This window comes from Euphorbia lathyris, chromosome 4 (genome assembly GCF_963576675.1).
Source record: "Euphorbia lathyris chromosome 4, ddEupLath1.1, whole genome shotgun sequence".
NCBI lineage: Eukaryota > Viridiplantae > Streptophyta > Magnoliopsida > Malpighiales > Euphorbiaceae > Euphorbia > Euphorbia lathyris.
The window spans coordinates 83,228,643-83,300,731 of record NC_088913.1 but is presented as its reverse complement, the minus strand read 5'-3'; the positions used below and the strand labels follow the sequence as shown (position 1 = coordinate 83,300,731).

General features: G+C 36.8%; 1 protein-coding gene across 1 annotated transcript; it reads left to right on the top strand.

Moving 5' to 3' along the window:
- The first annotated feature begins 54,238 nt into the window (after positions 1–54,238).
- Positions 54,239–55,948, top strand: LOC136227806 (putative germin-like protein 2-2). The gene is made up of 2 exons (XM_066016560.1): positions 54,239–54,379; positions 55,388–55,948. Exons 1-2 carry the CDS (start codon positions 54,259–54,261, stop codon positions 55,921–55,923), a joined length of 657 nt encoding a protein of 218 aa, XP_065872632.1. The 5' UTR covers positions 54,239–54,258; the 3' UTR covers positions 55,924–55,948.
- The last annotated feature ends 16,141 nt before the right edge of the window (positions 55,949–72,089 follow it).

The following is a 72,089-nucleotide window of genomic DNA, read 5'->3' as shown; positions in this document are numbered from 1 at the left end:
CGCCTGCCATCGATGTAGAGATTAGGGTCGAACGATGGATGTGGAGATACGCAAACGAAAGGACGCCTGCGATCGATGTGGAGATTAGGGTTGAATGATTAATTTCAAAACGAAAGAGTACCTGCGGTCGAGATAAAGACTAGGGTCGCTAGAAAAAGCAACTTTACCTGCGGTCGAGATAAAGACTAGGGTCGTTAGAAAAAGCAACTTTACCTGCGGTCGAGATAAAGACTAGGGTTGCTAGAAAAAGCAACTTTACCTGCGGTCGATGTGAAGACTAGGGTCGCTAGAAAAAGCCATTTACCTGCGGTCGATTTAGACTAGGGTCGCTAGAAAAAGCTATTTACCTGCGGTCGATTTAGACTAGGGTCGCTAGAAAAAGCCATTTACCTGCGGTCGATTTAGACTAGGGTTGCTAGAAAGAGCCATTTTACCTGCGGTCGATTTAGAGACTAGGGGCCCCAGAAGGAGCATTCGCCGGCAGCCGATTCAGAGGCAAGGACGGGACAGCCAAAGTGAAGATTGAAGACAAGATAGGAACTTGCGACATGGAGATCAGGTATTTCTCCTCCCACTCTATAGGTGTATTTTACTTTAATATATTTCGCATTGCATGTGTTGAATTTACGAAAATGGTTTTCGAAAAAGCACACACGTCACTGTCAAAAATAGAAAAGTAGGAGCAACTGTAGACACCGAGTCGGAGGACCTGTGATGAGAACCTGTAACAAGACGGTCGAAGCGGTTGGTTCCGGAAGTTTTAAAACAAAAATATATAATAAAAAAGGAAGAAGTTATTGGGAGTCACGGTTGTCGAGTGGACGGCTCGCGAGTGCTCAGGTGGTGCGAACGTCTAGCGGCAGCCGACGCGCGTCCGACGACAGTTGGACGCGAGCCCGGCAGCGCGGGGCGCACGCTTGACGTCCGCTGGGCGCGCACGCCCAACGGTCGTTGGGCGAGCGTCCAACGACGTGGGGCAAGCGCCCAACGTAGGTGGGGCGAACGCCAGACGTCCGTTGGGCGGACGCCCAACATCCGTTGGGCGAACGCCCAACGCCTGTTGGGCGCGCGCCCAACGAGAGTTAGGCGTCCGCCCAACCAGGTTGGGCGTTCGCCCAACTAATGTTGGGCGTTCGCCCAACTAGGTTGGGCGTCCGCCCAACCTGCTTTGGGCGACGCCCAATCTTAATCGGGCGTCGCCCAAAGTCTCCGGGGATCCGTGCCTATAAAAGGCACGGATCCCCATGCAAATGAGGGAGGAATTTTTGGAGCTTTCTCACTCTAGACATTTTTAGAGAGAGAAAGTTAATTTTTTGGGGAAAATATTTTTTTCCCAAAAAAATCCAAATTTTCCAAAGTTGAATATTTTATCGAAAACACAAAAAAACCGGAAAATCATAACTCGTGGAATCAAACGACTTCGACTGTCAGATACCGATCTTAAGGTATTATCCGAGGACTAGACTCGTTTTATTTTATTTAAATGATTTTTCTTTATTTATTTTTATGTTATAGTTTTTAATTTATTTAGTCTTTTATTTATCATGTTTTATTTATGATTCCGTATTTATCTAATTTTCGTCACGTGTTAAATAAACGTTCGGTTTTGTTTTGAAATAAAAACCTCGTTTTAATATCCCAATACGAACCGTGATCCGATTCAAAGGTAGTTCGAGAATTAAAAAACGTTGTAATTATAAGTTTTTGAAAATATTTCTAAATAATGTTTTAAAAATAAAACGTCGTTTTAGGGATCTCCGTTATAGACTATGATCCAATTTTGGTAGTTCGGGGACCCAAAACGATAGAATAGATCTAATCTAAAGCTTTTGAATAAATCTGGAAACTTCTGGACTGTTTCTCTAATTCTGCCTTTTCTGTCGCTAACAGCAGATTGGCGACGGATTTTCCGTCAGTAATCTGCTGGAATCCAAAAATTCCATTTTTAACCCTCTTTTCTCTTCTTTTCTACATTTCTACTTGTATATATACGTATTTAATTATGTTATGTATTTGTAAAAATTATTTTTGAGTCCTATAACTATTAATTACGTATTATGTAGCTATATATTTCGTATTTGGGTTTAATTCATTTGGATTTGGTTTTGTAAGGTATGATATTCCTATATATATAGTTTTGGCACATTTAAGTTATATTAGCTATTATTTAGGGTGAAAATTATTTTCTATACGTTTATTACTTAAAACCATTTGGAACTCAATGTTATTCTTCCCATTTATGAGTTTGGTTCATTGTTTTTACATGTGTTGAATTAGTATAAATCGGTATTATATGTGGTACTCTTTTTCATTTTCTTTATTATATCATATAGTATTTCTTACTTTTTATCTATAGGTATATCCTTATTTTTAGATAAAATTATATATATATATATATATATATGTATTTCTATTTTATTTTTGTGTATATGTATATATTCCAAATGAGTTTTACTTGGTGAATTTTGGTTTAATTGGTTCATTAGTGTAATTATGTTCAAGTGGAGGATAATTGAGTGAAAAAGGGAAAAATAAAAGACAAAAAGAGAATTTAATTTGTTTGTTTAAATTAAAGTTTTTCTAGATATTCCAAAAGTGTAAATAACGTTTTCTTGACGTTTTTAAACCATTTCCAAAATATCACGTGTTGAAACCTTAATCCGTTCCAACGACGGATTAGGCGAACCTTGTAATTAAAATCGTTTTCATTGTAAATAATAGAGTTTTGAATCGTTTTCCTAACTAAACAGTTTTATACAAAATGAATGAACTTGTATGCTTAATCACGTTTTTGGTTAAAACTTCTTGTTCAAACGTTTTCAAACGCTCGAGTCGTTCCAACGGCGATTCGAGTCGATGTCATGTAAATTAACGGGGTTTTGAAACGTACCTAAATCGTTCCAACGGCGACTAAGGTAGAAACCATGTAAATAAACTCGTTTTTTGGGGAGTGAGATTAGCTTAGAGTTAGTGTATAGTCTAAAGCATAAAATCACACTGTGAATAAATCAATTCTCTCTTCTCCCCCTCTCTCTCCTGTATACTTTAAATTTATGCAAAATGGGTGATTCTTTACTAAAATGGCTTTCAATAACATGCTCAAAACGGTTTTCAAAGCGAGAAAGAAAAGGTTTCAAATGAATTTTAAACTTAAAGAAATATGCGATTAGTCCGTTATCGCCTAACACGCTGAGTAGGAGGCCGGTGGTTCATAACCGGGCGATGTCGGGGTGCCTAATAGCCTTTCTCCGGAAAGGAGCTAGCCTTCTCGGCTCATACCTAAGTTTCCCGAACCCTCACCGGTCTCCCGCAAGGGATCGGTGTTCATTTTCCCATTCGTGGGTGACGACTCTTCCATACTCCGAGCTCCGGTCCTGCCGAGCAGCTTGATTCCACGATTGGTTGCTTTTGGCGCCAATCACCGCTTACGTCGCCATGAGGTGTCCACCCCCCGGTCCGCCCGGGCGAGGCCGTTCGGCACCTTGTCTAACACCAGGATAACACACCTTGCTATGAATGAATTGGTTATCAATAGTAATAATATCAATACTTACACGACCTGGCTTCCAAAAAAGCCAGATCCCCCCTGCTCGACCAGTCGCCTCCGACCTGACACACTTCCAATTCTTAAACTTTTTAACCACCTGATCTGCTTTAGAACTACTAACCTTGGTTTCAAGAAGAGCAAAACAAGAAGGGTTAAATTGCTTAATAAGATCATTAACATGGATGCGGGTTGCCTTGCTAGCCGCACCTCTAACATTCCAAACAAAGAAGTCCATCAGAAGGAAGACAACTGATCACAGGCACACACCCTAGAGCAGGTATTTATTCGGGGCTCCTGAGAGCCTAGAAGAGGTGCCAGCCGGCCCTCTTTTATCCCAAGAATCCAAAGAACCAAGGTTCTTTTTAAGGTTAGCCTTAGGTTTCTTCAAAAGAGACTTATTAACTCCTATAGACTTCCCAATTAGGGGGTCTACAAGGGGATTCAGGACACTAACCTCATTAAGCTTTGCTTTCCCTGTCGAGCCAGTGATCTGGGATTTCCCTTTAGCATAAGCTTTGGGATCGAAGAGAGGATTAATAGAGTCACCAAGGATGGTAGTTGGCTCAGCAGATTCCAGGCTTGGCATACTTAACTCCATGTGTTCAGCTGGTAACTCTGAATCCTGACCATCCATAATAGACAGGGCTCCGAATCTAGATCCTGAACTGGAAGCTGAGTCCCTACCAACACCACTCTTAGTATCAGGAGGCCTAGCCTTGATCTCAGGAGCAATTTGGAGAGAGGTCATCTCCTTGCTGATGTCTGGAACTTGATTCCGAGAAGCATAAGCCCGTGGCTTCCTTCGGGCTGACCTTTTGGCCAACATCCATGGCCCAAAATTCTTCTCCTCACCTTTGCTACCTTCATCTCTGCCTATGATAGGCACCACCACCTCCTCGACCACTTTCCTTCTTCTGGGGCAGCCATCATAGGTATGGCCAAACATACCGCATTCATAGCAGATATTGTGAATACCTTCGTATTCAATATAAAAGACCTTATTCTGAACAGAGAATTTAGACAGAAGAGGCTTAGCAAGATCAATGTTAATACAAACCCTGGCAAACTTGCCTCTTTCTGCCCCCACGGTAGTCTTGTCAACGTGGTGAACTTTCCCAACCAGGCCACTAATCTTATTCAGAAATCTTTCATTATAGTATTCAATGGGTAGACCTGGGAATCTAACCCAAGTAAGGATCCTATTAACAGAGCAATCATGCGGATTAAAATTTGGTACCCAAGGCCTCAGCGCTAAAACATGATTGGATATGATATAAGGTCCACCATTAATCACTGAATTGTAATCTTCTGCCCTTGTAAATTTTATGACATAATAGTCATTCTCCAGATCCGTGATGGTAACCTTCCCTTTCTTTGCCCATTGGGCCTGGATCCTCTGGGCAAAGTAATTGAAGCTTATCCTTTTCCCAAGAACAGTGACAATTAAGGAGAGTTTCCATTTGGATCTAAGAACCCGCTTGTCTTCCGATGAAAGCCGGATAACAGGACACAAAGGGTCCTCTTGCTCACCATCCTCAATATCTGAGTCAGAAACATCTCCCTCAGAAACCTCCTCGATAATGTCATCCTCAATCATGGGTTCTTCCTCTACCACCCCCATTACATTGTCTTTCCAGGATAAATTCCCCAGCCCTAATCCAGGGTTACCATGAATACTGGGCCAAAGCCCCGCTCAACGGGGGAGCCACAAAATCCCCAACATCCCTAAACTCCGTGCCATCCTTCGGGGCCTCGCCTTGGGCATCCACCTTTAGTGCCGGCAACCCCGCGTCGCTGCCTACACTCGTAGGAGCGCCAGGCGAAAGCCTACCGCCCTCCCCAGCCGGGGCGATAAAATCCACAATGCAGGCTAAGGATCCCGCCCCCCGCTCATGCTCTCCCTCTCCTGTAGCCGGCAGAGAAACGGAGCCAGCGCTCCCGCCTACACCATCAACCAGTCCCAGCGCCCCCGAAGCCGCGGCCGTAATCTGGCCACACTCTGAGCCACCAAGCCCCGCCCCAGCAACGCCTTCTTCCGGAACAGAAACCCGTTCCCTCGACCTTTCACGGATACGGTCGGTACTGAACCGTCTAACCCGCGGAGAAATATCCACCGATATCCTAGCCTCCTCCGCCAATCTTCCATCCGGATCCAGATCCACGCCCAGCCCCTTCGCCGCCACACAAGCCGCCGCCTCCTTCGCAGCCCGGCCGCCCGCTCCTCCCATCGTCACCCTAGACCTAGCCTCCCGTTCCTTCGCCATGAAAAATCGCCAAAAGAATCGCTCGTTTGTTTTTAGGATTTAGGTCTTAAATTCTACTATTAGTTATAGTTAATTTAGTTATAACTAATTGAGAGAGAGAGAGAGAGAAAAAAAATTGAGTTATAAAATTGATCCTGTGTTTTAGAGAGAGAAGAAAGATCTGAAAGAGAGGAGATAGATCTAAAAGAGAGAAATAGATCTGAGAGAGAGAAGATAGATCTCAAAATTCTCCATCTTCATAAAAATTCTTCACCATGACAACAGATCTGAGAGAGAGAAGACAGATCTGAAAAAGAGAAGATAGATCTAAAAGAGAGAGAAAGATCTAAAAGAGAAGAGATAGATCTCAAAACTCTCAAACTTCATAAAAATTCTTCACCATGACAACAGATCTGAGAGAGAGAAGACAAATCTGAAAAAGAGAAGATAGATCTAAAAGAGAGGGAAAGATCTAAAAGAGAAGAGATAGATCTCAAAACTCTCAATCTTCATAAAAATTCTTCACCATGACAACAGATCTGAGAGAGAGAAGATTTTGTTTCATTTTATATAACATATTTATTAATATTTTATTATTTTTTACTTATTTTATTATTATCATTATTAATAATTTGTAATAAAAATTAATTCGGAAACTAATTTAAAATAATAAAAAATACCACTATAAGGATTTTAATTTTAAAAAAATAATTATTATTATCTAAATTTATTTAATTAATTAAATATAGTTAAATTTCTTGATAAGTTAAAACTAATATTGCAAAAATTTAAAATAGCACAAAGATAATGAATTAAAAGTATAACGAATTACATAATATAAGAATAACGACATACAAATAAAATGCTACTTAGAACTTTAGCGTATGCCATATACTGAAAATAACACAACACGAGTAAATGAAATGTATAAAAGTAATTGTTGAACCCAATAATTTTCACTTGGTCAGTGACTGTTAGATCTATAAGGTGTAAATTTAAGTTGTACGATTGTTTTAATCTGCACCATCTGATTTTAATAAGTCTAGATCTAATGGTGACTGACTAAATTCACTTGGTCAGTTAATGACCAGGTGAAAACCACCATTGTTGAATCATCTTGATCGTTTTAATTCATCGAATCAGAATGTACCTTCCAAACATGCTCTATTAGTTCATTACGAAGATTAAAATGTGCCTTTTCATCTCTAATTTGTCGATGTCGTTGTACGAAATCATGGAACTAAGTATCATGATTTATTGGACTTTCTAGATTTGAGGGTGTTATAAGTGGATCCTAAAAGGATAACGATAGATCACGTTCCTCCTCAATCATCATATTGTGTAGGATATAATGCACGTTTACATAATATCATGAAGTATATTTTTCCTCTAAAATCGTGTTGGGTTAGTAATAATGGAAAACCTCGCTTGTAAAACTTCAAAAGCACGCTCCACATCTTTTCTGCATGATTCTTGTATTTTTGCAAAATGTCTCTGCTTTGGACTTTGTGGGTCACGAATCGTTTGAACTAGTTAGATCATTTAGGATAAATACTAACATGTATTGTATTCTTTTTCATTAATAGTATAATGCGCTGGAGGTGTAATATCATTAGCAAGATCAGAGAACAGATTAGATGAATCTAACACATGAATTTTGTTATTGGTTTTAGGAATACCAAAATATACATACCCTATTCATAGATCATAACCTGGCACTGCTTCTAGAATAATTGTCGGTGAACCAGAACATCCGCTATATTGTCCTTGCCAAGCTATCGGACAATTCTTTCATTCCTAATACATATAATCCAAACTACCCAACATACCAGGAAAACCACGAGATTCCCCAATATGAAGCAATCTAGCAATATCATTTGCATTTGGCCTTTTGAGATATTTCTCAGAGAAAATTTCTACAATGGCTCGATAAAAAAATTTCAAGCTCTCCATTGCTGTTGACTTAGCAATTTTACAGTATTCATCAACAATAACACCCGGAATTCCATATGCCAAAATTCATAAGGCAACTGTTACTTTTTGTATAGATGACAGCTCACTAGGCTTACTAATTACCTATTCTTCATCATGACCACTCGAGTGGCTCTTTCTAATGGTTGTGTATGCTCCATGGAAACCAGATACATCCTTACTAATTTTGTACCAATGGCAGGAAGCCATTTGGTCATCCACACCAAGATCTTCCTTCTTACATTGATTATAGTGACTTGCAATTTTCTTCCAATAATCATTCACCGCTTGATATGTGCCCATATTTGGATATGTGGTTATTACCAGCCAACTCTGGTATAAATGTACATCATGTGCATTGTTCCATTTTATAGACCGGTACCTGTGGTATTTTTTTTACAAACGCAACCATATGTTTTGCAAAATTTTACAAACGGATGAGGTTTGCAAAATTTTGCATTTGAGTCCACTTTGTCAGAATTTGGTTGCTAACGACCTCGAAATAAAAATTTTCAAGAATTAAATAATATTTTAAGCAACTTTAATTCTTCATCTTTTTAGGTTTGAGGTCATTTAGGTGTTGTTTTTTTACGAGAGAGAAAGATAATGTTTAGAGAGAGAAAACTCCAAAAATGATGATTTTGAAAAATTAAAAATATGGTTCCATAGTAAATATGATACTAAACAACTTTAATTCTTAAAAAAAATCATTTTAAGGTCGTTATCGACCAAATTTGGCAAAGTAAAAAACATGTAAAATTTTGCAACCACATGGTTGTGTTTGTAAAAAAAACCACATGTACCGGTCTGCAAAATCGGTCAAATCACATGGTAGTTATTTATAATTAACCCTTATTTTTATTATTTTTTAAGGATAATTTTAACTTAAACCCTGTGGTTACAAGATTTTGCAAATTGGTATTTGTGGTTTTTTTGTTACAAACCAAACCATGTGGTTTGCACCGTTAATAGAATCAACGCAAATGCCTTAACTCTGTTAAAAGGCTGATGTGGCAGAGTCGTATATTTGGAGAATTCTTTTGACAAAAAAAAGTCAACTCTTTCATCTTCTTCTTCCTTCTCTTCTTATTTTTTTAATTCTGGAATTCCATATGGAATTGAGTTGAGCGATTTCCGCAAGTGCACAGTTTCGCTTGTAGTAATAAAAAGATATCGATCCCACAGGGAACATTTTTTTAATGAAAACTTATTTTAATTCAGTTTGAGTCACGTTTGAGGTTTATAATATGGAAAATCGTTTAATTGGAGTTGGTTTTGAAATTGATGGAATAAGAATTAGATTAGAGTATGTAGAATGTTAGAAATCAATTTTGTTTTGAGTATGAATTTACAAGACAGAAACTTTTAGTGCTTTAGAAAAGGGAATAAATGTATTCGTTTGCATTAAGAAAAGAAAACAACTTTAAACTTTGTATATAAATTATATAAATATAATAACGTGAACTCATTCAATTAAAAGGCTTTGAACGCAACAATCCTCCTAACTGGTTTAGATTGCTTCCTTAACCAAATTAATATTTTTTCAAGATATCAATTTGTCTAAGTGTTCAACAAAGTTTCCTTATAAAGATTTTGAATTCAACTACGTTTTAATGAAAACACCAGAACTCACTTCGGATCAATTACCATAAGTGCTACATAAACATCGATTGAATTGAATAAACTTTATTAGATGGAGTATGAATTGTTGGAAATTAGGCTAAGGTATAGCAGCGGAAATATAAATTTTTTTAACCTATTTCCATTTAACCACAAGATCCGTTAACCGTTATTTCATATAAAGAAGGATAAGAAGAAATACATTTTAGAAGTTCTATCTACCGTTGCAAAAAAAGTGCCCACAACTTCAAAAGAGATAGAAACTGTCTACCAATCTGCCCCTATCCGAAACAGACCTTCCAGACCTCCGAACGACAATCCCTTCGGTGAAAACGTGGAAGAATATTTCTAGAAGCTCCTGTCCAAAAATCGCGACGATCCGACGGTTCAATCTCCGGGAATCCGCGAAATCGTGAACTGACCTGATGTAGGAGTAGTAAAACGAATTTCTCCCTTTTGTTTGTTTTTCTTCTTCGAGTTCCCAAACACGAAATAAAACACGGGAAGATTAATTTGGAATCAACCGTTGAATAGCAACCAAAATAGATTTCCTCTAATTAATCAACACAAGATCAAGGATAAAAGAAATAGATGAAAATCAATTGATCAAACGAAGCCGTAGAGAAATCTCGTCCTCGAACTAGGGGTGTCGACTTTTCTCTCTCTTGGACTAGGTGATTTTCGAAAATCACAGTAGGGTATCGCTTTCTTGGATTTCGAAAATCTCAAGGGAATGGGTATTTATAATCTCTTGTATCTAATCCCTAGTTAGATAGAATTAGGTTACTGAATAGGAATTCCATTCGGAATATAATTCCTAATTATTATCTCACTATATATCTAATATATTAAGGATAATAATAATAACCTTATTGGATAATAATAGGAGTATATTAATCTAATTAAAACTCCTAACTTAATTATCTCTTAATTAATTTAATTCATATTCCTAATCTAATTAGGATTAACAAAATCAAATTAATTATTCATGTATATCACTACATGAATTTCGACCCCCTTATGTCCATGGGCCTTATTGGGCTCAATTGGGCTTCTATCAATTAATTAACATCTATCTCTCTTTTAGGTTCCAAGTCTTATGTGTGATCCATTAGGTTCTTATTACTTCTAGCCGTATGCAACGTTATTAAATTAATTTTCAAAGAATTATATTTAATCTTTGCATAACGGAATGATGTACAAAGTATGTGATTAGCAAGTCCGTAATCATTCCTCCAAAGCTATAAGAAGACAGGTTGATTCTGTCGTTAACCTTTCCGTATTAGTTACAGTATAATTCGATCCTTTATCAACTACATCCTTGAACTGAATCTTATGACTATGGGTGATGTCAAGTCACATATAGCGAGACGTTCGTTTTACTTGTACAGGCCGAGTCAACTCAAAAAGATAGGTTAAGTGAAATCTGTATTTCTTACTCTTAAGCTATCACCTTGCAAGGATTTAGAGTCTAGTCTTCCACAAGCGATCCATGGATGTATCTCCCATTTATCGGGAGTGATAAATGCTCAATCCAATATATAACGACTCCGTAATTACTTCCTGTGATACCCAACGTCTACTGTTCACACTCAGAGTCATCTCTGTTAAGATCGTGTTACACCAGAGTCAAAGCATCACATTCCGTAATCCAGAATACCAATTAATATTCCTTTGAGTCTGAGGATTAGTTATACCTATTAATACCAATGAGATGAACAGGTGACAAGGATGAATCTACCCATCCTGTTATCTCAAATCGGATCCCCAATCCTAATGAACAACGTTTCATCGGATCTATGTAACTGTCCAGATATCTGTATATATGAAGCTTGTGAGATCAGATTTCTATCGGACAGAAGACATTGTTACATACAAGTCTCAACAATGATATGTCAATCCCAAACATATCACTTGACTTGGGGTGGTTTTAAGTTTATCAGTTTACTATAAAGTTGTGTCTCACTTCATGCTTGTATGAACACTTTATAATTACTTTAAATAAACTTACAGATTTCCTTTTATTAGACTTTATTTAGTGCTTAAAAGGGATTGCCTTTATATAGTTATAAAACATATATCTCATTAAACAAATGATATAAAGAACAATTCATTTACATTAAGTTTGTATCCTAGAACAATTGTCTATAGGACACTAAACCCCAACATGAATTTGATACAAGTTTATAGAGAACAATAAGCATGGAAACTTTCGACAACTTTCAAGCGAACGAGTTGTCAATCCTTCCTTGAACCTCGTTTAGAGTTTGTCAGGCTCCTGGGGCGAATCTGTTGAAACACCTTTCCACATGTTTTTGATTTGACAAAATTATTTGAGTTAATCCATGATTAAGAGACAATTAAATTTAGGTGCTTTGATTTAATTGTACTAATATGTTTGTTCAATGTTGAGTATAAATATAAATACAAATAGAAATAAAAAGTGAGACAGGACGAAGTCAGCATAAGATCATAGCATAAGCTGAGTAGAGTGGAACTCAGCGTGAAAGAAGATAAGCTATCTTCAGAACAGAAGCTTAAAGATCAAGCTAATCAACGAAGCTGAGTGGAACGAAACTCAGTATCAAAAGTCTTCTTAAGAACTGTCTTGTAGAACGAAGCTGACGATAGAAGCTGAGTAAAAGAGAACTCAGTATATGAATTGACAACAATCAAAGACAACGAATATCAAAGTCAAGCTGAGTGATCTTCAGGACAGCATGAATGATCCATTTGCTAAAAGACAAGTTCCGACAACTGTCTGCACCAATCCAGAACCTTGGAATTACGCAAAAGCCAATTTCAAGATGCATGGGTCAACTGTTCGTTAGCTAAAAGACAAACTGCCACAAGAAGATGAAACTTGCAAGAAAAAGACAAGCCCGACGACTGTGGAAATTCAGACGACAAGATTGGCCTGCAAAACTGAAGCTGACCAGAACGTGTCTAAAAAAGGAGCCGTTTGGATCAACGGAAAAATCCAAGATTCAAATCATTTCTGCTTCAGACTTTAACTATAAAAAGACATGATCATTCTTGGATCATAAGCCGAAAACAATAAGAGAAAAATAGCATACATACAAAGCACACAAAAACCAAAAGAGATCTTACACCAAATTTCTATTCTTGTGTAAAAGCTAGATTGATTTTCTGTAATCATCTAAAGTGTTCTTCATCCGAAAAGAACAAATTGTATCAATTGTAAAATTGAGAGTGTTGTGCTGAGTACTCGGTGTTGAGTGCTTAGTGGTAGAGAAATCTAGGTGTTTGTATATAGCACTTAGTAGGAGTTGAGTAGACGAATAGAGGAAGGTACTCTTGCATATTCAACTGCCTTGTAAACGGTTTGTGCTCTACCTTTAAAGAGCTCAGTAGTGGATTTAAAAAGCCCGGAGGGATTCTGGGGACTGGATGTAGGCGGAGAGGCCGAACCAGGATAAGTCGTGCTGGGTAATCTCTAACTCTCTCTCAACATATATATATATATATATATATATATATATATATATATGTATGTATGTGTTGCTTGTCATATTTACTCAGCATATAAATTGTTTAAATTGCCACTGAGTAAATAAGAGTGCTGAGTTGGAAGCTGACCACAAAAGTGTCAATTCCCAACTCATATGTAAAATAGTTCTAGTCAACATCTGACTAAAGCTATCTTACGCTACAATCGGCCGTGCTGACCAAAGCTGAGTTAACAAACTCAAGAAAATATATTAAGTCAGCTTAATTAAATTCGAAAAAGTTATATTAGTTCCTAACCCCCCCCCCCTTGGAACTAATCACACGGGACCAACAAATGGTATCAGAGCCATATGGCTCACTACTCAAAGATTTAACAATCTTGAGCTGATCCCGATAAATGGCTGAGAACAGCACTCGTTTCCTTCCCGGGAACCAAACAACACAGATACTCCCAGAGGGATTATCAATTAGTCGGCCTCCCCTATTCTTTGGATCTAATTATACATTCTGGAAGAATAGGATGAAGAACTTTATTCAAGCCACAAACATGAGTGCATGGCTTGCAATAGTTCAAGGCCCATTCGCGCCATTTAAAATGGTTAACAATGAGAAAGTTGTCAAAAGCGAAACTGAGTGGTAAGAAGATGACCTAAGAAAACTACAAAATAATGCTTCGGCTATCAATATGCTTCACTGTGCTCTAGATGCTGCAGAGTACAATAAAATTTCAGGATGTGAGTCAGCACAGGAGATTTGGAAGAAGCTTGAAGTAACCTACGAGGGTATAAGCAAGGTCAAGGAATCAAAGGTGAACCAACATATGAGACTATACGAACTATTCGAGATGAACGATAATGAGGACATCTCTGGAATGAACGCTAGATTCACCAACATTATAAACGAGCTGAAGAGACTAGGCAAGAACTTCACTGAAGAAGAACAAGTGAAGAAAATCTTGAGAAGCTTACCAAAAAGCTGGCAAGCTAAGAAAACGGCTGTGGAGGAAGCTCAAGACTTGACCACATATAAATATGACGAGCTGATCGGATCTCTGCTGACTCATGAGATCTCTATGAAGAACTTCGAAGCAAAAGAGAAGTCAGAGGAAAAGAAGCAGAAATCCCTTGTCATGAAAGCTGACTCAACCGAAGCTGACTCATCAGATGATGAGGAAATGGCCATGTTCACAAGGAAGATGAAAAAGCTGTTCAGAAAGAATGAAAAGAACAGCAAGAGGCCATTCAGAAGAGGTGATAGGTACAAAACTGAGTCCAATGACAAATACAAAAAGGACAGCTCCAAACCTGTCACATGCTTTGAGTGCCATCAGACTGGGCACATTAAGTCAAGCTGCCCTAATCTAAGGAAATACAAGAAGGGAAGCAAAAAGGCAATGGTAGCCACATGGAGTGACATCGACGACTCAACATCATTAGAAGCTGAAGCCACTGAGTCGGCAAACATATGCTTCATGGTCGATGACGCTGCTGACCATACTCAATCTGAGCATGCTGACCTCTCTGAAGAATCTGAACAGGAGGAATACTCAAATGAGGTAACATCCTTACCTTTGCTTAGAAAAGAAATGATTAACGCCCTGAGTGATTTATATACACTGACTAAAAAGTGTAACAAGAAAATAAAGACACTCAGCAGGCGGTGTGACGAGATTGAAGAGGTCAAACTTAGTGACCTACGATATCTTCTCCAAGACAACTCAACTTTGCATAGCAACATGGAAATTATGCACAAGTTTGTCTCGGAGGTCCAATCAGATTCAAAGAAACTGAGAAAGGATGTCACAAACCTTCAGAACCAAATAAAAGGTTCAAACAAGTCCCATGCTGTGTACTCAGGTACAGGTCAGCACAGACAGGTCACTCAATGTGACTATTGTGGAAAAAGGGGACACACAACAGAGGTGTGTTTGTATAACAAGAAGATTGTCCAATGTGACTTCTGCGGAAAGAAAGGACATACCACTAAGGTATGTTGGCATGCTGAGCACAATGGTGTTGACCAAAAACAAAGTCACCCTAAAAGGGTAACTCATTGTGACTTCTGTGGTAAACAAGGCCACACTATAAAAGTATGCCGTCACAAATTAAAACATAAATTTGCACCTGTTTATGCTAACAAACGAGGACCCAAAAAGAATTGGGTACCTAAAGATGAATGATTCAAAATGCAGGTGAGCATGAGGTGCGTGGAGAAGTCAAAACTGTGGTATATTGACAGCGCATGCTGCAGGCATATGACTGGTGATGAAACTCAGTTCATCACAGTTGAGCTTAAACGAGGTGGAAACGTAAGCTTTGGAGACAATAAAAAGGGAAAGATAGTAGGTGTTGAAACACCTTTCCACATGATTTTGATTTGACAAAATTATTTATGTGAATGATAAAAATATTCTAACACATTAAATTTAAATGTTTTGATTTATTCACACTAATGTGTTTGTTCAATATTGAGTTGATTGATTTATAAGACATTAGGATAAAAAGCCTAAAGGCCCATAAGAGGAAGTCAAGCCCAAGTCAACAGATCAAGACCTCACGGCCCAGGATGACAAAACACAGTCATATCAAGTAAAACGACAGCTCAGCAAGAAGAAGGATCGAGAAGCCTTCTAACAATAGCTTCAAGACGAAGCTGCTGAGTTGAGCGATAAGGTAGTCAGGTTAGCGGCAGAACAGAACCAACTTAGAGACAAAGTATTTCTACTTTGGGTAAAGCTCAGAAGATGCAGTAAGCTGTCTGGAAGACTTTACTATAAATGTCGAAACATTCTGTTCAACTAACGAAAAGCTGCTAAGCACTGCCGTAGATAGAAGATACAAGAATTTCATTGGCCAACGACACTGAGCACGTCCTGAGTGAAAGCGACAGAAAGCCGTTAGCCTCCAATGGTTATTTCGAAATTCGAAATCACCGGTATAAATAGGCCTTTCAAATGCTTCATTCGATGCAGATCTTCAATTAGTCGAAACGCTGACCAAATTCATACTTGAAGTTCTGTGAGAAAAGCAAAGCAAATCTTACACCAATTCCAAGCATTGTGTAAAAGTCTAGAGTGATTTTATTCATCTAAAGTGTCTTAGCAATTGTTGTTTAGGACAAACACTTATCATTTCTAGAAGAATAGAAAGGAGAAGCTGAGTACTCGGTTATAGTACTCAGCGGTAGTTATAGGAGTGAGTAGAGGAATAGAGGAAGGTACTCTTGTATACTCAGCTTCTGTTGTAAAAGGTTTCGTGCTCTACCTTTAAAGAGCTCAGTAGAGGATTCAAAAAGCTCGGAACGAGTTCCGGGGACTGGACGTAGGCGGAGAGGCCGAACCAGGATATGTCTGCTGAGTAACATATTTCTAACCTTTAAACTCCTTTATATATTGCTTGCTATAAAACTGACTAAGTAACGAACTCACGCTGAGTTGAGTGCACTAAGAAGCTGAGTTCAGGAATAGACTCAAGTGCTATCTCCTGACTCAAGGAAAGAAACATTCTTAGTCACCAGTTGACTAAGCTTGTGTCTTAAAACTACTTAGCGCCGCTGTGTAAACCTTTTCTCAAAGAAAAGAAGTCAGCCTTAACGGAATTTTTTTAAATAGTTCCTATCCCCCCTTGGAACTAACCTTGTCACGTTATACGGGACCAACAAGTGGTATCAGAGCTTAAAAGCTCACTGAGCAAGATATAACTATCTTGAGCTGATCCCCACAATGGCTGAGAACAGCACTCGTTTCCACCCAGGAAATCAGACAACTCAGATTCTTCCTAAGGGACTGTCCATTACTCGGCCTCCTCTGTTCTTCGGGTCTAACTACACCTTTTGGAAGAACAGAATGAAAAATTTCATACAGGCAACAAATATGAGTGCATGGCTTTCTATAGTCCAAGGCCCATTTGTTCCTGTTGAAACTATTGACGGCCAAACGGTTGTTAAAGCTGAGACTAAGTGGACAGAAGATGATCTCAAGAAGCTACAAAATCATGCTTCGGCTATAAACATGGTTCACTGTGCATTAGATGCTGCAGAGTACAACAAAATTTCAGGTTGTGAGTCAGCATAGGAAATCTGGAAGAAACTGGAGGTCACCTACGAAGGAACTAACAAAGTTAAGGAGTCCAAGGTGAACCAACACATGAGGTTATATGAGCTGTTTGAAATGAACGATGATGAAGGAATCTCTGACATGAACTCAAGATTCACAAACATAATCAACGAGCTCAAAAGACTTGGCAAGATCTTTACTAAGGAAGAGCAAGTCAAGAAGATATTGAGGAGTCTTCCTAAAAGCTGGCAAGCCAAGAAAATTGCTATTGAGGAAGCTCAAGACCTGACCACCTACAAGTATGATGAACTCATTGGATCACTGCTGAACCATGAGATCTCAATGAAGAACTTTGAGGTGAAGGAGAAGTCTGAGGACAAGAAGCAAAAGTCTCTTGTCATGAAAGCTGACTCCACTGATGGGAGCTCAACAGACGATGAAGAAATGGCAATGTTCACTAGAAAAATGAAAAGGCTGTTCAGAAAGAATGATAAATATTCGAAGAAGCCTTATAAGAAGTTTGACAAGTACAAAGCTGAGTCCAGCGACAGCAAGTACAAGAAGGACAACTCAAAGCCCATCACATGCTTTGAATGTCATCAAATTGGCCATATTAAATCAAGCTGTCCTACCTTGAGGAAGGAAAAGAAGAACAGCAAGAAGGCAATGGTGGCAACCTAGAGTGATAGTGATGAGTCATCATCATCAGAAGCTGATGCCACTGAGTCAGCAAAGATCTGCTTCATGGCAGATGAGCTTGCTGAGCCCTGTATTTCTGAGCATGCTGACCCCTCTATTGCATCTGACGATGAGGCACACTCAACTGAGGTAATATCACTACCCCTGCTCAGAAATGAAATGATAAATGCCCTGAGTGACCTCTACACACTTATCAAAAAGTGTAACAAGAAGGTTAGAGCACTCAGCAGGCGATGTGACGAGATTGAAGAGGTCAAAGTCAATGACCTTCGATATCTCCTCCAAGACAACTCAACTTTGCATAGCAACGTAGAAACTATGCACAAGTTTGTCTCTGAGGTCCAATCATATTCTAAGAAACTGAGAAAGGACATCACATCTATTCAGAACCAATTCAAAGTTCCGAATAAAAGAAATATTCCTCTGAACACTCAGTATCGAAGTACTGGTCAGCATAAATGGAATCCTCAGCGGAATGTCCAATGTGACTTCTGTGGGAAGAAAAAACACACCACAAAGGTGTGCTGGCATGCTCAGCACTGGGGTGCTGACCAGTCAGTGAGATATCCTAAACGGAAGGTCAGCTGTGACTTCTGTGGGAAAAATGGACACACTGGCCAAGTGTGTCGTCATAAGATTAAATATGATGCTTTACCTGCTGAGCCTAACAAACAAGGACCCAAAAAGACTTGGGTACCTAAAGATAACTAGTTATATTGCAGGTAAGCCTGAGATGTGCTGAGAAGTCAAAGATGTGGTACATTGACAGCGCATGCTCGAGGCATATGACTGGTGATGAAACTCAGTTCATCACACTTGTACGTAAACAAGGTGGAAGCGTAAGTTTCGGAGACAACAAAAGGGTAAGATAGTAGGGTCAGGAACCGTTGGTGGTAATCCTACTATTGAGTCAGTCTCCCTAGTCAGCGGACTTAAATATAACTTACTCAGTGTAGCTCAGCTATGTGATAATGGGAGAAAAGTTATATTTGATGACACTGGATGTAAAATACTCGAGGGAAAAACAAATGAATTGATTTTAACTGCCCCTCGTATTGATAATGTCTTTATACTGAATTTAGAAAAGAAATTTTCAAAAAATGTATGCTTAGTGTCAAAGGAAGAAAATTCCTGGCTATGGAACATGAGACTTGGTCATGTAAGCATGGACCTCCTAGCCAAATTAGCAAGAAAGCAATTAGTTGAGGGACTGCCAGACTGGAAAAGGATCAATTATGCTACGCTTGTCAGGCTGGAAAACAAACTAAAACATCTTTTCATAGTAAAAACATTGTCTCAACCAAGCGTCCACTCGAGTTGCTACACTTGGATCTCTTCGGACCAGTCCAGCCGCTGAGCTTGGGTGGTAGGAGATTTTCCTTGGTCATTATAGATGACTTTTCTCGGTACACTTGGATCATCTTGCTGAGTAGCAAGGATGAAACCTTTGAGACGTTTTCAACATTAGTAAGAAAACTTGAAAATGATAAAGACCTAAAGTTAGCTCACATCCGAAGTGATAATGGTGGAGAATTCAAAAACCAACAGTTTGTTGAATTCTGTGAAGCCAGCGACATTGACCATAATTTCTCCGCTCCTAGAACGCCTCAACAGAATGGGGTAGTTGAGAGGAAAAACAGAACCTTGGTTGATATAGCCAGGACAATGCTGAGTGAGCATAGGCTTCCAAAGTACTTTTAGGGAGAAGCTGTCAACACAGCTTGCTACATACTTAATAGGGCTATAGTCAGACCCATATTAAAGAAGACTCCCTACGAAATTTGGAAAGGACGAAAGCCCAACATTGGATACTTTCGCGCCTTCAGCTGTAAATGTTTTATTCTAAATACTAAAGATAGCCTTGCTAAGTTTGATTCAAAAGCTGATGAAGCTATCTTTTTAGGCTACTCAACAAACAGCAAAGCATACAGAGTTTTCAATAAACGAACTCAGGTCTTAGAAGAGTCAGTACACGTTTAGTTCGATGAAACTAACCCTGCAGGAAAAGACAAGCAGCTGTCTGAGGATGATCCATACTCAGCACCTGCTGACCAAGAAACAGCCGCTGAGTCACTACCTCAAGGGCTGACCAAAGGTAAAAGCGAAACTCAAATTGTTTTCACTGACCAATCTATACCTGCATAGATTGTTGAAACACAACCAGCTCAAGACATCAATCTACCAAAAGAGATCAGAATTCCAAGAGAACACTCAGAGAGTGCCATTCTTGATGCTGCTGAAAACACCCCGATGACTAGAAATCAACTCAGGAGATACCTCAGCAATGTAGCATTCATCTCAGTTCAGGAACCAAAGAACTTCTCTGAAGCTGAGCACGATGAGTTCTGGATGAGTGCAATGCAAGAAGAACTTGACCAGTTCAGAAGAAATGAAGTATGGGACTTAGTGCCAAACCCAAGAAGCCAGAAGACCATAGGAACAAGATGGGTCTTCCGCAATAAGCTGGATGAACAAGGGAACATAGTCAGGAACAAAGCAAGACTTGTAGCTCAGGGCTATAGTCAGCAAGAAGGTATTGACTACGGTGAGACCTTCGCCCCAGTGGCAAGGCTAGAGGCTATAAGAATTTTATGTGCATATGCAAGTTATATGAACTTTAAATTATTTCAAATGGATGTTAAGAGTGCATTCCTTAATGGAGTTATAAACGAGGAAGTTTATGTTAATCAGCCTCCAGGGTTTGAGGATCCCAAGTTCCCAAACCACGTTTATAAATTCAAAAAGGCTCTGTATGGTCTCAAGCAAGCACCACGTGCTTGGTATGAGAGGCTGACCAGTTTCCTGCTGACTAGAAATTATGTCAGCGGTAAAGCTGATACAACCTTATTCATTAAGAGGAAGGGTAAAGATACCCTACTAGCATAGATATACGTTGATGATATTATCTTTGGTGCCACTAATGAGTCCATGTGCAAGGAATTTAGTAAGCAGATGCAGACTGAGTTTGAAATGTCAATGATGGGAGAACTCAACTTCTTCCTTGGACTTCAAATCAAACAAGGGAAAAATGGCATCTTCATCAGTCAAACTAAGTATGCTAAGGAGATATTGAAGAAGTATGAACTTGAGAACTGCAAGTCAATATCTACCCCTATGGGCACTGAACTGTCCTCTGCACTGACGAAAATGGTAAGTTAGTAGACATCAAATTGTACCGAGGTATGATTGGCTCTCTACTCTACTTAACTTCCAGTAGGCCGGACATTCAGTTCTCAGTATGTTATTGTGCTAGATATCAATCTAACCCTAAGGAATCTTATTACATAGCTGTAAAAAGAATCCTTAGATATTTGCAAGGCTTAGTGAATGCAGGTTTATGGTATCCCAATACTTATGATTTCACACTCATTGGATACACTGACGCTGACTACGGACGAGACAAGCTTGAACGAAAAAGCACCTCAGGAGGATGTCACTTCCTTGGAAGCTGTCTTGTGTCTTGGTTTAGTAAGAAGCAGTCGTCAATAGCCCTGTCAACCACTGAAGCTGAGTACATTGCTGCCGGAAGCTGTGTTGCTCAAGTCCTTTGGATTAAGCAACAATTAGAAGATTATGGCGTTCAGACTAAAACAATTGAAGTAAAATGTGACAACAAGAGTGCCATTGACCTATCAAAGAACCCAATCCAGCATAGCAGGATGAAGCACGTCAGCATAAGACATCACTTCATCAGAGACCATGTACTCAAGGGAGAGATCAAGTTGACCTATGTCCCAACGGATGAGCAGCTTGCTGATATCTTCACAAAGCCAATGGCTCGTGAGGAATTCAACATACTTAGAGAAGCCATTGGTATGTTTAATCCTCTTCAACAAATTCCAAGTATAATATGTGATATATGCATGCTTAGATGATTACCATGCTGAGTGATTTATGCTAAATCAATAACTATTACATGCTGAGTAGATATACACGCTGAGTGGTTATCTTAAGCTAAGTTACTAAGCACACGAATAATTCCTTTGCGTAAAACTGACTACTCAGAACATTAAACGTTTAGAATTCTTAACACTGAGTAAAAGATTCGTTGCACAATTAATGCTAAAAACGCAAATTAAATAGCCACCTAGGATGACGTAAGCGCAATAATTAGAAAATACATGCGCCGATTGTGTCATAAATGCCAGAATCATTGTCGGTTGAGTATCTCGAGGTCAAACCGCCACCTCAACGCTTCAGATCAACTCGACACCTCTATAAATAGTGGACGAATTCCCACTTGTACCTCTTTACGCTTAGAAATTTCTGGTATTCAAATCCTCTCTTTTCTAAAATTCCCAAACCTCTCAAAAATCTCTAAGAATCATGTCTAACGATTCTCAGAATGTCTCCGGTGCTGGTTACGATGATAATCGCTCCGATGAAAACCCTTCATCTCCTGCTCAGCAGGAATATAGCGAGACTCCCACGAAGTCTCAAGAACCGGGTCAGCATGACCATTCTAAGGTCACAAAACCAAGCAAGAAACCCCACACTAACCAAGCTACCTCCTCGAAAGGGAAACAAAAGTTGGATAAGGGGAAGAAACCAATGGAACGTACCTACTCCCTAGTTTACAACAGTGTAAGGGGATATAAGTTTGACCACTCCCGCTGGTTCTCGCAGGGATTTGTGAAAGCTGAGAAACCTTTCTGTGAGTGGATCTCAAAGAACGGCTAGACCGAGCTGTTCTCGACTCGAGAAGCCACCTATCCTGAGTTAGTGAAGGAGTTCTACACTAACCTAAGAGCCGCTGATGATAACCGAGACTACATGGTCACCAAGGTTCAAGGGAAAGATATCTTCATCAACCCTCCTTACCTTGCCAAACTGCTAAAGCTGAAAACCGAAGGAGCTAAACTTAGAAAATCAGGTGACCAAGATAAAATTGACTATCCCACTGAGTTTTGCAAACCTGCCGGTCATGCCGGGGAAATCTCGAGTACCTCCATGGGTCAGAATCAAAAGATGGCCCACTACATACTGACCAACTTCCTCTTTCCAAAGGTCAACTCCACTTCCTCAGCATCGAACTTCGAGCAGTGCTTCATCTGGCACATACTGAACTACCAGCCGATCAACATGCCAGTCTTTCTAATCGGTGGTTTTTAAAGAAGTACTGGAACCCTTAGATTAGGCTCCCTCATAACCAGAATCCTCAAAGATCACCAGGTGAGCCTGGTTAAGGAAATTGACGTCTGGGGAACTGAGATCACTGCCGCCATTCTATTCGGTTTGGTCTATGATCAACCAATTGTCCCTAAGAAAGGTAAAGGGGCCGCTGTTAAGGAAACAGAGGAGATGCTGACCAGAGAAGGTAAGAAAGTAAAGCAAGCTCGCGCCGACAGAAAAAGGAAAGCTGTCCAAACCTCTTCAAAAGACGTTGACGCTGTACCGAAAAAGATTCGGTTTGTGACAAAAAAGCAAGAATACTGAAGCTGAGCAAGGTCAGGTTGAACCTAAGTCAGAAGAAAACCTCAAAAGGCAAGTTGAGCCTGAGGAAGAAGAGAAAGAAGACACACCAGAGCAGCCTCTACGAAAGAAGAAGAAGCCTTCCTCTGAGTTGAACCCCATCAATGCCGCACCTCTTGACTCAATAATCTCTGAAGACTCACATTTTGTGAGAAGTCTAGGCATTGACCTTGAGCAACCACTAGCTGAATAGGAAGAAGAAGAACTTGGCAATCTCGGAGGTCAGTTTGACACTGAGGAGATAGTGGATGATGAGCAGATAGGAACAGTGGATGCTGAAACTGAAAGTTGAAACTGAGCAAGTTGAAGCTGAGCCAACCACTAAAGATCACACTGATCAAGGGGAACACTCATCTTTTGAATCCCTTGACTCAATCCCGGCTGACCCTTCTCCTCCAAAGGCTAAGAAGTTCAAACGCCTTAAGAAAAAGGCTCATAAATCTCCAGTGATCGACTTGATGGATGATTCACCTCTGAGAGATCCTATTACTGACCTTACTGCCCAACAATTCAAATTCTTTTCCAAGAACCCAGAGACTCCTCCAAGCAAATCAAAGAAAAAGCAAGCCTCTGTTTCTCAACCTAAGGAACATGCCGACTCAACTGCTGCACAAGGTCAAGTTAATTCCGAGCAAGTACTCGAAGTTCCTACTGCTCAACATACTGAGATAGCAAAGGAAACACCTGCTCAGGTCAGTGCTGAAACTCCTCAACCTCCTCAAACCAGTCAGCTTCAGCCTGACTCTGTGCAAGTAGATAATTCTGTCGATCAACCTCTTCCACATCCTCAAGTGTAGAATATCAACAAGTTAGCTTCTGCTGGCAATCTGAACTCAGGTCCAGCCATTGATCATGCTAGCACTTCCAATAATGAAAGGAACCAAACACCTCCACCATCCGGTTCTACTCATATTCCGGGATTTGGGCCAAACATTGATGGATCCTACACATACTTGCACGCAACTGAGTCTGGTCGAAAAATCATTGACTCAGCTTAAGCCTTGCTCTAGGACCTTCAACCAACCAATGCCGACGCCGCTGGGTCTGTTCCTGTTGAGCCAACTCAACTTTCCTCTGTCACTCATCTTCTCACAGAACTCAAAGGTCTTAAGGATCTTCTGAGTGTCATGACTTCTCTCTAGTCTCAACAGCCCAAGCAGGAATCAATAGTTAAGTTGGCCGAACTCCAGCTGACAATGGCCAATCACATGAACTCTCTCCAGGGTCAATTTCAAAACATGTCAGCTGCGAACTCCATGTATGCAACTTCTGCTGAAGTTCAACAACTATTTACCTAGCTTCACTCTGAGCAAGCCAGAACAAACGCTCAACTCTCTTCCTCCTCCCAATGCTCCATTTTGCAAATTAGTGAGGTTGTCCGTCTACTCAACTTGAGTAAGGAAGAGATGGAAACTGACCAACTCAAGACAAATGAGCTTCTGCAATACTCCCAATCCATCTTCAAACATGCGCGTCACACGAATGCTCAACGTCAGTATTATGACTCGGCTCTGCTTAAAATGTTTCATCAAGCTTATGCCATGCTGACTAACACTATCACCTGGGTTGGGAAGTCTCAAGAATACATTCTGAGTATGCTCAGTGCCTCGGTCGGGGTTCCCCCCTCTGTCTTGGATCATGGTGTTCCTGTCTTTGATGGTCTAAATGAAAGCACGCGTAAGCTTAAGGCATTCTCTGTACGATTAACTCGTGCTGCACTCAACGACACCTTCATTCCTCCTCCTCCTCCTGATGGTGGAAAAACGGGGGAGAAAGCTCAAGCTGATAGAACTCAGCATACAGGAGAAGCGTCTGGAAGTCAGCAGAAACAAAAGGGAAAAGCCAAAGTGCATTCTGCCCAAGTTAACAAGAAAAAATAGCTTGACTAGAATTGCTATTTTTAGCTTTTAAAACTTGTATGCTTTTCCTGATGTATTTTGTTGTGCTGACCATTAATCCAAAACTATGCATGCATCTCTTTTTTCAAATTGACTAATCTTATGTGATGCTTACTTATGTTTTGATGCTAAACACTATCGTATCTTCATTAATTCAACTGTGTTATTTGTCTACATTGCTTTATGATTGACTGCTGTGTTGATCAATACGTTGACCTCTTTTATATGTCCTCTTAACTAAAACTCATTGAACAAAGATATACTCAGCGTACTCTGATATCTAAATCTTTCGCATAAACTGAGTTAAAAAGAATATGTTCCATGAGCTGACCTATTTCTGAAAACCGACCTTAGACTTACTTGATTAAACCTTGAAATGTTTAAATTAAAACTAAGTCAGTAGCTCAACCCTTACGGGGGAGTATCTTGAGAAAAATAAGGTCAACTATCATGGGGGAGCTCAACACTGAGTTCTTCACTGAATATTTTTGCCAACATCAAAATGGGGGAGTTTGTTGAAACACCTTTCCACATGATTTTGATTTGACAAAATTATTTATGTGAATGATAAAAATATTCTAACACATTAAATTTAAATGCTTTGATTTATTCACATTAATGTGTTTGTTCAATGTTGAGTTGATTGATTTATAAGACATTAAGATAAAAAGCCTAAAGGCCTATAAGAGGAAGTCAAGCCCAAGTCAACAGATCAAGACCTCACGTCCCAGAAAGACAAAACGCAGTCGTATCAAGTAAAATGACAGCTCAGCAAGAAGAAGGATCGAGAAGCCTTCTAACAATAGCTTCAAGACTAAGCTGCTGAGTTGAGCGACAAGGTAGTCAGGTCAGCGGCAGAACAGAACCAACTTAGAGACAAAGTATTTCTACTTTGGGTAAAGCTTAGAAGATGCAGTAAGCTGTCTGGAAGACTTTACTATAAATGTCGAAACATTCTGTTCAACTGACGAAAAGCTGCTAAGCACTGCTGTAGATAGAAGATACAAGAATTTCATTGGCCAACGACACTGAGCACGTCCTGAGTGAAAGCGACAGGAAGCCATTAGCCTCCAACGGTTATTTCGAAATTCGAAATCACCGGTATAAATAGGCCTTTCAAATGCTTCATTCGATACAGATCTTCAATTAGTCGAAACGATGACCAAATTCATACTTGAAGTTCTGTAAGAAAAGCAAAGCAAATCTTACACCAATTCCAATCATTGTGTAAAAGTCTAGAGTGATTTTATTCATCTAAAGTGTCTTAGCAATTGTTGTTTAGGACAAACACTTATCATTTCTAGAAGAATAGAAAGGAGAAGCTGAGTACTCGGTTATAGTACTCAGCGGTAGTTATAGGAGTGAGTAGAGGAATAGAGGAAGGTACTCTTGTATACTCAGCTTCTGTTGTAAAAGGTTTCGTGCTCTACCTTTAAAGAGCTCAGTAGAGGATTCAAAAAGCTCGGAACGAGTTCCGGGGACTGGACGTAGGCGGAGAGGCCGAACCGGGATATGTCTGCTGAGTAACATATTTCTAACCTTTAAACTCCTTTATATATTGCTTGCTATAAAACTGACTAAATAACGAACTCACGCTGAGTTGAGTGCACTAAGAAGCTAAGTTCAGGAATAGACTCAAGTGCTATCTCTTGACTCAAGGAAAGAAACAGTCTTAGTCACTAGTTGACTAAGCTTGTGTCTTAAAACTACTTAGCGCCGCTGTGTAAACCTTTTCTCAAAGAAAAGAAGCCAGCCTTAACGGATAAAATTTTAAATAGTTCCTATCCCCCCTCTTGGAACTAACCTTGTCACGTTATACGGGACCAACAGTAGGATCAGGCACTATCGGAGGTAACCCTACCATTGAGTCAGTCTCCTTAGTTAAGGGTCTCAAATATAACCTATTGAGCGTAGCTCAGCTTTGTGATAGCGGTAGACAGGTTATATTTGATGCTACTCAGTGTCGGATACTCGAGGGAAAAACAAATAATTTGATCTTAACTGCCCCTCGAGTTGACAATGTATATATGTTGAGTTTAGAAAAACAGTTCTCCAAAAATATATGCTTAGTATCTAAAGAGGATAACTCCTGGCTATGGCATAGGGGACTTGGTCATGTAAGCATGGACCTCCTTGCCAAATTAGCTAGAAAGAAATTAGTTGAGGGATTGCCCACATTGAAATTTGAAAAAGATCAATTATGTAATGCTTGTCAGCAGGTAAACAAACGAAAAAATCTTTTCAAAGCAAAAACATTGTCTCAACCAAAAGACCATTGGAATTACTACATTTGGACCTTTTCGGACCTGTCCAGCCACTCAGCTTGGGCAGTAAGAAAATCTCCTTAGTCATTGTAGATGATTTCTCTCGGTATACTTGGATCATCTTGCTGAGTAGCAAGGATGAAACTTTTGAGACGTTCACAACATTGATTAAGAAGCTTAAAAATAACAAAGACCTAAAAGTAGCTCATATTAGAAGTGACAATGGCGGAGAATTCAAAAACCAACAGTTTGATGAATTCTGCGAAGTAAGTGGCATTGACCATAACTTTTCTGCTTCTAGGACACCTCAACAAAATGGGGTTGTTGAAAGGAAGAACAGAACCATAGTTGAAATTGCTAGGACAATGCTGAGTGAAAATAGGCTTCCAAAGTATTTCTGGGGTGAAGCTGTCCACACGGCATGCTACATACTCAATAGGGCTTTAGTTAGACCTATTCTTAAGAAAACCCCATACGAACTTTGGAAAGGACGGAAGCCCAACATTGGCTACTTTCGTGCCTTTGGGTGTAAATGTTTTATACTCAATACAAAAGATAACCTTGCAAAATTTGATGCTAAAGCTGACGAAGTGATCCTTTTAGGGTACTCAACTAACAGTAAAGCATATAGAGTGTATAATAAACGAAATCAAGTTGTTGAAGAGTCTGTCCATATAGAGTTCGATGAAACTGACCCTGCAGGAAAGACAACTCAGTCCGCCGAAGATGAATCGAGCTCAGCTTCCGCTGACCAAGCAGGAGCTACTGAGTCATCAGTACAAGGGCTGACTAAAGGTAAACACAAACCCGAAATTACCTTTGCTGATCAATCTATTCCTGCAGATATTGTAGAAACACCTATTCTAGACAACTCAACATTACCTAAAGAAATAAAAATTCCAAGAGGATATTCAGAGAAGTCCATTCTTGATGCCGCTGACAACAAGCTGATGACAAGAGATCAGCTCAGAAAGTATCTTGGGAATGTTGCATTCGTCTCAGTAAATGAGCCAAAGAACTTCGCCGATGCTGAGCACGATGAATATTGGATCAATGCTATGCAAGAAGAGCTTGATCAATTCACAAGAAATGAGGTATGAGATTTAGTACCAAAACCTAGGAATCAAAAGACCATAGGAACTAAGTGGGTCTTTAGAAATAAACTAGATGAGCAAGGCAACGTAGTCAGAAACAAAGCCCAACTTGTAGCCCAAGGCTATAGTCAGCAAGAGGGCATTGACTATGGTGAGACCTTTGCTCCTGTTGCTAGGTTAGAGGCTATACGTATATTATGTGCATATGCTAGCTATATGAACTTTAAACTATATCAAATGGATGTTAAAAGTGATTTTCTTAATGGCTTTATAAACGAAGAGGTATATGTTAGTCAGCCTCCAGGGTTTGAAGATCCAAAATTTCCAAACCACGTTTATAAACTCAAGAAGGCCCTGTATGGCCTAAAGCAAGCACCACGTGCTTGGTATGAAAGATTGACCAATTTCCTGCTGACCAGGAATTATGTCAGAGGCAAAGCTGACACAACCTTGTTCATTAAGAAAAAGGGTAAAAATACCTTGCTAGCACAAATTTACGTAGATGATATAATCTTTGGTGCTACTGACGAATCTATGTGCAAAGAATTTAGTAAACAGATGCAAACTGAGTTCGAGATGTCTATGATGGGCGAACTCAACTTCTTCCTTGGACTACAAATCAAGCAAGGTAAGAATGGCATCTTTATTAGTCAGTCCAAGTACGCCAAAGAAATGCTCAAAAAGTTCGATATGGAAGATTGTAAACCCATATCAACCCCAATGGGTACTGACATTGTCCTATGCACGGATGAGAAAGGTAAGTCAGTAGATAGTAAGCTATATCGAGGTATGATTGGCTCTCTACTTTATCTTACTGCTAGTACACCTGATATTCATTACTCAGTATGCTATTGCGCTAGATATCAAGCTGACCCCAGGGAATCTCACCTTGTAGCTGTAAAACGAATTTTTAGATATTTGCAGAGCTCAGTTAATGCAGGTTTATGGTATCCAAATTCAAATGATTTCACACTCATTGGATACAATGATGCTGACTATGGACGAGATAAGCTAGAGCGTAAGAGTACTTCAGGAGGATGTCACTTCCTTGGAAGCTGTCTAGTATCTTGGTTCAGCAAGAAGCAGTCATCAGTTGTCCTGTCTACAACTAAAGTTGAATACATTGCGGCTGGAAGCTGTGTGGCTCAAGTCCTATGGATTAAGAAACAACTTGAGGATTACGGAGTCAAAACAGAAACAATTGAAGTCAAATGCGATAACAAAAGCGCTATTGACCTATCCAAAAATCCAATCCAACACAGCAGGATGAAGCATGTCAGCATAAGGCATCACTTCATTCGAGATCATGTACTCAAGGGTGAGATCAAGCTGACCTATACACCAACAGATGAACAGCTTACAGATATCTTCACTAAGCCTTTGGCTCGTGAGCAATTCAGCATATTAAGGGAAGCTATCGGTATGTCTAATCCTCTTCAATAATACTATGTGCTTAATTGAATGTTGAGTGATTACCATGCTGAGTGACTTGTGCTAATTTAGTGACTTCTACATGTTGAGCTTAATATGTGTTATAGAAAATCACCCTATGCTGAGTAAGACATACATGCTGAGTGATTATCTTAAGATGAGTTACTAAAGTAGTATGAAAACCCTCTATGTAAAACTGTGCACTCAGTACCACAAATGTTCGGTATTCTAATAAAACTGAGTAAAGCCCACTTGCACCATTAAATACTAGCATGCGAATTAAATAGCCACCTAGGATGACGTAAGAAATAATTAGAAAACACATGCGTCGAATGTGTCATAAATACCAGGATCTTTGTCGATTGATCATCTCGAGGTAAAACGGCTAGTTCAACGTATAGGATTAATTCGAACATCTATAAATAGTGGAAGATTTCCCACTTAACTCTCTTTACACTCGAAATCATTGGCATTCAAATCTCTCACTTTCTAAATTCCAAAACCTCTCGAAAATCTCTGAGAAAATCATGTCGGACTCTCAGAATATCTCCGGTGGTGATTACGACAGAAATCACTCTGATGAAAACCCTAAGTCTCCTCCTCAGCAGGAATATAGCGCGACTCCCACCAAAGGACAAGGTCAGCATGACCAAACTACAAGCAAGAGCCCTCAAGCTGACCTCGCAACCTCTTCGAAAAAGAAGAAGAAAAAGAAGGACAAGCAGCCCAAAGAAAAGAATTTCCTCAAAGTCTACAAAAGCATTAAGAACCATGAGGTACTTCACTGTCGGTGGTTCTCTCCAAGCTTCGTAACGGCTGAGCAACCATTCTGTGAGTGGATCTCGAAAAAAGAATGGGCTGGACTCTTCTCTCTTCCTGGTAAAGCCTACCCTAGGTTGGTAAGGGAATTCTACTCCAACCTCTGTGTTGACGAAGAAGATGCTGACCATCTGATAACCCATGTCAAAAGCCAAAAAATAACGATTACCCCATCTTATCTAGCAACCTTGCTAAAACTGCCAGCTAAAGGGAAAGAATTCAGGACTACTAAGGAGAAACTTGACCACACAGTGACGTTCTGTAAGCCGGCGGACCACAAAGGGGAAATAGCTAGTACATGCATGGGTCAGGATCAAAAGATGGCTCACTACCTCCTGACTAACTTTATCTTCCCAAAAATCAACTCAGCATCATCGGCTTCAAACTTCGACCAGTGCTTCATCTGGCACATGTTGACCTATCAACCACTCAACATGCCCGTGTTTCTTATCGGTGCACTTCAACGAAGCACTGGGAAACTCAGGATGGGGTCCCACATTACTAGAATCCTTGAAGATCATCAAATAGACCTGATTAATGAAACTGAAACTTGGGGAACTGAAATTACAGCGGCTTTGCTGTTTGGGTTAGTATACAACCAACCCCTCAAGTCTAAGAAGGGAAAAGAGGTCGATGATGTACAGGATGTGCAACCCAAGGAAGGGAAGAACGCCGTGGCTGAACCTACTGACCAAACTAAGCGAGAGAAGAAGAGGAAAGCCATTCAAACCTGTTCAAAAGATGCTAATGCTGCCCCAAAGAAACCCGGTTTGTATCAAAGGGGAAGAAAGTTGATGCTGAGCAAACTCAGGACACACCTAAGTCAGCAGAGAAAAGAAAAAGGCAAGTTGAGCCTGAAGAAGAGAGTGAGGAAACTCCAGAGCAACCATTGCAGAAAAAGAAATCTTTGGAGTTAAGTCCTATTAATGCTGCTCCTCTTAATGTCGTAATCTCCGATGATTCGCATTTCGCCAGAAGTTAAGAAATTGACCTTGAGAAAATCCCTGCTGATCAAGAAGCAGAAGAACTAAGAAACGATGAAGGTCAGCGTGATGATGTTGAGCCATGTCAAGAAAATAATGCTGTGCAAGACCAAACAACGGATATTGAGCAGGTTGAGAATCCAACTGTGGCGAGTAAGACAGTTGATGCTGAGTTCACAGAGCAAAGCATAGCCGGGGATGAACTCGATACTAACCTAAGGGTAAATTCACTTTCTGAATCTCTTGATTCTATTCAAGCTGACCCTTCTCCTCCAAAGGCTAAGAAATTGAGAAGACTTAAGAAAAAGGCTCACAAATCGCCAGTTATTGATCTTCTGGACGATTCTCCTCTGCGGGATCCTATCACTGATCTCTCTGAAATGCAGTTTAAATTCTTCTCCAATCCCACTGAGCCTTCTCCAAGGGAACTTGAGCAAAAACAAGCCTCTATTACTCATCCTGAGGAACAAGCCAAGACTCCAGAAAATCCAATCCCTGCCGAGCAAGAGCTCGAAGTCCAAGCTGCTCAAAGTGAAAAGCATGCAAAGGAAAATCCTGCTCAAACTGAGTTGACTCCTCCTGCACCAACTCAAACCAACATTGAGGAGGTCAATATCTCTGCTGATCCACCTCCTTCCACTTCAATATCGCAGAATGTTGAGAAGTCAGTTCCTGCAACTAAGCTAAATAAAAGCCCAGCTGTTGACCATGTTGGCCCCTCCGGTTCCACTCGAATTTCGGCACCTGAGCAAAATCCTGAAGCACGATATGCTTATCTTCATGCTACTGAGTCTGGGCGTCGACTTATTGACTCCGCTCAAACTATTTTCCAGGATTTAAACACTACTCATGCCGATGCTGCTGGGTCTGCAAATATTGAGTCACCACAACTCTCAACTGTCACTCAGCTCCTAAATAAGATCAAGGGTCTCAAAGATCTAGTAAGTGTCATGACAACGGTCCAAACACAGCAACCCAAGCAAGACTCCATTGTCAAGCTGGCCGAACTGCAGTTAATGATGGTGAATCACATGGATTCCCTTTAAGGCCAAATTAATGCTCTTTCTGCAGTCAACACAGGCTATGCTACCTCTGCTGAGTTGAATCAACACTTTATGAAGTTGAACTCTGAGCTGACCGGCACTCGCGAGCTAATCTCCTCAACTTCTCAATGTTCGGTCGACCAAATTAGCGAAGTTGTCCGCCTACTCAACTTGAGCAAGGAAGAAATGGAAACTGACCAACTCAAGACGAACGAACTGCTGCAATACTCCCGAGCCACCTACAAACATGTGCGCCACACGAATGCTCAACGTCAGTTTTATGATTCGGCTCTGCTTAAGATGTACCATCAAGCCTATGCTATGCTAACTGACACTATCACATGGGTAGGAAAATCTCAACAATATATATTGAGTATGCTTAGTGCTTCTATCAGGATTCCCGGTGCTACCTTGGACGATGGTGTTCCAGTTTTCGATGGTCTAAGGGAAAGCACGAAAAAGCTTAAGGCTTATTCGGTCCGATTAACTCGTGCTGCTCTCAATGACACCTTCATTCCTCCTCCGCCCGATGCTGGAAAAACGGGGGAGAAAGAACAAGCTGATAGAACTCAGCACACAGGAGAAGCATCTGATAGTCAACAACAACAAAAGGGAAAAGGCAAAGTCCATACTGCCCAAGTCAATAGGAAGAAATAGTTTGGCTAGTTTAGTTTGCTAGTTTTTATTCTTGACTTGTATTTTTTTGTGTTTCCCTTATCTGGCGTATTTTGTCTTGCTGACTATCTATAAAATTATGCATCTTTTATTCCACATTGATTGATCTTATATGATGCTTAATTACGTTTTGTGCTTTATGTTGATCTGTCTTAATTGAACAAACAAACAAAAGAAAAAGGAATATACTCAGTACACATTAGACTTGATACATTTGCTCTGAAAAAGGTTTCCCATAACTCTGATTTCAAACTAACCATGTATCAAAACTGAGTCAAAACATATTCCACACATTGACCTCTTCTGAAAAGCTGATCTAGGCTCATCTGAATTAGATCTTGGAAGGTCTAGAAATGAACTAAGTCAGTATAAGCATGCCTTAATTTTACTCAATTGAATCTTAGAAGGTTTAGAGTTAAGTTACGTCAATAGATGCAACCCTTACGGGGGAACAATTTCAGAAGCATAAAAAGAATTTCAATCATGGGGAATCTCAATGCTGAGTTCCATCAATTAAATATTTTGCCAACATCAAAATGGAGGAGTTTGTTAAAACACCTTTCCACATGATTTTGATTTGACAAAATTATTTGAGTTAATCCATGATTAAGGGATAATTAAATTTAAGTGCTTTGATTTAATTGTACTAATATGTTTGTTCAATGTTGAGTATAAATATAAATACAAATAGAAATAAAAAGTGAGACAGGACGAAGTCAGCATAAGATCATAGCATAAGCTGAGTAGAGTGGAACTCAGCGTGAAAGAAGATAAGCTATCTTCAGAACAGAAGCTTAAATATCAAGCTAATCAACGAAGCTGAGTGGAACGAAACTCAGTATCAAAAGTCTTCTTAAGAACTGTCTTGCAGAACGAAGCTAACCATAGAAGCTGAGTAAAAGAGAACTCAGTATATGAATTGACAACAATCAAAGACAATGAATATCAAAGTCAAGCTGAGTGATCTTCAGGACAGCATGAATGATCCGTTTGCTAAAAGACAAGATCCGACAACTGTCTGCACCAATCCAGAACCTTGGAATTATGCAAAAGCCAATTTCAAGATGCATGGGTCAACTGTTCGTTAGCTAAAAGACAAACTGGCACAAGAAGACAAAACCTGCAAGAAAAAGACAAGCCTGACGACTGTGGAAATTCAGACGACAGGATTGGCCTGCAAAACTGAAGCTGACCAGAACATGTCTCAAAAAGGAGCCGTTTGGATCAACGGACAAATCCAAGATTCAAATCATTTCTGCTTCAGACTTCAACTATAAAAAGACATGATCATTCTTGGATCATAAGCCGAAAACAATAAGAGAAAAATAGCATACATACAAAGCACACAAAAACCAAAAGAGATCTTACACCAAATTTCTATTCTTGTGTAAAAGCTAGATTGATTTTCTGTAATCATCTAAAGTGTTCTTCATCCGAAAAGAACAAATTGTATCAATTGTAAAATTGAGAGTGTTGTGCTGAGTACTCGGTGTTGAGTGCTTAGTGGTAGAGAAATCTAGGTGTTTGGATATAGCACTTAGTAGGAGTTGAGTAGACGAATAGAGGAAGGTACTCTTGCATATTCAACTGCCTTGTAAACGGTTTGTGCTCTACCTTTAAAGAGCTCAGTAGTGGATTTAAAAAGCCCGGAGGGATTCTGGGGACTGGACGTAGGCGGAGAGGTCGAACCAGGATAAGTCGTGCTGAGTAATCTCTAACTCTCTCTCAATATATATATATATATATATATATATATCTGTATGTGTTGCTTGTCATATTTACTCAGCATATAAATTGTTTAAATTGACACTGAGTAAATAAGAGTGCTGAGTTGGAAGCTGACCACAAAAGTGTCAATTCCCAACTCATATGTAAAATAGTTCTAGTCAACATCTGACTAAAGCCATCTTACGCTACAATCGGCCATGCTGACCAAAGCTGAGTTAACAAACTCAAGAAAATATATTAAGTCAACTTAATTAAATTCGAAAAAGTTATATTAGTTCATAACCCCCCCCTTGAAACTAATCACACGGGACCAACAGAATCCTCTACTTAATCTTCTCGCTGAATCTTCGGAATAGTGACGGTTCCTTCTACTACCAAAATGTAAACTAATATAAACAAATCTTAATCTAAATCTAAATGCTACTGTGTTTGTAATTATTTGATAAACAACTTGTGTACGGCAAGTTGCCTTTTACAAAATCGAACTCTAATCGCTGACTCATTTATGAGTCAGAGTTTCTGCATAAACGCTGCACTAATCTTACAAATCTAACTCTCTATATATTTCAACTCTGAATCAACTCTTTATTTATAGATGTTGAAGAGTCATGCTTGAAGTGTCGTGTCCGTTGTGGAGAGTCGTGTCCGCTATGAAGAGACATTTCTATCCACCCGAACGAATGTGTTTCTTGGAATTTTAAACATGTGAATTTAGTGCTGCAAAGGCTGTTGATCTTACCGAGAATAATTAATTCTCGACCGAGAATGAGGAAGTAGTTTTTGGTCTTCGAAACAAAGGAAAGAGGCGCTGGACTTTAGCGCGTCGCGACCGAGAATTTGGGACTGTCGGTCGCGACTCATAATTCTCTACCGAAAATATGGATTCTCAACCGAAAATAGGAATTTTTCTCCCGTTTCTGACTTCGTTCTTGTCTTCCTCGTATTGGTGTGCTGATTTCTTCATCTTTTGGCTCCTAATTTAGGGTTTTTCCTTCGTTTTTGGCCTCTTTTCGTTCCTATTTGGATTTTACCAAATATTTAGGTACTTGGCATGAAAGAAACATATTCGGACGTAAAAGTACTCTAAATAGATATAAACAACACAAATTCATAGTAAAACTGATGTAATTATTGATGATATTTTAGGTATATTTTGGGCTTAACAAATCTCCACACTTAATCTTTTGCTAGTCCCGAGCAAAATTTCACTGAATTTATTCTTTAACTAATCTCTTTATGAAAATAAAACATATATCTTTGTATTCCTTTTTAAATTAGTTAAGCCGAAAAGATTAACTTCACTTAGCATATTTATACGCAAAGTATCAAACTAACTAGTATAAGGGCGATATATCATTCGTCTTGTATTTTCAATTTTAAATTGAAGTATCCGGGACAATATAAGCACGCATGTTATTGAGTCTTTCGTCTCAAGGTATTTCAAAGCACAAATTTTCCTTTCCCAAACCTGGACTAATATATGAAATATATTAAATTTAAATAAGTACTTAGGTTAATTTTATTTGCTTAGTTACGCTCGAGGTAAAGGTGGTCTCGATCGTAACTTTATATGCATTTTATTTGCTTTGTGTTCGCTTAAGAGATACCGACCATGCCATGGGTGGACGCAGTCGTTACTTTAAACTTTAAACACATGTAATTTTTGTTTTTAAACGTTCCTTTCATACCTCGATTATGATAAAGGTGGTCGCAATCGTGGCCAAAAGTAAACGGTACTTAATTTTCTTCCCTTTCATACCTCGATATTGATAAGGTTGGTCTCAATCGTGGCCAAAAGTTAAGAATTCAACTAATTGATTTATTAATCATGGATTATAAAATTAAAATTGGGAAAAAGAAAAATAGCACATTCATCCTATATTGACTTAAAATTCAACATGTATTATGGCTAAAGTTTCCTTAAAAAGTTCAATTGGTGTTAATGTAAGACGAAATCAAACCGAGCTAAAATTGTTAGTTCAATTTAATGCTATAAACCTAATTGAAAATTTAAAATAAGATTTATTGTATCATGAATTTCATGATATAAAATAGAGATTAAAAATAAAGAATTTATTTACTTAAATACATTTACGCGAGACGTTTGTACTTAAAATCGTATCGGAAATTTGTGAAAAAGTTGAAAAATATTGCCCATATAGAAATATTATTTCTATCGATAAAGATAACCTAAAAATAATCATAAGTTAAATATAGTTTTTAAACATATGAAAATATATGATTTATAAAAAATAATGTTTAAATAAATTGTGTTGCAATACATGTTGCATTTGCATAAAACAAGCGTTGCATTTATAGATGTTGCTTACAAATTATTCGTTGCATTAATTCGTACTAAAAATAAAATGATATATGTAATATCTCCTCCCACACTTAATTTGGATCATGTCCTCACTGGTGCAAAAATGATAAAACACGAAAAATTATACGAAATAAAGCATACTAATTAAGAAAGAAATATATGAAAAGGATGTTATCCAACATAAATAGAAATTGAAATTGTACCAAACTTAATCAAAAATAACATAAAAGATAAATGGGTTGAGAAAAGATAAGATAAAACCTATTCTTGTGAAGGGGAACCCGGTGGAGACGGTGTGGTCACTACGCCTTGACGACTGAAAAATGAAAACAACTGGCGTCGGGTTGACGTATGATCTCTCCTCAAAGTATGGATATTTGCATCCACCACGTTTAATCGTGAACTCATCTCTTGATTATTCTCCATAATATCATCTAACCGAAAATTCATTTGCCGGTTGCGTGCATGTATTTGGTTCAAACTTTGTTGAAAATTAACTTGATCATTAACATTGTGCTCATCATCAACATCCCCTTGTGCTCGTGCTTGTGGCTCAATATTCTCCTCTTCCTCACCTTCTTCTTCACGTTTGTTCATATCGTCATTCTCACCAAAATGTGTCTGCTCATTACCATCCTCTTGAATACCATTATAATGTGAACTTGGAATACCAACATCGAACTTGCAAAACTAGCCGACAGTGGCTAACCACTATGGATGTGTAAAATTGCGGCATAATCCAACATCGGATAATAAGTAGGAGTAAGTGATTAAAAACTACTCCATAATACTCGTAGCATCCAAAACAATCCTCATAATCAAAGTACGCATAGTAACGTGCTTATTGGTTGAAAATGGAAACATGGTTAACATTGTCAAAAAGTAATCCAAAGCTATCTACCACTAAAATCCTTAAGATGTAATCCAAAATGAACAAATAAATCCTTACTGCAAATCCTTTACCTTTTTTAACATGCCCAAAAAGAAAATAGGATAAAATTTTATTTAAAATAGAAATTACTATTATCCTTTAATGAGCTTGCTAAAAGTGTACTTGGAATTAAATTCATCTAAACTAGGCAAAATATGTCCAAACCGGATTGGTTTGAAAATTTATGGGCTTAATAATAAATTGTTTTGTATGATATCCAAACTAAATACTCATCTTGTCATCCCCAACTGCATAAATTTAACTTAAATCCCTAAATATAATCCGCTCATTCTTTTTAGGATAGGAAAGAGTAACCAATACAATAATGTCTGTTTTACTATGCACTATGTCCATAATAGTGCTTGTACCGCTTGCCTGACCCCATCTGAAATAATGATGAATGGAGGTAGAGGAAACCTGATGAGTAACCGTCTTATGTTTAGACGAGATATAAAAATAGAGGAGTAGGTTATGGAGTTTGTGTATGGAGTGTGTAATTTGGGTAAAATGGAAGGTGATGTTAGGTTTGTGTAAGGGATAGGTATATATAGGTATGAATATAGGTAGGAGTTAGTGAAGGAATAGGAAAAAGTTGAAAAATTGGATAAATTTGTGCCTATACCCGTCCTACAGAGCGCGTGTGGCGACTAAAAATGCCGTTTTGATAAAATTCCTATGCAAATATGTCCTATAAATGAAAACATGTATACTTGAAACTTAAAAACACAAAATAAAACATTAAATGCAAGGAAAACCAAAGGTTTAGCCTTGATAAATACTGAACTAATGAATCGATTAATAACCGAATTGAATTAAATGAATCATAAATGATCATTAACACTGTTAGTGAATTGAACTTAATCATGAATGTGCATTAATTTTTGTAAGTGAAATGAATAAGCATTTAATGTATATGGACCCTTTAAGAGTGAAAGGAATAAGTATTGAAAGTATATTAACTCTTTAAGTATTATCAAACACATATTCATATTAAAATTTAGGGTTAATTACAAAAAACTACCCTGTGGTTTCGCCGATTTGCGATGTGGTACCTGTGGTATTTTTTGTTACAAATAGGTAATCGTGGTTGACACCGTTATGAAAATCGCGGAAACGACAGATTTACCGTCAGGGGCGATGACGTGGCCGAGGGTATTTGCGCCATTAAGAAAAATTGAAAATATAAAAGACCAAAAATCGAAATTAAAAACCCCATTAAACACCTGTCCTTTGATATTCTAACTCCTCTTCATCTTCTCTACAAAACCAGCTAATATTACGAACTTCAGCCCTAGTACAAACATGAATGACAACAAATTATTGAAGTAAATTACTATACGTGAGTAGTAGAGCATCAAGTGAGAGGCTTTACACCGTAATTTCGTGTTAAAGGGCATAGTTCTTACCTCGTTCCTGCATCACAAGTAGGGAAGTTGAGGGGTCTTGATTGAGTTGACGTGCCAGACAAGGTAAATTCTTCCTTCTATAACTTATCGTTCTTGCTTTTATTGTTCGATTTAGGGTTTTCGTCTGTGTTGGATGATAAAGTTATCGTATTTTTTTAGTTGTTGAGCAGCTTTTTTTGTTCTTTCCATTCCCTTTTAGTTGATTGCATGTCGTTGATGCAAGTTGTGATTTATGTTTTTGTATGCTTAGTACGATTACTGAATGTGTGTACGTGTTATTGGTTTTAGGTTATGGCTGAATTTATAACCCTGGTACTTCATTATGGGGGGAAATGGTCATCGTATGATGATTCAATGGAGTATGTTGGATGGGATGTGGCAGAGGTTGATGTGGATACAGATTTGTTGTCCTTTTTTCAGCTTTTAGGGTATTACAGGGACTTGGGGTGTAGACATGGATGTCGTATCTGGTATCATGTTATTGGTTTAACTGGTGAGATCGCATATGAAGAGATAGTGGATGATAAGAACGTAGCCTTTATGTGTATAGCAAATAAGGATCATTCAGAATGGGATATCTATTTTGAATCCCTTAGCCCACCACTCAATGTGGATATGACTGATGCTGAACCGCGGGTTGTGGAAGGGGCTGATAGTTGTGGAAATGGTGATGAAGGGGTTGATGAGGAATTGGATGAGATGATGTAGGGTAATGTAGGGGCTAATGATGGAGTTGCTGCTCAAGGGGATGATGAGGAATTGGATGAGATGATGCAGGGTAATGTGGGGGCTAATGATGGAGTTGCTGCTCAAGGGGATGATGAGGAATGGGATGAGTTGATGCAGGGTATTGTAGGGGCTAAGGATGGAGTTGCTAATCAAGGGGATGATGAGGAATGGGATGAGTTGATGAGGAATAATGTAGGGGCTAAGGATGGAGTTACTGATCAAGGGGATGATGAGGAATGGGATGTTCAGATAAGGAATAATGTAGGGGCTAAGGATGGAGTTACTGATCAAGGGGATGATGAGGAATGGGATGTTCAGATGAGGAATAATGTAGGGGCTAAGGATGGAGTTACTGATCAAGGGGATGATGAGGAATGGGATGTTCAGATGAGGAATAATGTAGGGGCTAAGGATGGAGTTACTGATCAAGGGGATGATGAGGAATGGGATGAGTTGATGCAGGGTAATGTAGGGGCTAATGATGTAGTTGCTGCTGAAGGGGATGCTGAGGAATTGGATGAGATGATGCAGGGTAATGTAGGGGCTGAAATGATGCATGACAATGGGCCTGTTAGTGATGATGATGAAGATGAATACGTTAGAGATGATATGTATATGGGGTCAAGAATGGATTCTGGAGATGTTGAAGATTCCGATGACAGTGATTATGTTGAGGGTTCAGAAAATGATGTTGTTAGTCTAGGTGAGGATGTGTCACTTGAGTATGAGGATTGCTCGTTGTTTGGTGATGAACCACAATCCGTGCCACGACCTGCAACAACAAATGAGCCAAATGAGCAACAACCTGCAACAACAAATGAGCCACAACCTCAAACTGCAAATGATCCACAATCTGCACCAATGAGTGAGCCACAATCCACAGTAGGCGAAGAGTTGGACGAAGAGAACCTCAAAGAATTTAATGAACCAGCTCCTGATTTGGACGATGAATTGGAAAGTCTACATGGCTCAGACAATGAGAGGCCTGATCCAAGTGCTCAATACAGGGAGAACATGAATGTTGAGTTAAGTCTTGGTATGAGGTTTGTCTCTGCTGACCAGTTTAGGAAGGCTTTAAGATCATGGGCTGTTGTTAAAGGGTATTCATATCACTTTAGGAAGAATTGCAAGGATTTTGTGGTGGTTGGGTGCAAGTTCCCAGCTTGTGACTTTTACATAAGGGCATCTAAAGTTGGTGATAGCCGTACCTTTATGATAAAATCATTTAAACCAGTTCACAGTTGTCCGAGGGAGTATGATAACCATTTGATTACAAGCAGATTCATTGCTGAGAAGTACCTAGAAGAATTTAGGGATGATGAAGAATGGAAAGTTCAGGTTGTTCAGAAGAAGATCAAAAGAGATCTGGGTTTCAATGTCAATATGGCCAAATGTTACAGAGCAAAGAAGATTGCAAGTGATATTATCCAGGGTGAGGTAAAGGAACAATATCGCCGTCTATACGATTATGCACAGATAATCAAAACATCCAACCCAGACAGCAAGGTGGTACTAAGGACAGACTTGACACTAGTTCAAGATGAGAATACAGTTTCAAATGGTATCAGGAGCATGCCTAGGGAGATTGTGGTGTTCAAGTACATATACTACAGGCTGACTGCACAAAAGCAAGGGTACTTCGCAGGCCTTAGACCATTGATTTGCTTGGACGGTTGCCACTTAAAGAGTTGTATGGGAGGCCACATACTATCTGCAATTGCAAGGGATGGAAATGAAAACATGTTCCCTCTTGCAATTCCTGTGGTTGACTCAGAGTGCAAGGAATCATGGTCATGGTTTTTACAAGCTTTACAAGATGATTTCGGGAATGTGGAAGAAACTGGGTGGGTGTTTATGTCTGATCAGCAAATGGTTAGTTCACTTGATTACTGTTATTGTTTGTGTGAGGAATTGGTTTTTGATTACTGTTACTGTTTGTGATAGTTGGTTTTTGTTTGTGATAGTTGGTTTTTGTTTTTTGTGATAGTTGGTTTTGTGATTTGTGATTACTGCTATATACTTGTAGGGACTTGTTGAAGCATTCAAAGAGCTTATGCCAAATGTGGAGCATAGGTTCTGCCTTAAACATATGTATGAAAACATGAAATTGCGCTTCAAAGGGGTTGAATACAAAGATATGCTATGGGCGGCTGCAGGGGCTGGCACAGTTAAGCTGTGGGAATATCACATGAAGAAGCTGAAAGACTATGATGAGAATGCGTATAACTGGGTAATGGGACATGATCCAAAAACGTGGGCTAGATGCCATTTCAGCACAAGGACCAAGTCCGATATCCTTCAAAACAACATGGCTGAATCATTCAATTCATTTATCAAAGGAGCTAGGTGTTTGCCGATAGTCTCATGTTTGGAAACTATTAGGAAAGCGTGTATGAAGAGACATTACATCAAATTGTGTGGAATGCTGAAATATAAAGGGGACATTTGTCCAAAATATCAAGAGCATTTGGAGAGACTGAACGTTGCAAGTAGGAATTGCTTCTGCACTGCTGCTGGGGATAAACTGTATGAGGTGACCACTTTTGATAAGACAGTTGCTGTTGATCTAAATCTTCGTACGTGTACTTGTAGAAGATGGGAATTATCTGGTATTCCGTGTAAGCATGCTATTGCTGCCATTTACATGCACAGGGAGCAACCAGAAAAATATGTTGACAAATATTTTTTGAAGGATACATATATAGCAGTGTACAGCCATCCATTCAGGCCAGTCCCATCACATGAAGAGTGGGATAGGACCAATTACCCTGATATCCATCCATTGATAGTTCAAAAACCACCTGGCAGGCCAAGAAAGAGAAGAATCAGAGGGGTTAATGAGCCAAGAAATCCATTTAAGGTGTCTAGGGCTGGAGGTGTTGTTAAGTGTGGTAAATGCAACCAAATTGGCCACAATGCTAGAGGTTGTAAAGCAGGGGTAACTGGTGAGAGTCCATAGTAGAGAAGGATGTGAAGAGAAAATGCTAGAAGAACTGGAGCACAGGTAATTGTTGTATTATGGTTTCTTATGCTTCCCAATTCAAATTGTGTATTAACTTATCTGCATTGGTTGTTACAGTTGAGTCCAGATAGGAGTGGCAGACAGAGGATGGCCCAAGGTGCAAGTGCTAGTCAACCAACCCCACAGCAACATGTGAATTCAGATGCAGGAGCAAGGATTGCTCAAAGTCAACCAACATCAAACATAGGCAGTGGTAGGGGACGTGGTACAAGTAGGGGTCGTGGTAGAGGACGGACAAACCATTTTCAAGATGGTACCACATCAGTGCCTACATATCATTTTAGACCACCAAGAAGTAATGATTCTGATCAAGCAGGTACAAGTAGGCTTATGCGTTCTAGGAGGACATCATGCCTAGAAGGAATGGCAACAAGATTGGGTGCGGGGGCACCAGTTAATGAGAAGTGACATGTATTTTGTTTCATGTAAATGTTTCACAAGTATTGGGTTGATGTAAATGGTGAACATGTTTTTGTGATTGTGAAGGCTAGGACATGTTTTTGTGAATGTCAAATTTGGACATGTTTTTGTGATTGTCAAATTTTGACATGTTTTTGTGTCATGTATATGGGTAATAGGTTTTTGTGTCCTGCAGAGTTGGACATATTTTTGTGTATTTTGGACAAGATCTTTGTGTATTTATCAGGTCCATGAATGACAAAATGGGTTACACATATTATTGACTTTTTGTATTACATCTGTGGTTTACAGATCTTCTTCAGATTTACAATTACATCTGTGTCAATTACAGGGCACAAACTAATACATAAACTACTTCACAACTACCACAAACTTATGAGTGACAATTAACTCAAAACAATATTCAAACAACAATTACATCTCTAGTTTATCGTATTGAAACAACAATTGAAAGTGACAATTAGCACACAATGAACACAAAAAAACCCATTTTCATTCATTCAAACAACAGTTACATCAAGGCATGATGCCAATCTTGGCTAGCTCATCATTTTCCCTAACATTTGTGAAACTAAACCACAAGAAAGCAACGAAACACAAGATCACAACTACTACCCAAGCCTTTGAGAAATGGTATTTTGTGTTCTTGTACTGGTCTAACATGCCTTGCAAGTAGACGATTTCTGCATTTTTGCAAGCATTAAGCTCCTCAACTCCCTATTCTTCTCTGCTAATTTACTAATTTCATTTTGCAGTTCAACCTCACGACCATGGCATTGCTCGATTTCATCCTCGAACTTGTTGATTGTCAGTTTCATCTCTTTCATAACGTCTCTTCCTCTAGCACATACAAGTGGATCAATCCAGTCGAAAAAACGACACACATCTTCATTGGGGTATCTAGAACAACCTATGTACCTCCGACCCATGTTAATCAAAGACCAAGCCGTTCTTCTCCGAGCTCTATGCTCGTAAAAACAGTGAACTCCATTCCAGTATGTGTTTCGTGTGTTTAAGCTCGACGAAGAAGACGATGAGCTCATGGCGAACGAAATTGAAGAATTATAGCTGCGATTATCGATTTTTCTGCAACTTTTGAGGGTCGATTTTTCTTCCTGCGAACGAAATTGAAGAATTATAGCTGCGATTATCGATTTAGGTTTAAGGATTTTGGGGATTTGCTAGAATCGGGAATTAGGTTTCGAATGGATTTTGGGGATTTAATGAATTTGGGATTTTAATTTTGATTTTTGGTCTTTTATATCGTCAATTTTTCTTAATGGCGCAAATACCCTCGGCCACATCATCGCCCCTGACGGCAAATCTGCCGTTTCCACGATTTTCGTAACGGTGTCAACCACGAGTACCTATTTGTAACAAAAAATACCACAGGTACCACATCGCAAATCGGCGAAACCACATGGTAGTTTTTTGTAATTAACCCTAAAATTTAAGCATTGAAACTGATACAGATTAATTAAATTATTGACATATGCATTTTATTATTATAGACAAATTCATGGTGAAGGTGATACTGTTCCATATTAACATATATATAGAATCATTCAAATAATTTGCATAGTTAACATATACTAATAAAAAAATAACCAAAGAATCAAGTTGATATGTTATCAAAATTGAAAAACATAAGTACAGAACAAAACTTAGAATGATCATATAAAATGAATGTTCATGAACTTGTTCAATAGTTATTAATAATTATAACGTATTAGCATTTAATGTATATCTACAGATTCATTGACAATGGTGTATATTTTTACAAAAATTGACTAGAACTAATATACAAGGAAAATAAAAAACAAACCTATATACAAAAACAAAACAAACAGATTAAAATTAAACAAAACAAATCAACCTAAACTAAAATCTCATCCCGATGAATTGGGATTTGCATAGCCCGATAACGATCAATCTTCGCTTGCACGAAGATTCGTCTTTCTTCCACAGAAAGAACTCATAGGCCAACTTATATGGCGTGCATCAGTAATCTTCTTGGAAGATTTATGCTTGGAAATCATGCTTTTGAGAAAAGGAAAAAGTCTCTGGAACTTTTTGAAAGGTTTGAATAATTGGAGAAGAATATCAGAATTTGTCTGAAAGAGATGAAAAGTATTGAAGTCTGATCTTCTCTAATTATTTATAATGATGTTAGGATGAATTAAAGTGTCTGTTGGTGGCGAAAAGGTGCAAATTCACACCATTTGAACATGAAGAATCTTAATTTTTTGAAATATTCAGCAATGGTGCATGAACTGAAGAAGAAAGAAGAGATACAGGTCTGATATACGCCCGTGTCGCGACCGAGAATGGTAATTCTCGGTCCCGACACGCTGATTTCCATCAAGAAATCACACAGCGAAACCCAAGTTTTGATGATCTCGGCCGAGAATATCAATTCTCGGCAAGTTCAGAATTTTTTTTTTTCTCTTTCTTTCCTTTGAAATTTTGGAATCCTGAATTCTCAACTGAGAATTCACATTCTCGGTAAGTTCAGAAAATTTAGCTACATTCTTGAGACAAACTGAGATTACTGATTCTCAACTGAGAATCCGGAAATCTCAACTGAGATTCATGGGATTCATATACACATTAATTTCTTGAAAACTAATTAAAAATAGGACTGAAATAAATTCTTATTGATTTTAAACTTCATATATACACTAACCTAAAAACTAAAAAATTTTAGAATAAAAAATTGTAACGTTGAAAATATGTCAAGTTAAATAAATTGTTGGTTTCAAACCAAAAATCATGACTTATGAAAAAATGAAGAAGTGACGTTTGTGCCTCTTGGTGAATAAAATCTAAAATTAGAAATTAAATATATAGAGAGAAAAATTATTTAATATATATTTTATTAAATATTTATTATTTTTCTTTTTTCAAAATATACGTGTCATGATCGAGAAATTTGGAGTATCGAACGTGACACGTTTTGCCCCTTGGCAAGGAACTCTTTGCATTAGTCCTCCCTAAGTCTATAGAGAATTTTAAAATCTCAGTTGAGAATTAAAATTTTCAGTAAGTTCAGAAATTTATAAGGCATAGAAAGTCAAAAATCTTAGTTGAAAATAAAAAATTCTCAGTAAGTTCAGAAATTTATAAAACTTCAAATAAAAATCACTGTAGAGATTTGTTTAAAAATCTCTATACAATCAGAAACTTAAATTATGTGTGATTTTAATTCAATTGAATTTTTTTTTAAATCTAAAGACACTTTCCTCATTAAGTACAAATATTTAAGATACATAGCATATTTTCAATATCTTTCAATGAATTTTTTTTTATTTCTAATCTAATCATTATTGCTAAACTAAAGATAAATATAAAAATTAAACTAAAATAAAATGTAAAAATTAAAATATGAAATACTAAAAACTAAAAAAATGTGATAATCCTTAAAAATTGTCAAGGAGAATCAAAATCATGGACATAATCAATTACCTAGACCGGTTTTAAATAATGGTCCTGTCCATTTAACTTACCTGAGAATAATTTCAAGTGGGAATAAAAGAAAGTAGAACTCTATCCCACATTTTGAAATTATTATTATATTTTTTTTCTCTTTTTTTTATTTTTTTTAAGCGCTGTCTTTTTAGCGTTTCTCAATTTAAGGATCTAATGATTTCGGTTAAATGCCCGAACCTCTAGTTCTGCGCATGAACAAGAACTACGTGCATGAACTGAAACTGTTGAAACTATGGTAAAAGTCGACAATTCCTTCCTGGGGGATAAGATAATTTCAAGGACTGTATTCCTTATTCCTACTTTCTAATATATCTGTCTGAGAAAAGTTGATCGGCTATTTCTTGGAGAGATAAATATAGGTGTTTAAGGAAATGATATGATAAAAGAAAAGAAATTATTTGGGTGTAACGTAGGAATTGAATAATTTTTTTACAAAGAGAAATGATGTTTTGGTGAAGGGTTAAGTTTATAGAAAAGGGTTAAAGGTGTTTGGAAAAAAAGTAAATTTTTCTGGGAAAATCATCTGTCACGTCTGACATACTGGTTCAAAAATTTCCTCTCACTTCTGATGTATCTGTATACTGGATTTCTTTTCTGTAGACTCATTCTGTGAATTTATATTGATGATCAAATCTCCAGTTTATCTTTGGAAAAACTTGGATTTTTTTTATCTGCAAATATCTAATTGCAAATGTTAAATAACAACGAGGATTTAGTCCTAGTGACCATCCTCAATAAATAAAATAAAACTAGAAAATAAATAAATAAATTATAAACCAAGGTTCGGAATAAAACACGAAAAAAATATAAATTTTTGTTAAAAATTTGGCGTTCCCCAGCAACGGCGCCAAAAACTTGTTGAGCGATTTCCGCAAGTGCACTGTTTCGCTTGTAGTAAAAAAAAGATATCGATCCCACAGGGAACGTTTTTTTTAATGAAAACTTATTTTAATTCAGTTTGATTCACGTTTGAGGTTTATAATATGGAAAATCGTTTAATTGGATTTGGTTTTGAAATTGATGGAATAAGAATTAGATTAGAGTATGTAGAATGTTAGAAATCAATTCTGTTTTGAGTATGAATTTACAAGATAGAAACGTTTAGTGCTTTAGAAAAGGGAATAAATGTATTCGTTTGCATTAAGCAAAGAAAACAACTTTAAACTTTGTATATAAATTATATAAATGTAATAACGTGAACTCATTCAACTAAAAGGCTTTGAACGCAACAATCCTCCTAACTGGTTTAGATTGCTTCCTTAACCAAATTAATACTTTTTCAAGATATCAATTTGTCTAAGTGTTCAATAAAGTTTCCTTGTAAAAATTTTGAATTCAACTACATTTTCATGAAAACACCAGAACTCACTTCGGATCAATTACCATAAGTGCTACATAAACATCGATTGAATTGAATAAACTTTATTAGATGAAGTATGGATTTGATACAAGTTTATAGAGAACAATAAGCATGGAAGCTTTCGACGACTTTCAAGCGAACGGGTTGTCAATCCTTCCTTGAACCTCGTTTACAGTTTGTCAGGCTCCTGGGGTGAATCCTCTACTTAATCTTCTCGCTGAATCTTCGGAATAGTGACGGTTCCTTCTACTATCAAAATGTAAACTAATATAAACAAATCTTAATCTAAATCTAAATGCTACTGTGTTTGTAATTATTTGATAAACAACTTGTGTACGGCAAGTTGCCTTTTACAAAATCGAACTCTAATCTCTGACTCATTTCTGAGTCAGAGTTTCTGCATAAACTCTGCACTAATCTTACAAATCGAACTCTCTACATATTTCAACTTTGAATCAACGCTTTATTTATAGATGTTGAAGAGTCATGCTTGAAGTGTCGTGTCTGTTATGGAGAGTCGTGTCCGCTGCGAAGAGACGTTTCTATCCACCCGAACGAATGCGTTTCTTGGAATTTTAAACATGTGAATTTAGTGCTGCAAAGGTTGCTGATCTTACCAAGAATAATTAATTCTCGGCCGAATGAGGAAGTACTTTTTGGTATTCGAAACGAAGGAGAGAGGCGCTGGACTTTAGCGTGTCGCGACCGAGAATTTGGGATTCTCGGTCGCGACTCATAATTCTCTATCGAAAATATGGATTCTCAACTGAGAATATGAAGTTTTCTCCCATTTCTGACTTCGTTCTTGTCTTCCTCGTATCGGTGTGCTGATTTCTTCATCTTTTGGCTCCTAATTTATGGTTTTCCTTCATTTTTGACCTCTTTTAGTTCCTATTTGGATTTTACCAAATATTTAGGTACCTGGCATGAAAGAAACATATTCGAACGTAAAATTACTCTAAATAGATATAAACAGCACGAATTCATAGTAAAACTGATGTAATTATTGATGATATTTTAGGTATATTTTGGGCTTAACAAATTGCAGACATTCTAATGAAATAACCACATATACCAATTTGAAAAATTGTGAAACCATAGGGTTTAATTTAAAATTATCCCTATTTTTTATTCTTTTTTTAAGACTATCTGAGCTGGACTAATGAGTTGACTATCTTAAAACCAAAAATAGTTTGTAATAAATCATGATTTTGTATATTCTCTTAATAATTACAATACATTAATCCTTAACATATTCTATTATAGTTCCACGCTTTAGCTTTGGTGTTTTTTCTTCCTCATGGTAGCAACATTATCTTCGAAGACATGTATTATCCTTTTTATTCTCTTTAAATAAGATGTTGAAGTACTTGAATTTTAGGTAGATAATGCTATATATAGTGTAGAATAACCATTCAAATAGTTTAAATGAATTTGCTCTAACACTTATTTTAGAGTCCATATCTTTCTAGATTTAAATTAAAATATGTTTCCTTTACATGATCACTTGTAGAGTTGCATTTTACGTTTCTAACATGCATGTCTATATTATTATTTTAATTCATAAGTAGTAACATGAGTAAAAAAAATGAAACTTCTCTAAGAAAGAAATGAGATGATATAGAATTTAATGTGTTTCTTCATATATGTGTCTGAGGCACTACTCTTTGTAAACGAAATGGAGGGGATATGGTAACAACGGATGGTCGTGGGTAGGAAATCAAATGAAGACCATGGATCACTGATTTACTAAAGAACGAATGAGGCATAAATGGGATTGAATGAAAATCCATCGGAAATTATGGAAAGATCATCGTTTTACTAAAGAACAAATGAGGCATAAAACGACATCGTTTTGTGTATTTTAGGTTCAAAAAAAGTAACAGAAGGAAAGGGCGAAATTCTCCTTTCCATCTGTTATCAGATGCGATAAAGAAAAAGACATAGTCTTCTTCTTCATCCGCCAGGGTCTCTAGCCATGGCGGCCTCTAGTGAAGCTAGGGTGGAAAACCCCATTCTTGGGGTTTTTCAACGGGGTCGAAGGGTCGACCGATCCTTTCCACCCCCTGGCTCCGCCCCTGAGGATATTTTGCACTATATAAGGGAACATGATATCATTTTCAACGTGGCGGTCGACCAAGAGGGTATAAAGAGACTTTTAATTATTGACATTCATCTTTTAGATGTATTGAACAAACTTTTGGTATTTTAGAAGTCCAGGTGGAGAATTTTACGAGCGATGCCTCCGTACCCATTTTCTACACATAGAGATATTATGATTGCTTCAATGACACTACATAATTATATTCAAAGAATTGCATTAGTAGATCCAGGATTTAATGTTTATATATAGATCCTGATTTTGTGCTGTATGACTTATTGAGTAATTCGGACGATATTGATGCAGATAAAAAACATAAGAAAACTGAAGCAACTCAAATGAATGATTTAAGAGATAAGATTGCTTCTAGACTATTTAGAGATAAAAATTAATCTTCAAAATGAATAAATACTATACCATTTTTTATAGCAGTTTAAATTTCACTATATAGATGTTTATGAAAAAAATAAAGTTATTCATAAATTTTTATATATTTTTTTTTAATAATTTAAATTATTTTATTAAATTTAGAATTGAATTTGTATATTAATTTATTAATTGATTTAAAACATGTCCACATTAGTTATTTTACATACTAACATCAATATACAATTAGAATTTTACAAAACACTAATAATCAAGCAACGAACAATAAACAACATACAACAAACAACAACATATGAAATAAACAAACCCTAAATTAATAAGCTTTTGTTTTTGGTATTGTACATCTTTCAATAAGTTGGTTGGAGGAATCCCGAGTGCCTCACAAGATGGGATTGACTTACCAATACGGTCCTTGAACCAATCCAGATCCCAACTGATAAGTCCTTAATTTACGTATTTATGCATGCATATTCATATTTATATTAATGCATTTAGTTTAGTTCAGGATAGATTTTGGAAAGATTTTACTTGTTTGTTCATGATTTCTATGGAGATAGGTTTGAAATACATAAAAGCTCAATATGAAGGAATATCAGCAAGGAACAGACCAAAGACAGAAGAAAAGAGCCAAATTAGGGCAAAAACATCTGTCACGATCGTGACACCACTGTCCCGTTCGTGATCATGCCCGAAATCAGCCATTGAAAGAAGATCATCTGTCGCGATCATGACCTATGTCGCAATCGTGACATACGATTTCACCAACTTTGCATGACAAAGAAAAGTCACGAATGTGACACCCTTGTCTAGTTCGTGACCGACGTCTTCACTGCAAAAAGGCATGATTCTTCAGTTCAATTGCATCTCTTTCATCCTGAATCATCATTCTTCTTCACCACGGGCTACGACTCTCCATAACAACACTTGAAGAGTTATCATCTTGAAGAGACATGATCCTTCATCGACTATAAGAAGGATACTCCTCTTTCCATTCAACATACAGAAAAAGAGAAGAATAATACAGAGATAGTTACAAAAAGTATACTATACAAGATAAGAAGCAAGAAAGATTCTATAGTTTTCTAAGCTTCTATCTCCAGCATTGAAGGAAGCAAGATCGAGAGATACACTTCCTCGAGATACAAGATACGAGATACAAAAGAAGAAGACTCTCAAAGGCCTGACAAACCTTACAGAGACAGTAAAAGGATTCACAACCGCTATACTATCATCCGTTATAGTCTTTATTCTCTGTATTCTTTACTTTTGATAAATCATTAACTCTATCAAACACTTGTTTATCAAAATCACAATTCAATCTAATGCAAATTATTCTTTGTTCATCATCAGATTCTATCACTGCTTTTATGAATATTCTAGGGAAATCCATTTAAGCAATACATAGGAATAGTTATCATTTTATGAAGTTAGAAGAGATTCAGTTCATAAAAGGATAACTGTATCACATAATTCACTTGTTTCGATTTTAATTCTTAATTCTAATTCACTACGATAGGTCGAGGAATTAGGATTATCGATCTAAAAACATCCAAGTTATTTAATCGTGGATCAAGAGATTGGATTAAATACTCTTATCTGATACAACTGCAGTAAGTTTGGAAAGTGTTTTCAGGTTTAAACTTATATGTATCCCGGGCTATGCACGAAATAGAAACTCAAAGAAATATAATTTAAGTATTATTTTCATTATTTTAAACAAAACTAATTTCAAATCAAATTATTTATTCTCTATAACCAAGAGAAAACGAATTTATAAATTAAATTCGTTATAGTAGTTAATCAAGCATTCTCTGTGGAAACGATATCTTATTATTACTACAAACGGAACCTTGCACTTGCGGAATTCGTCTAACACCAACAAGTAAAATATAATATTACATAAATTATATAAGTATATAAGTATAGTTCACATAAAATAATATGCAAATTAAATTTAATCAGATAAAAGTAACAAAGTTCAATATGCTGATAGAAAAAACTCTAAATTCTTATCCAAATTCGGATTTTCTTTTTCTTCGTCAAATAAAATTTGTGATTGATCTTCTACTATGTGGTTTTAATAGTTTCTACTCTTTCAATTGTTTATTTTGTCTCATATTTTTCTCTATATATGTGGCCATGATCTGTCTTTTTAAATGTGTTTTTATCACGTTTTGCTTCATAGAAAGGCATACAAGTTTTGTCTACTATCACATAAGGGTACACATGGATCTTAAATATGCTATATAAAATCGAATATCTGAGGAAAAGAATTCAAAATCGGACCAAACTGTTGATTTTTTTAGGCCTAACTAGTCGAATTTGGTCAAAATTAATCAAAATTTTATTCCAATTTTGTTTTTCTTCTCAGATAATGAGTTCAACCTAGTATTTCTAGGATTCGTGCCCATTCCTATCACATAGATCTAACTCATTGAAAGATCATGAACTCATTTTTGGATAAAATAACTCTGAAGTCGATTTTAGCTGGAGTGTGTTTTCCGTCATTATCAAAAATAATTCCAAGCACTGTTTATTATTTCTCTATCACAATTTGAATTGTATTTTTTTTATTATTTATATCAAAATGTACTATTTTTTCTATACGAATAAAACAACTATCTTTCTTCACTTGAAACAAAAGTAACAAAAGTTGACTATGCTGATTTTCTTAAGAACATTAAAAAAATACTTCATTTATTTATTTGTTTATTATTATTATTAGTTGTTTTTATCTAGTTTATTTATTGTTAATAACTAAACAAAAAATTACCTATATTTATATGTATAATGATTTTTTTTTTCTTTAAAAAAAACTAATGGATAAGGTAAATTCAAAATTATTAGAGTAAATTTTAAGATGTAACTGTAAAATTATTAGCCTCATATATCCTTAAATACAGCTGGACCAAGTAAGACAATGAAAAAGAAACCAATTATAAGTAATTTCCTATTATTCAGTATTTGATCTGATCCTTAATTTGGTTTAGACAAAAAAAAAATTATATATATATATATAAATATATAATATCATCTTGTCTCTCTTAATACACAAATTAGAAGTTTAATTCTAAAATTATGGCTTCCAAACAAGCTGTTGCATTATTTGGGGTTATTGCTTTAACTTTGTACCTTCCTTTCGTATCACCATTTAGCGACCTTCTTCAAGATTTCTGTGTCGCCAATACTGCCGATAAAGGTAATATATATTTCTACTCTTAAAAATCGCTAACACGAAAATATGTTCATTGAAATTGAAGCATGTACGACTTTTACCCATTTTGAATTCTTGACATGATTTGAACTTTTGATGTGATCTGAAATCTTAATCTGGTAAATAAGGATCAAGAATGATAATATTCATACCATCTAGATCTATTGCACCTAATATATAAACTTTGACCTATTTTAGTCAAGGGATGGATCTAGCCTAAAGTCTAGGAAGCTCGGTCCCCGACCATCGGCTCCACCTCTAAATAGCAATGGTTTTGACACCTGATAGTCCCCTTAGATGTATATTTATAGTATTATATTAATATTATAAAATGTTTAAGTTCATTTAAGATATATATTTTAATGTAAAAAGTAATAAGTTTAATTGTTATGAAGTTTTTTTTTACTCTTATTCATTTGAATTTTCTTTCTTAAATAACTATGTTATTATTGTTAAGAATAATTCTAAAATTATCCAGATAATAAATATGGGAATTATCTATGTATTTTAGAATTATCCTTAATAAGTAATATTAATTACTTTTTATGCACTATTTATCTTTTTAATCCTTTTGAACTAATTTTTTTTCCAAAATCAAATTTTTAATTTGGAGACTAGAATAGCTTAATTATTGAATTAAATTATAGTTTATGAAAATTCAAGAAATTCATAACTAAGAATAAAAAATAAAAGTTGTTTATTTTTAAGAAATTAGTGTTAGACTTATAAAACATTAAAGCTACTTTTTTAGCCTGAAAACTTTTAATTTTTTAGCTTCCAGTACACCAAAACGACGAAGTTTTAGGGTGTTGGACATTAGCAGTGACGGGCTGGACATTAGAAAATCCCCTCAACTCCATAAAGTTGACACCAACACTGACCGTAAGGCTAAAATTAGCTCCTCGGATGTAAATTTTTTGGTTCCGCCGCTTGTTTTGGTCCATTAATCATTTGATTATTTTGTAATTAATAATTTAGAACTTGACATGGCAGTGCACGTGGATGGATTCACATGCAAGGATCCGAAGGCAGTAGAAGCAAATGATTTCTTCATGACTGGGTTCGAAAAGGAAGGCGATGTAAATAATCCAGTAGGTTCAAAGGTGAAGTCAGCATCAGCCAAGCAAATACCGGGGTTAAACACACTTGGTCTATCAATGGTTCGGATAGATTTAGCACCAAATGGTGTAAATCCTCCACACATTCATCCACGTGGTAGCGAAATGATAGCAGTTATTGAAGGTACAATGGACGTAGGTTTTGTGACGTCAGCACCAGAGTATCGGCTTTTTAGTAAAGTTCTAAATCCGGGTGATGTTTTTGTGTTTCCGATGGGTCTTGTTCACTACCAGAGAAACACTGGTTCTGGTAAGGCTATTGCAATTGGTGCACAGAGTAGCCAAAATGCAGGCGTCGTTTGGATGCATAGTGCAGTCTTTAATAGTACTCCTACAATACCTAGTGATATGCTTGGAAAAGTTTACCAAGTTGATTCCAATGTCATTGATCAAGTCAAGAAAAAGTTTTAGACTACTTACCTTATTATTCTCCTCTTTCCCGAATATCAATCGGTGATTAATCGAATTTATATTTTGTATTTTCTTTTATTTTAATAAACAAATTATTATATAAATATAATTAAAAAATGTATTATACTATGTAAGATAATAATATAAAATGATTTTAATATAGGAAACATGTATATTTATGACGTATATTTTTAAAATATGCCAATAATAACATTTAAACAATAATAATATTAAAATAACTCAAACAAGCAAATTATAATGTGCATAAGTAATATATTCACCAAAAATTATGAAACCGTGTTATTAAAGTGTTAAACCATATCAAGAAAATAAATAAATAACACAATTAAACAAAAATATCTAAAAATAATAAATACTGACCCTAAACATGCAACAATGTAGAATGTAAAACAAAGAGCAAAGAGAGGAGATTTGTAAGGCCAATTTGGCATTCCAATGGCTAACATAACATATTAAGGAAAAAGTGTTGTGGGAAAAAATGATGAACGTTTGGTAAATAAAATAAAAGTTTAAAAGTTAAGAAATAAAAATCATATAATATTAAATTATATTGAAATTGAGCCTATTTTTCCCGAATTTAGCTTTCTTAATAAGTTGTGACAGCTACTTTCCACAAAAATTACAAATTGTAACTTCCTGAAATCAGTTTTTCTAGCTTTTAAGGAAAACCTGTTCTGCATTTAGCAAATGCTGCTTTTAGGGTCTAGAAAAACAATATCAAATGCACCCATAGTCTAAACACCTTTTAAATTTATAGTTTAGCCTTGAAAACTCCAAGAACAACTCTCAATATGTAGAAGTCGACTTAATATCCTTAGTAAAAATATCTGAAACTTCATCTTTAAACGCTACATGCTTCTAAAAAAATCACATCTAGTGATTAGTCAAAATCACATCTATTTGATGGACCTCATATGTCAAATAACATTTTATTTTCTTTACTTTTATTTAATTAACTTATTTTGTATCAATAATATAATTGATAATGAAATAAAATTTACATGATTGAATAATAATTATTAATATTTATTATTAATTGAATAAATACTAATAATTTGGTATATTTAATTGAATTAAAAAATTAAAATTAAAATATAATATATTTTTTTATAGTTTATCTGATTTCTCGAACTCAAGATTTAGTTTAAGCAACTTGAAGTCTTTAACCATTCAAGTCAACCTTAATTGTTGGAATATAATATGTTTACTTATATATTTGTTTGTTTGATTTGAATTATTGAACAGTAAAAAAATTGAATTATGGTGTAGAGATAGGGATGTAAAAACATAGGGATTGATAAGGATTCTACAAATTGTGTTTTACCATTACTTTTTGGAATTTTTGTAGAGCCACTGGTAGGTCTCACAAAAAAAATCACTTTTTGGAAAAAAAAAAATTCTTCCGATATGTAGTCCTTAGTGTCTGATAATCACGTCCATCTACTTCCATATGCCGCGTGTGGTGTAAGGGGAGTTGGCCATAAGCAAACTCAACCCCAAGCAGTTGCAAGACTACGAGGAGGCTTCGATATAGAATGGCGAGTGAGACATATCAATGTACCTTGATGGTAGAGGTCGAGTTGGTATAAGAAACACTATAGGGGACATGAACTACTTTGGCTTTGGATCTCTATCACCCCCTGGGTTAGTTGTCAGTACCGACTTAATCGATCCATCCTAGCCTAGTAGGGACTAGAAGAGACGGACATTCGACCTTCGTGAATGGAGGCAAATGTCTACATAGGATTGAATTCTATGGACACTATGTGCTCCAGAATTAGCCCATAGCGCGTGTCCCTTTTAGGATGAGGTTTACACACTAGGAGTCCCACCGGGACGGAATACTGATAGACGCATTGATGAAACACTTAAATAGGATAGACCCATTCAGTAGGAGTTGGTTGGCCGAAACTTAGGGAAGTCTTGCCATCACATGGAGTTTTGGCCTAACTTAAACATGGCCTCGTGACACGTGGCACTCCTCTCCCACGTTCGACGTCTGATTCACGAAATCGTTTTGATGGTTAGAGAATCTCTGTTTCGGGAGACTTCAAAATTATAAAGTCTAGTGGTTAGAGATAGATTTGAAAATTGTCGTGTTCGTGTCGTGTTAAAAAGCGTAAACCCAAACCCGACATAAAAACTTTTGTGTCACAATCGTGTTGACATGTTCGGAATAGTGTCAATTTTGTATCGTGTTTTCGGGTTATATGAATTTTGTTATGCATATATATTAATGACAACTTTTAAAAATAGGAAAGATATTATACTATTTTTAAATATTTTATGTCATTTTAGATTAGTATGTTAACATTAACCATCAAAAAGTCAGCTAATATCATGTTAGGGGGACACGTAATGTGTTTATAACAATTTAGTTGCAAGTAATAATTATAATTTTATTATCTTTATTAATAAAATTAGATATAAAAACACGAAAGAATATAATAATAATAATTTTAAATAGTCCCTTTAAGGAACCACTAGAATTGCTTGAAGCTCTTTAATTTTTATATTCCTCATATACTTATTCAAAGTTCTCATTCTCAATCTCATCATCATCTTCAAGGTATTCACCATTAACAAAGTTAGCTTCCTTGCCTAACACTTTAAGTTTCATAACATCCTCAATTTTTCAGAATATATATGTACATATATTATATAAATTATTTTAAGTGTTTTTGTTCCATAGAAAATATAGTATGATAAATTTACCAATCAAAAGCAAGATCATTGAAGAGCACATTTTAGATCTAGAAATTATCTTCCAAACATTATAGCAGTAGAATCCTGAAAAATGCACTTTTGGAGGGAGTTCCGATAAAATTAGCTAGAATCAAAATCGAAATTGAAATTGAATTGTACTTAATGATGTAAACAATTTTCTAAATAATAAAAAAACTCATTTCCTTATTAAAGATAATTACCCTAAATTATCTCTCAATATTATCTTACACGAACAAGATAATTATTGATTTACATTACAACTAGTGTTTTTATCATGTTAGTATTCTTATCAGTAACCTAGTTATACTACACATCTCTGTAATTCATATATATACCTATCATATATATACCTAATTAAGGGAATACAATTAATCCTCTCTATTTCTCACTAAACCCTAACCGACTTCCTCTCTCTTTCTCTTTACCCTAATTACTCCACTTCAACTGGTATCACAAGCATCTAACGATCAAGCATCACTCAGTTTGGTTCCGACATCCACGACTATCACACACGATCTTAAACGGCATCAGGTAAGAACGGAAGACAAGAAAAAGACCGCCTAACAGTCAAAAAGCTGAACCTATTTTCTACCAGATCAATCTCACTTCTTAAATGTAAAAGTTTAGTTATTTATCATGACCAATTCAATCGAATTATCTTATAACTTATTATATTTTTAAACTAATTTCCTAATTGTTGGTCCCGTGTGATTAGTTCCAAGGGGGGGGGGGGTTAGGAACTAATGTAACTTTTTCGCTAAATAATGCTGACTTAATTAATTTTTTAGGTTACTTGACTTAGTTTAGGTCAGCACGGCTGAGAAATGTAAGACAGCTTTAGTCAGATGTTGACTAGAACTGTTTTACTTGTGAGTTGGGAATTAACACTTGAGGTCAGCTTCCAACTCAGCACCAAGATTACTCAGTGTCAGCTTTTATAATTTATATCCTGAGCAATTTAATCAGACAACACATATATAGATATATTGAGAGAGAGTTAGAAATTACTCAGCATGACTTATCCTGGTTCGGCCTCTCCGCCTACGTCCAGTCCCCAGAGTCCCTCCGAGCTTTTTCAATCCAATACTGAGCTCTTTAAAGGTAGAGCACAAACCGTTTACAAGGCAGTTGAATATGCAAGAGTACCTTCCTCTATTCGTCTACTCAACTCCTACTAAGTGCTATAACCGAACACCTAGATTTCTCTACCACTGAGTACTTAAAACCGAATACTCAGCACAATTCTCTCAATTTTACAATTGATACAAACTGTTGAGCGATTTCCGCAAGTGCACGGTATACGCTTGTAGTAATAAAAGATATCGAACCCATAGGGAACGCTTTTTAACTAAAACTTTATTTAATTCGGTTTTAATCACGTGTTTAGGTTTAATAAAAGAAATACGTTTAATTGATGGAATTAGTTTTGGTAAATTAGGATTAGATAGAAGTATTATATCGAGTTTAGAGAACAGTTCTGTCTTGGGATTTTGATTACAAGACAGATACTACCGTAATTGGAATAAATAGAAGGTATAAAACTTATTTTCATAAAGCAAAGAAAGCAACTTTAACTTTGTAAAGATTATAGACATGTAATAATATAAGGATTTATTCAATTAAATGGCTTTGAACCGTAGAAATCCCCCTGATGTTGAGGTGATTCCTACCTTAATCAAACTAGTATTTTATGTCTGATAAGCCGCGATCAGCGATCATGTCATCCATAAAAACTAAATCTGTCAAGTGTTCAACAAAGTTCTTATATGAATAAGATGTAATAGAACGTTTTAATAAAAACACCAATTTATCATTTTGAAAATCATTTTGTCAGAACAATATCAAAATAACAACAGTAAGAATTTGTTGAATAAATAAGTATATCATTAATGAAATGTGAATCTTCACAAGTTAACAGAGAAGTAGAAACTTGGATAGCATTGTAACGAAAACTTTGAGATCCGGGTTGACAATCTTTCCCTCAAACTCCGTAGGTGCGTCAAACCTCATGCGCTTCAGCCATCACTTCTTCTCGCTGAATCTTCGGAATAGAGACTGCTAGGTCCACTACCAGAATGAAAACTTATCTCTGATCAACCTTGGAAACTAAACTGATACTGTGTTTATAACTAATCTAATAACAACTTGTGTATAGCAAGTTTGTTTACAGAAATGTAATCTAACTTTCTGACTCATTTCTGAGTCAGAAACTCAACATAATAACTTTCTTCTCTAATTTCTCTAACTTTTCCAACCTTTCCAATTCTGAAATGGATCATTTATTTATAGTTGGTGAATGGTTGTAAATGAAGGGTCGTGTCCGCTGGTGAAGGGTCGCTTTTATCCAAACGAACAGATGTGTTTCTTGGATTTTAAACATGTGAAAACTGTGCAGAATTCTTCGCTATCTCATATGAGATTCCGAGAATCTCAGTCGCGACAGGGGGTGCAGAAAAAGGCTGAAAACTTCGACTTTGGCATTTGAGATTTAGAAAGTCGCGACTGAGATTTTGAGAATATCAGTCGCGACAGGGGCTTTTCTCCCCGTCTCTCGACTGCTTCTCGTCCTCCTTGAGCGTTCTTCTGACTGATATGCATTCTCGGTACGTTTTTTAGGTTTTCCTCCATTTTAGCTCCGTTTTAGCTCCATTTTAGCTCTTATTTGGATTTTACCAAATATTTAGGTACCTTGCATCAAAGAAGTAAATAAAGACGTAAAAGTATTCTAAATGAATATAATTAGCACGATTTCAATGTAAATTTAACGTATTTATATATGATATTTTAGGTATATTTTGGGCTTAACAAACTCCCACACTTATGCTTTTGCTAGTCCCGAGCAAAATTTCACTGAATTTATTCTTTAATCAATCTCTTTATAAATAGAACATATACCCATATATTCCTTTTTAAATTAGTTAAACCGAAAGATAAACTTTCATGGTAAATTTATACGCAAAGTATCAAACTAGCTTGTTTAAAAGAGATATATCATTCGTCTTGTATTTCAATTTTTATGTTGAAGTATTCGGGACGGTGTAAGCACGCATGTTTTTGAATCTTTCGTCTCAAGGCATTTCTAAGTACAAAATTTCCTTTCCCAAACCTAAACTATTACAAATATAGATTTATTAAGGACTTAGGTTTAATATATTTGCTTAGTCACGCCCAAGATAAGGGTGGTCTCGATCGTAACTTTATACGCATTTTATTTGCTTTCGTGTTCATTTAAGAGGTACCGACCATGCCATGGGTGGACGCAATCGTTACTTAAAACTTTAAACACATTTAATTTTGCTTTAATTTTGAACGTTCCTTTCATACCTCGACCGTGATAAGGGTGGTCGCAATCGTGGCCAAAAGTAAACGATACTTAATGTTCTTCCCTTTCATACCTCGATTGTGATAAGGTTGGTCTCAATCGTGGCCAAAAGTTAAGAATACGACTACTTGATTATATTAACATGAAAATAAAATTGGGAAAGAAAAATAGCACATTCATCCTATATTGACTTGAAATTCAACATGTATTATGGCTAAAGTTTCCTTAAAAACTTCAATTGGTTTTTAATGTAAGACGAAAAATAATATCGAGCTAAAAAGCTAAAGTTGTTAGTTCGATGTATGCCTATAAACCTAATTGAAAATTGAAAATAAGATTTATATTTATCATGATTCATGATATAAAGTAGAGATTTGAAACTAAAGAAATTTTACTTATATACATTTACTCGAGACGTTTTTTGATAAAATCGTATCGGAGATTTGTAAAAATATTTGTAAAAATATAGCCCGTATAGAAATATTATTTCTATCGATAATGATAACCTTAAAATATGCTTAACATTATTTTGAAAGTTAAAGTGTTTGAAAACATATGAAATATATACTTTAACAAAAATTTATCCTTTATGAAAAATTGCTATTATTTGTGAAAAGGGTTGCACTTTATAAAAAAAATGTTGCATTTGTTTTTGAAAAATGTTGCATTTGTTTTTGAAAAATGTTGCATATTATACTTGACTTAAAATTGAATAACAATATGTAAAATAAATAGCATTCATTCTCATTCGTCGCATTCATTCGTACTTAAAATTAAAATGAATATGAAATATCTCCTCCCACACTTAATTTGGACCATGTCCTCATTGGTGCAAAAAGCGATAAAACACGAAAAATAGTACGAAATAAACCATATGAATTAGAATTGAAAAATATAGTACGATAACATTCAAACATAATAAGAAAGATAATTGTACCAAACATAAAAAAAATATTGTACCAAATTGAACAAGACATAATAATAATAACGAAAATGAGTTAAAGAAAGAAAGGATAAAACCTATCAAGGTGAACTCGGTGGAGAAGGCGTAGTTTCATCTCCTTGGCGTCGGAAGAAAGATAGCAACCGGCGACGAGTAGATTTGTGCTCACGTCTCAATGTAGTGATATTAGCATCCACCGTATTTATCCTCAAACTCAATTCGGTATTGTTGGCAACAGCTTCATCTAACCGCAAATTCATGTGACGGTTATGCTCGTTCATTTGTGTCAAAACACGTTGCCATCCAACTTGCTCTTCAACATTCGGTTCTACATTTGCTTGCTCGTTCGTATGAACATCAACATTCTCCTCCTCCTCTTCTTCATCAAACTCCTCGTCATCTTCCTCATCATCATCTTGGGCACCCAAACCTTGAGAACTCGAAGCTTCACTACCCATGGTAGCAAAAACACGTCTTGTACGAGCTTCATAAGAGATAAAGGCAGGCGGTCCCATTTTCTTCAACAAGTTAGCTCTTTGAAGTGCCGTGATATCCAATGAAGGCAAACCAACATGAGGCATATTTTGATAATCCACTAATTCACCCCGAGCACCCAAAACAATGCCGGTAATTAAATTACCCATAGGCACTTGCTTATTGCGGGACTTGGAAGCTCGAACTAAATTAGTAAATATCATCTCAATACTATCAATGGTCAAACCTTTAAAAATAGCATCCAACACAAACAAATCACGAACTTGCACTTTTGAACTTTCAACCCGACCAAATAAAGAAAATGATAAAAACTTGTGAAAGAAGAAGATACAATCATCCTTAAGTAGCTTACTAGATGTATTCTTTGGACTAAAAACATCTAAACCGGTTAAAGATTGCCAAACCGTGTGTGAATTAAAAGGCTTTGGTTTGGAATAAAAATTCCGAGTAGGAAAACCAAACCAACGGTTCATTGCCGCATACCCAACATCATAATGAACTCCATCATTCCGAAAAGAGATAACTCCTTTCTTCTTGTCATAGGTTAGAGTAACCAAAAACTCAATAATATGCGATTTAAGACTAGGAAAACGCATACTAGAAAATCGTTTCCAACCAAGAACGGAAAGAAATTCATCAATACGCTCGGTAAAAGAAAGTGTGTTTACCGTGTCGGTGTCAAGAAAAAGCATGTCGACGAACTCTATTTGGCTATTAGAAAATCGGCGATATTTGCGTCCTTCGGCTTCCGTCGTAATATCGAACGGTGCTCCATATTGAACCCATAATCGATTGACTTCGGTGGCCTTAGCTTTGTTAGCAACGGTCTTTTGTCTAGGCATTTTTTTTGTTTGTGAAATTTGGGGAATGAGATGAAGAAAATATGAAAGGATGAAAGGAAGAGTAAAAGATAATGGTGGTGAATTGGGGAAGAAGAAGATGGATAGGGTAAAGATTTATGGGGAAGATGAGTGAATCTCTGTGTTGGGAAGAGTAAAAGATGAGTGATTGGTGTAAATAGAGGTGGTATAAATAGGTGTAAGTAATAGGTATTGATTAGGATAGATGAATGGGTAATTAATTAGTGTAGGAATAGGAAAAGAACCAAAATTTCGCCCAAATCCCGTGACTGTTAGGCGCAAGTCACGACTGAGATTTTCAAAATCTCAGTCGCGACAGCAAGTACGTAGGGTGGTCTAAATTTCGCTGAAAGTGGTCCTCTTGCTGTCTGAACTGAGAATTCAGAATCTCAACTGAGATTTTGGAAATTCTGGGTAAAATTGGGACTGTTTTTGATGATTTTAACACTTCTAAACCAATTCCTCCTATAATTAAGTGACATTAACTTGAATATTACTCCCTGAAACTGAGATAAACAAAACTGAAACATTAAATTAAAGGAAAACCAAAGGTTGTTCCTTCAATAAAAGAAATAAACTAAAGAATTAATGCACTTTTATTTATTATTATCAAAAATATAAACAATACCATATTATATATTACATAAAAAACATCTTACTCATAAAAACACAAGATATAAACACTCATATATATAAGAAAACAAACAGAAACTCATAATATATCCCTAAGTAGATGACAGACGACGTGCATTGGCCCTGTTAATCTTCGTTTGAATGAAGATTTGCCTCTCTGGTGCAGAAAGGAATGTTGGACCAGAACGAAAAACTCGTTTTACAAGCCACTCGTTCTTCAAGAACTCATAGTCTAGAATAGGGAATGGTTCTGTATCAGTCCAAGGGAGAGAAATGGTTCCCTTGGCGCCTAAAATTATTCCACAAATGATGTTGGCGAACCCAATCTTCCGGTTCTTCGAACGGGAAGCAGCAACTAACCCCTCCATTAGAATCTTCGAGGAGTTCACAGAGTTGCCTTGGAAAATGTCGCCTAACACATAGAGATCAGTATCTTTCACAACATTGCCACTGACTCGGCCAAAAAGGCTGTGACAGAGGAATTTATGCAGATACAGCATGGAATTAGAATTGATGGATTTGTTGAAGGCAAGACGTGGATTGAATCGCCAAAATCCTGTTAACATCCTCCATATATCTCTAGAAGTCATATCCCTTCCAGGATGGTGTTGAGTTGTGTCTCGGGGTGGAAATCCAAACCAATTATGAAGTTCTGGATATCCAAAAGTGAAGACCTGCCCCTCACAACGAAAACTGAGACGAACACGTCTCTTATTGACGAATCGAACAGTGGATAAAAATTCCAGAACCCAATTTCCAATAATAGGAAATTTCATAGAAACAAATTTGGTCCAACCCAAATTAGTAAGATATCGATCAATGTCTTCGCTTATCCCGAGTTCCTCGTTCAGAAACTCGTCCATATACATCATGCCAAAGAATTGAGCATATCTAAATTGCAGAAAGCGTTTCCCATTGTCGTGGTTATAAATTGGAAACCATGCACCATATCGATTGGAGATATCAACTTTCCCGCTTTGAGCAGAAGTGTGTTTTTGAACATTTTTCAAAGACTTAATCATGTCTGTGAGAGAGAAGAAAATGAAGTCTGTAGGATTTGAGAATTTGAGAAAGAAATTCAGAAAGATGAAATGAAATGGAAGAAGTCTGATCCTACAGGAATATATAAGACCTATAAGTGAAAGGTTGTGTCTGTTAAAAAGAAAAAGGTGTCAAAGTGATACCCATTTGTTTCAACTGACAGAAATTTTTAAAGGAAGAAGACTATAATCCCTTACAGTTATCTCAATTGCAAAAGACAGAAAATCTCAACTGAGATTTTCGAAATCTCAACTGAGATTTCCAAATCCTAAAACATGGAAAATCTCAACTGAGATTTCTGCATATTTAATTTCTCAATAACACTTAACACTTAATGAAATCATTTTCAAAACATGACTAAATTAAAATTTTAATGTTGACAAAACTTATTTGTACACAAAAAAAAATAAAAATAAAAATTAAAGTAAATAAAATTAAAAATAAAAATAAAATAAAAATAAAAATAAAAATTATGAACAAAAGATAAGAAAAACTAAAAATTAAAGATATGAAAACTAAATAAATTAATTTTCATAGAACAAAAGATATCTTATTATGCGTGTCATGGTCGAGAAATTGGAATATCGATCGCGACTCGTCTTGCCCATTGGCAAGGAATGCTTTGCATAGGTCCTCCCTAGTTCTATAGAGAATTTTAAAATCTTAGTTGAGAATTAAAAAGTCTCAGTAAGTTCAAAAACGTCAAATAAAAATCACTGTAGAGATTTGTTTAAAAATCTCTATACAATCAGAAAATTAAATTATGTGTGATTTTAATTCAATTGAGATTTCTTTAAATTCAATTGAGATTTCTTTAAATCAAAAGACACTTGCCTCATTAAGTACAAATATTTAAGATACATAGCATATTTTCAATATCTTTTAATGAATTTTTTTTATTTCTAATCTAAACATTATTGCTAAACTAAAGATGAATATAAAAATTAAACTAAAATGAAATATAAAAATTAGAATATGAAATATTAAAAACTAAAAATGTGATAATCCTTAAGAATTCTCAAGGAGAATAAAAAATATGGACAGAGTCAATTACCTAGACCAGTTCTAAATAATTGTTCTGTTTACTTACCTGGGAATAATATGTTTTTTTTTATGTTTTCTCAATTTAAGGATCTACTGATTCCGGTTGAATGCCCGAACTTCTGGTTTCGCGCATGAACAAGAACTACGTGCATGAACTGAAACTGTTGAAACTATGGTAAAAATCGACAATTCCTTCTTGGGGGATAAGATAATTTCAAGGACTGTATTCCTTATTCATACTTTCTGATATATCTGTCTGAGAAAAATTTCCATGGTGATTTCTTAGAGAGATAAATGTAGGTGTTTAAGGAAATGGTATGATAAAAGAAGAAATTATTCGGATGTAATGTAGGATTTGAATAATTTTTTACAAAGAGATGTGGTGAAGGACTAAGTGTATAGAAAAGAGGTAAAGGTTTCTGGGAAGATTTTTTTTTTCATGGGAAAAATTATTTGTCTTGTTCCTGATACTGCAGTTGCGGAACCCGATATGCAATTTGAAAAATTTCCATTCCCTTCTGATGTATTTGCTAGCCGAATTTTTTTTCTGTAGACTCCTTCTGTGAATTTATATTGATGATCAAATCTCCAGGTTATCTTTGAAAAAACTGGAGATTTTTTTTTCTGCAAACATCTAATTGCAAACGTTAAATAACAACGAGGATTTAGTCCTAGTGACCAACCTCAATAAATAAAAAAAAAACTATAAAGATAAATAAATATATTGTTAACCAAGGTTCGGAATAAAACACGAAAAATATAAATTTTTGTTAAAAATTTGGCGTTCCCCGGCAACGGCGCCAAAAACTTGTTGAGCGATTTCCGCAAGTGCACGGTATACTCTTGTAGTAATAAAAGATATCGAACCCACAAGGAACGTTTTTTAACTAAAACTTTATTTAATTCGGTTTTAATCACGTGTTTAGGTTTAATAAAAGAAATACGTTTAATTGATGGAATTGGTTTTGGTAAAACTTTATTTAATTCGGCTTTTCTCCCCGTCTCTCGACTGATTCTCGTCCTCCTTGAGCGTTCTTCTGACTGATATGCATTCTCGGTACGTTTTTTAGGTTTTTCCTCCATTTTAGCTCCATTTTAGCTCCGTTTTAGCTCCGTTTTAGCTCCTATTTGGATTTTACCAAATATTTAGGTACCTTGCATCAAAGAAGTAAATAAAGACGTAAAGTATTCTAAATGAATATAATTAGCACGATTTCAATGTAAATTTAACATATTTATATATGATATTTTAGGTATATTTTGGGCTTAACACAAACTTGTTCTTTCGAGATAAAGAACACTTTAGATGATTACAAAAATCAATCTAGCTTTTACACGGAGATAGAGATTTGGTGTAAGATCTTTTTCTTGTTTTGATGTGTTTTGTATGTATGCTCTTTTTCTCTTTTTGTTTCAGCAATCAGCAAAGGATCCAAGAATGAACTTGTCCTTTTATAGTTGAAATCTAAAGACTAAATCATTTGAATATGGATCTATCCGTTGGATTCAAACGGCTCTTTATGCGACATTGTTCTGGTCAGCTTCAGATTTGCAGGCCAATCCTGTCGTCTGAATTTGGCAGGCGTCAGGCTTTTCTTCTTTCCGCAAGTTCATCTTCTAGCGCCAGTTTCGTCTTTTAGCTAGAGAACAGTTGACCCATGCGTCTCGAAACTATATCCTTGCATGATTCCAAAGCTTCTGAATTGGCGCAGATCACTGTCGGATCTTGTCTTTTAGCAAACGGATCATTGGTGCTGTCCTGAAGAGCACTCAGCTTTACCTTGATAGCCGTTTGTCTTTGATCGTTGCTATTTATGATACTGAGTTGCTTTTTACTCAGCTTTCATGGCCAGCTTCGTTGTGCAAGATATTGTTCCAAAGAAGATATTTCTGAGTTACGTTCTCCTCAGCTTCTGTGGTCTGCTTTATCTGCAAGTTTCAGTTCTGAAGAAGACTTTCCTTCTTTCATACTGAGTTATACTTTTACTCAGCTCATGCTATGTTATCATGCTGATTTCGTTCTGTCTTACTTTGATTCCTGTTCTTATATGTATATATTTTTATTCTCAACATTGAACAAACATATTAGTACAATTAAATCAAAGCACTTAAATTTAATTGCCCCTTAATCATAGATTGACTTAAATAATTTTGTCAGATCAAAATCATGTGGAAAGGTGTTTCAACAAACTCCCCCATTTTGATGTTGGCAAAATATTTAATTAATGGAACTCAGATTTGAAATTCCCCATGATTGAGTTATCTTTCATTCTTCTGAGGTTACTCCCCCGTAAGGGTTGCATCTATTGACTTAACTTAACTCTAAACCTTCTAAGATTTAATCGAGAAAAATTAAGACATGCCTATACTAACTTAGTTCAATTCTAGACCTTCCAAGATCTAATTTAGATGAGCCTAGGTCAACTTTCAGAAGAGTTCAATGCTTGAAACATATGTTTACTCAGTTTGATACATAGATAGTTTAGGTATCAGAGTTTATGGAAGGATGTATCAGAGCTAATGTGTACAGAGTATGTTCCATTTTAATTTTGTTTGTTTGTTCAATTAAGACAGATCAACACATAACACAATAAGTAAGTAAGCATCACATAAGATTTGTCAATTTGAATAAAGGATGCATGAATATATAGATTGTCAGCATACAAAATACGAAAGAACATGCCAGATAAACTACAAGTCAGGTACTGAAACTAGACAGTCTATTTCTTTCTGTTGACTTGAGCTTGGTAGGCAGGATTAACTTTGCCTTTTCCTTTGGCAGTTCTTTATTGCTGACTGCCGGATGCTTCCCCCATTTGCCGAGTTCCATCGGCTTATTCTTTCTCCCCCATTTTGCCAGCATCAGATGAAGGTGGAATAAAGGTCTCACGAGTGAGTTTTGCGGAGTATGCTCGGAGTTGGCTCGTACTCTCCCGAAGACCGTCGAAGACAGCCATGCCATCATCCAGTGTGGCAGCAGGGATCCTAATGTTAGCACTTAGCATGCTCAAGAGATACTCCTGTGATTTCCCAATCCAAGTGATGGACTCTGTCAGCTTGGCATATGATTGATGATACATTTTGAGCAGAGCTGAATCATAGAACTGACGTTGGGCATTTGTATAGCGGACATGTTTCAGTGTGGCTTGGGAGTATTGCAGGATTTCATTAGTCTTTACCAGGTCAGTGTCCATTTCTTCTTTACTCAAGTTGAGTAGCCGAACAGCTTCACTAATTTGCTCAATGGAACACTGGGAAGAGGAGGAAATTAATTCACGAGCTCCGGTCAGCTCAGAGTGTAGCTGGATGAAATGTTGATTAACCTCAGCAGAGGTTGCATAAGTTGAGTTCACAGCTGAAAGGTTGTTGATTTTTCCTTGTAGGGAATTCATGTGGTTCACCATCATCAGCTGGAGTTCAGCCAGCTTCGTAATTGAGTCTTGCTTGGGTTGTTGAGATTGAAAGGTTGTCATGACACTCAGCAAGTCTTTGAGACTCTTGATTTTTGATAGAAGCTGAGTGACAGAAGATATGTGTTGAGGCTCAACATTTGTAGACCCAGCAGCATCAGCATGAGCTTGGTTAAGATCCTAGAGTAGGGATTGAGCTGAGTCAATGATTCTGCGCCCAGACTCAGTTGCATTCAGGTAAGCATAAGTTGCATCAGGAGTTTGCTCAGCGGCCGGAATTTGAGTAGCACCAGATGGTGGAGGAGTATGGTGCTTTTCAGAACCAGATGGGCCAGTTTGGTCACCAGCTGGACTTTTGTTCAGGTCAGCATCAGGAACTGACTGTTCATCATTCTGCGAAACAGGATTAGGAAGAGGTGGATCGGCAGAGATATTGGCTTGCCTAACATTGGTCTGAAGTTGAGTTGGTGCAGGAGGAGGCACTTCAGAGCCAACTTAGGTAGGATTTTCCTTTTCTTGCTCATTGTCTTGAGCAGCTTGGACTTCGAGCTTTTGCTCGGTAGGAATTGGATTTTCAGGAGTCTTGGCTTGTTCCTCAGTTTGAGAAACAATGGCTTGATTTTCCTCGATTTGGTCCAAAGTTGGTTTAATGGCAGTGTTGAAGAACTGGAACTGGAGTGTGGTAAGGTCAGAGATTGGTTCCCTTAGCGGAGAATCGTCTAGAAGATCAATAACTGGAGATTTTTTTAGCCTTTCGTTTGAGGCGTTTGCTTGTGCTGACTTTTGGAGGAGAATGATCAGTAGGAATGGAGTCAAGTGACTCAGAATAGGAGTTCAATCCACGGTCAGTATTGAGGCCCTCCTCAACCTTGTCCTGCACAAGCTGCTCAGTTTGAGTCTCAGTCTACTCAGCATCAACTGTTTGGTTTTCCTCAGCAGCAACATCCTTACTTAGCTCAGCATCATCTGTCCTTTCAACATCAAACTGACCTTCATCATTACCCAGTTCTTCTTCTTGATCAGCAGGAGGTTTCTCAAGATCGATATTTTGACTTCTCACAAAGTGTGAGTCTTCAAAGACAACACAGTCAAGAGGAAGTGCATCAATTGGGTTAAGACCAGAGGATTTCTTCTTCTTCTTTCTCAGGGGTTTCTCAGGAGTATCCTCACTTACTTCCTCAGGCTCTGCTGGCCTTTTCAGTTTTTCTGCTGACTTAGGTGCCTCCTGACCTTGCTCAGCATCAGCTTTTCTCGCACTGGATATTATTCTTAGCTTCTTAGGAGCTGTGTTCACATCCTTTGTAGAGGTTTGGTCAGCTTTCCTTTTTTTGTCTTGCTTAGCGCGGTCAGTGCGTGCTTGGTTTATTTTCTTTCCCTTTCTAGTCAGCATGCCCTTTGTTCCTTCAACCACATTATCTCCTTCCTCTGTTACAGCCCCTTTTCCTTTCTTGGGTTTAATGGCTTGGTCATAGGCCAAACCGAACAATATGGCCACAGTAATTTCTGTACCCCAAACATTTATTTCCTCAACTAAGTTCACCCTGTAGTCTTTGAGTATCTTGGTGATTAGTGAACCTAACCTGAGTGTGCCAGTACTTCGTTGGAAAGCACCGATGACGAACATAGGCATGTTGAGTGGCTAGTAGGTCAGCATATGCCAGATGAAGCAC

Coding starts and splice junctions, on each gene's coding strand:
- LOC136227806 (XM_066016560.1), top strand. CDS start 54,259: ATGGCTTCCAAACAAGCTGTTGCATTATTTGGGGTTATTGCTTTAACT. Junction 54,380..55,387: donor CGCCAATACTGCCGATAAAG/GTAATATATATT, acceptor TTGACATGGCAG/TGCACGTGGATGGATTCACA.